At 41.7% G+C, this 72,089-nt stretch overlaps 1 protein-coding gene across 1 annotated transcript; it reads right to left on the minus strand.

The window, feature by feature from the left end:
- Positions 1 to 22,863: 22,863 nt before the first annotated feature.
- POPDC3 (popeye domain cAMP effector 3) lies at positions 22,864 to 44,072 on the minus strand. The gene is made up of 4 exons (XM_081094913.1): positions 43,939 to 44,072; positions 27,698 to 28,434; positions 24,314 to 24,422; positions 22,864 to 23,337 (listed from the first exon to the last, which is right to left on the minus strand). Exons 2-4 carry the CDS (start codon positions 28,180 to 28,182, stop codon positions 23,056 to 23,058), a joined length of 876 nt encoding a protein of 291 aa, XP_080951039.1. The 5' UTR covers positions 28,183 to 28,434; positions 43,939 to 44,072; the 3' UTR covers positions 22,864 to 23,055.
- Between the last annotated feature and the right edge of the window lie 28,017 nt (positions 44,073 to 72,089).

Genomic DNA, 72,089 nt, shown 5'->3' on the forward strand with positions numbered 1-72,089 from the left:
GAAGGAACACAAACAATGAGGAACACAGTTAGAAATCAGTTTTCAGTCTCCCCAAACCTCAACAGTAAAGACGGGAGAATGGTTACCCTTCCTAAGGTTGAGAATCAGAGTCCTTGAACAGAGGCAGCTGGACTAGAGGTCTCAAACCTCTTCAAATTACGTGGCCTGTGCCTCTAATACACATTTATATAATAAGTTAATTAATACACCCCCCACACACACACACACATACATTCACCTGATTATACTTGTATTACCAACTAATTCACTGCAGTACGAAAAGTACCAATTTTTGGTCCAAGAGAAATGATAGGAAAACTACAATCTACTGACTGAAGAACCGGGAGATAATAATATAAATTTTTTAAAGTTGAGATCATCTTATAACATATTTTGATGCACTACACCTTATTAGAGATATATATACACAGTTCATACCTTTAAGTTTCTATATGTATTTATCATACATTATAAATAATTTTACTTGCATATTTATTGTCTATTTGTCTATATATATTTATCTATGTCTATTTTGATATGTCTATTACCTATTGTCAATAAATATTGATAGGATCTTGCTGATTTCAGCTTCCTTTGATCTATATTAGTGGATTTAAATGGTTTACACCGAACTATCCTAATACCGAGAATGAGTGGGTCTAATGAGGCAGATGAGTATGGTAAACTTTGATTCATTTTGATTAAATTAATAAAACTTCTTTCTTCTATTTGTTCTAGGAGTCCCAATTCCTAAAATTACTGGTTCTAGTAAAGTCCTGTTTATCTATTGGTTTTCAAAAAGGTGTTTGCAAGCTAAATAGCTCAATGGTGAAACTAACTCTAACCCATCACCAAACTACAAAAACGAAAGATAACAGCAAGGAGCAAAAGTCGTGCTAGTATACTTATTCAATTCACTCTGTAATTCCAACGGACCCTTTGCGCATCTTCGGAATCCCAAGGGGCATTATGTCGCTAAGAGTCTTTCCACTCTTAAAAACAAGCAATTCCTGTGACTTGTGTGGCCAACAACCGGTTTCCCAACGCCTGGTTAACGAGGGCACGGGGGTAGGGGGCAGGTGGGGTGGTAGAGGTGGCGAGGATCTCGGGTTCCCGAGCCATCTGCTCACCTGGTTCCTGAAAGAAGGGGTCGGTGTCCCCTGTTCTCCTGGATCCCGAGCTCGCGGACTACAAGGGATGCGCCCTGAGCGCGTTGCTCCTCACACTCCCAGCTCCGGGCCGGCGGCGACACAGTGCACCTTCTCGGTGCAGGACCCGGCGGCCCTACAGGGGGCGAGGAGGAGCCGCCGTGGGTTCAGGGGCAGGAAACCCCGGGACCCCAGCGGGGTGAGCCGAGGCCGAGCTCCCCAAGGATCTGCCGGAGGCAGAGCGCGGGAACCGGCACCCGATGGGGCCCGAGCGCCCGGGGACGCTGGCGCTCCCAAACCCGAGTAGCGGCTTCGAGGGACCGGGAAGCCCCCGAGAGGGCGCGGCCCGCGAGGAGCAGGCGGGGCGCCGGGGCCCGCAAAGTTGCTCCCAGGGGAGCAGGGATCCAACTTTCGCTTCCCGATTTAGCCCGGGAGCGCGAGGCTGCAAATAGCCGGGCTCCGGGCGTCAGCGGCGCCTCGCTCCTTACCTGGCTCGTCCCTGGCACCGAGCCTGGGCGGCGCTGGCCAAAGTTTGGAGCAGCGAGCGGCGGGGCGCGGGGGACACCGGCGCGGCGGCCCGACGGGCGCCCGGACGCCCAAGCCTCGGAGGTTCGGCGGGTCCGGAGGCTGCTCGGCGCGCGTCGGGTCCCCGCGCCCGCAGCCGCTCGGACTAAAATAGGCAGCGGGCGGCGGCGGCCGGGGCTGGGGCCGCACCGCGCACGCGCCCGGCGCCCCACGGCGGGCGGAGCCCCCGCCCTCCACCCGGCTCCCCTCCCGGCTCCTCCAACTCGCGGCCGCGGCGGCAGCGCCGTGGTCACTTTGAAACACCCGCTTCTTTCTGCCCCTGTTCCCTCTCCACCGCTCGATTCTGCCCTTGTTTGGTCATGAGCGTGGGTGCGGGCGGCATCGTGGACCGGCGGCGGCGTCGCTCATCCCCCCGGGATATACCTCGAGCAGCAGAGTCCCGCAGGGAGAGAGGAGAGGAGGAGAAATGAGCACTGGCGTCTTCGTTTCCCCTGCAAAGTCGAACGACCCCCGCGCCTAACTCCTCTCCGGGACAGTCGCCCGCTGCTCAGCACCGGCGGCGGAGGCTGGCGGTTTGGTTCACTTGGACTCAGGACACCGCCCTCGGGGACCGGCCAGGGGCCGGACCCAGCCAGCCCTGCTGCTGCGGGTGCCACGAGGGAGAGACTTTTGACGAGACCCATCCACTGTTTTGTTTTCAAAGGAGAGCATTTACCCGAAATTTGCATTCCCTTGGCGGGGCAGGGCCCTCTCTTGTTAGCGAAGCTCCACCGAATAGGCCACGTAAATTTGGTCGAGTTGGGACCTTAAATTGGAAAACAAGATGTGAAAGTACGCTCCAATCAACCTTTACTGTTTGTAGAGGACAGCCATGTGGGTAAGAAATGCAGGGCAAATGAATGAAAAGTTGGCATGAGGGGGAGGGCTGGACGACTAAAGAGGAAGGTTAGATGGGCATTCACAGTTCCCACCCAAGTGTCCCATTTATGGGATAGAATTTGTGCCTATTATTAGCGTCTGGGGTCCCTCGTGGGTGCCAAACATGATCTAAATGTACAAAGCACTACAGTTACATTATAAAGTGAGTACCTGGAGTGCCACGCCTCATCAGTGAAGGGGCAGTTCAGCATTCTAGATCATAGGGGGTAGTGCCAGCTGGACAGACCAGGTGTGAATCCTGCCTCTGCTACAGCCAACTGTGACCTTGGCTTTTCTGTGCCTCAGTTTCTTCTTCTGTACTGTGGGGCTGGTAATTTTCAAGGCTACTTCTTAAGTCTGTTTCTTTCTAGATGCTCTGCCAGCCATTATAGTTGCTACCAATAGACACACTGTAGGATGTGGATGTAATAACAAATGTGCCCAAAGATTTTGCAGGGATATTCATTGGAGGGTGACATTCAATGAGTACTTGAAACAACCTAAATTCTAACCGTAGGGGACGGAGTAAATTATAGGACATCCAAGCAATCTTGTTATAAGCAGCCATTTAAACTAATTTATAGTAAGATAATAAAGGCATAATAATGTCTATTAATTAGATAGGAGATGGGTCAGCAAACTATGGCCCTAAAACCCAGCCTACTGCCCATATTTGTACAAACTCTGAGCTAAAAGTGTTTACATTTTTTAATGGTTGAAAAAATCAAAAGATGAATATTTCATGACAAGTGAAAATTATATGAAATTCAAAATCAGTGACCGTAAAGTTTAATTGGAACCAGCCACCTCATTCATTTACAGCTGCTTTTGTCCTACAAAGGCATCATTGAGGGGTTGCAACAGAAACCATATGACCCTGCAAAGCCTTAAATATTTATTTGACCCTTCACTGAACAATTTTACTGACTCTGATTTAGAGTGCCAGGCACTGTTATAAGCGATTAAGGTCTATTAAGCCATTGAATCTTCACAATGGGCCCTATGAAGAAGCAGTTAATGTTTTGATCTCCATCTTATAGATGGAAAACTGAAATAACAGAGAGGTTGCGTAGCCTGCTCAGGATTACACAGCTGAGCCAGGATGTGAACCAGACAGCCTAGTTTCAAAGCTCGGACTCTCCTTCACTACACAGTTTCTGCCACCTTCTAACTCTAGCTATATACTGTCTCCCATGGAAAGATGTTAAACAGAAACAGTAAGTGACAAGGGTGTGTAGAATGTTACAAACCATCCAGGATGGAAAGATTCTCAGCACTATTTGAAAACGAATATGATGCAAGGAGGTAACTTGCACCGAAGGATAGAATGAAAAGGACAAAATATAGGGCAGCCTGTCTTCTCTGCATAACTCTGGCTAGCACATCTTAGATTGACATAAACAGTTATTTCTGCCTTTATTTCTTCATGGGGCATCCTAGTGTGCTTTTATGATTTGGGCAAAAAAAAAAAAATGATGAGATTTCAGAATTCAGATAGAATAAATTTTGTGAGAATAAAACAAGACTTGAGGCCCCGGGTGGGGGGTAGGGGTGGGGTGGAGAGGTGGGGGGGGGGGGGTCATTGACTTTAAAAGTATGTAGCATTATCTTTCTTATCTATATCTGCCCCTGGTTTATGTCAGTGTAGACTTTCTTTCAACTGTTACTCCTAATTGCATGGAGACCATAGCTTCTTCTGATAGGGTCTCATGGCAGACAGTTCTGATAAAACATGGATTATTAACCAATGATTTAACTAGATTATTTCTGTACTAAATTCCTCTCCATAAATGTTATATTACTGTTTTCACTGACCAGTTTGACAGCTAACCTCATTGACTATTCAAATTTTTTTCTTTTAAAAAATAATTAATATATTTTGTTTTGTTAGAGCAGTTTCAGGTTTGCAGATTATTAAGCAGTTAGTGTAGAACATTCCCTCTCTCCCCTGCTTACAGTTTCCCTTTGCATTAGTGTAATGCATTTGTCACATTGTTGAACAAATATTTAATGGATTATTATGAACAAGAGTTTACATTAGGGCTCATCTTTGTGTTGTACAGTCCTATGGGTTTTGCCAAATATATAATGTCATATATCCACCTATGACATAATAAGAAATATGTATTTGGTCTCTTTTCTCAGTTCCTGACACAGAGCTCCTAGAACCCTTGAAATTTCCTGAGAGATAGGGTTGATAAGAACATCTTTTATTCTAATATTTAGTCATTGACCTCCCAGTTCCTGACACAGCCTCCTAAATCTTCGTAATTGTCTGAGTGATATGGGTGATAAGAGCATTTGCATAGAGCTCCTAAATCCCTTGGAATTGCTGCATGATGGGAGTGCCTTTTGTTCTAATGGCAGGACTTTAGGTGGGCTCCAGGATAGCTTCAAGATGGGTCCTGGCCACCAGAAAGACCAAGCTGTGACTACAAGGTTGGAACTCTCAGCCCCATGCTCTGTCCTCTGGAAAGGGCGGAGGGGCTGGACACTGAGTTAATAATTGATCATAAGTCTGTGAAAAAGCTTCCACAAAAATCCCTAAACTAAGGGGTTCAGAGAGCTTCCGAGTTGGTTAACACAGATAAGTGCTGGGAGGGTGGTGCACCCCAACTCCACAGGAACAAAGCTCCTGCACTCAGGAACCTCTGGACCTCGCCCTATGTACCTCTTCATCTGGCTGATCATTTGTATCCTTTATTATATCCTTTACCAGAGGCCCAATGCATGAAAATTTGTGCAAGAGTAGGCCTTCCTTCCCCCAGCTACCAGCACTGGCTTCCCTCCAGCACCCGGGACAAGGGCTGCTTCCCTCCTACAGCCGCTGGCAGGCACCCGGTACCCGGGCTTCCCTCCTCTAGCCGTCCGCAGGCACCCAGGACTCGGGCTGGCTTCTCTCCAGCACCGGCTTCGTCAGGAAGGACGTCCAGAATGACATCCAGAAGATGTCTGGTCTAATTAGCATATTACCCTTTTATTATTATAGATAACTAGAGGCCCGGTGCACAAAAATTTGTGCACTGGGGGAGGGGGCGTCCCCTCAGCCCGGCCTGTGCCCATTCACAGTCCAGAACCCCTTGGGGGATGTCCACCTGTCGACTTAGGCCCACTCCCTGGGGGATAAGGCCTAAGCTTGCAGTCAGACATCCTTCTGGCAGCCAGGGAGCCCTCGGGGGATGTCCGACTAAAGGCTTAGGCCCCCAAGGGATCAGGTCAAAACCGTTAGTTAGTTCTTAGTGCTGCCACGGAGATGGGAGAGGCTCCTGCCATCACCACTGCGCTCACCAGCCATGAGCCAGCTTCTGGTTGAGTGGCACTCCCCATATGGAAGTGCACTGGCCACCAGGAGGCAGCTCCTGCATTGGGTGTCTGCCCCTTGGTGGCCAGTGCGCATCATAGCAACCGGTCATTCTGCCATTCAGTCAATGTGCATATTAGCCTTTTATTATTATTATAGAGAATGTCCCTATTTCCCCCCTTTTGCCCCCTCTACCCAGCTCGTGCCCCCCACTCTCTCTGGCCATCACCATACTGTTGTCTGTGTCCATGGGTTGTGCAAATATTTTCCTTGGCTAATCCCTTCTTTAAATTCACTTCTTTAAATTTTTATTTTCAGATAAGTGCTTATAACTGCACTATTATATATTTTCTATTATATCATTTAGAATTAAGATATTTTTTAATTGAACCCTTGTAAATTTTAGCGCAATTTAATAAATTATGCTAGAAGCAATTAGGAGATTTTTCATGTAATGCAGATACATTTCAATTAATATTTTATTAATTTTTAATTTTTTAATATTTTTAAGATTTGTGCATTAGGCCTTCTTTCCCCTTGCTTCCAGCACCAGTTTTCCTCTGGTACCGGGACCCAGACCTTCACTCTGGCCACCACCTTCCATCTTCGCTCTGGACACAGTCTTCGCTGCGGCTGGAGCCTTCAGTCTTTGCTCCTCACTCCAGCAGGAGTCTTCAGTCTCCAGCCAGAGCTGCTCCTGTAGCTCCTTCCGCCCCCCACCCTCCCCCTCATAGCTTGATTGCTGCTTCTCCCAAGGGGCTCCTGGGTCCCGGGGTGCCTCCTTGCCTGCGGCCCAGCTTTCTGGCGGCTCCTGGGGACGCACACGGGGGCCTGGATGGCGGCTCCTGGTGTCCCACCCTGCCTGCAGTATGCAAATTAGCCGCCATCTTTGTTGGTGGTTAATTTGCATATTGTGCTGATTAGCCAATGGGAGGCGTAGTGAAGGTACGGTCAATTACCATGTTTGTCTATTATTAGATAGGACTAGAGGCCCGGTGCACAAAAATTTGTGCACTCGGGGGGGAGGGGGGTCCCTCAGCCCGGCCTGTGCCCTCTCGCAGTCTGGGACCCCTCGGGAGATAGCGACCTGCTGGCTTAGGCCTGCTCCCGGGTGGCAGAGGGCAGGCCCAATCCCTAGGTGCAGCCCCTGGTCGGGCTCAGAGCAGGGCCGATTGGGGAGTTGGGGCGCCGCCCCCTGTCATGCACAGAGCAGGGCAATCGGGAGGTTGTGATGCCACCCTCAGTCATGCTCAGGGTAGGGCCGATTGGGGGGTTTGGGCACCGTCCCCTGTCACACTCAAGGCAGGGTTGATGGGGAGGTTGCGGCACCACCCCCTGTCACACACAGAGCAGAGCCAATCAGGGGGTTGGGGCACTGCCCCCTGTCACTCACAGAGCAGGGCCCATCAGGTGGGTTGGGGCTCTATACCCTGTCACGCACAGAGCAGGGCCGATCAGGGGGTTGGGGCGCCACACCCTGTCACACTCAGGGCAGGGCCGATGGGGAGGTTATGGCTCTACCCCGTCACACACAGAGCAGGCAGGGCCCAAGGGGGGGGGGGGTTGGGGCGCCGCACCCTGTCACACACAGAGCAGGGCCAATCAGGGGATTGGGACGCCGCACCCTGTCACACACAGAGCCGCAAGGCGAACAGGGGGTTGGGGAGCTCCCCCCTATCAGGCACAGAGCAGGGCTGATCAGAGGGTTGGGGCCTTCCCCTGTCACGAACAGAGCAGGGTGGATAGGGAGGTTGTGGCCCCGCCTCTTGTCACACACAGAGCCACAGGACGATCAGGGGGTTTGGGCGCTGCCCCCTGTCACGCTGATCCCTTTTACTATATAGGGTAGAGGCCTGGTGCATGGGTGGGTGCCAGCTGGTTTGCCCTGAAGGGTGTCCTGGATCAGGTTGGGGGTCCCCACTGGGATGCCTGGCCAGCCTGGGTGAGGGAATGATGGCTGTTTGCAGCTGGTCACACACCCTTCAGGGTGGGGGTCCCCACTGGGGTGCCTGGCCAGTCTGGGTGAGGGGCTGAGAGTTGTTTTCAGGCTGACTGAAGCTCCCAACTGCTCCTTTTTTTCTTTTTCTTTTTTTTTTATTCTGGGCCAGCTTTAGCTCTGGCTCCAGCTCTGAGGCCTCTGCTGCTGAAAGAAGGTATCTGGTTTGTTTGCGTTCTATAATCGAAACTCTGTATCAACTCCAGCTCTGAGATCTCGGGCTCGCTGAAAGCAGGTTTCTGGGTTTTTTTTTAGCTTCTATATTTGTAACTATGTTTCAACCTGCAAGCTCAGAGGCCGGCAAGGCAGGTGGGGAACGTTGGAGTCCTCTGTCACTGAAGCAAGCAAGCCTCATGTTAGTTTCAAGCTGCCTGGCTGCCAGCCGCCATCTTGGCTGGCAGTTAATTTGCATATCTCGCTGATTAGCCAATGGGAAGGGTAGCGGTCGTACACTAATTACCATGTTTCTCTTTTATTAGATAGGATAAGTGTTTCCCTGAGTTCTCTGAGTCATTATAGCACATTATCAAATCTGAGGACAAGGTCATGGGAACCCTGATTTACAGCCAAGTTTGACATAAGTGTGAGCCTGTGGACCCACTACTTGTGATTGGCATCTGAAGTGGGGGGCAGGCTTGTGGAACTGAGTCCTTAGCTTGTGGGATCTGCACTAACTCTGGGTGGTATTGTCAGAATTGAATGGTGGGACACCCATTTGGTGTCTGGAGAGATGGAGAATTGCCTGGTGTGGGGAAAACACACATTTGATGTCTGAAGTATTGTGAGTAGAGGAAACAGTTTTCTTTTGGTAATGCCATGTAGCCACCATTACAGTATCATACCCAATAGTTTCACTGCCCTAAAAATCCCCTGTGCTTCACCTACTCATCCCTCTCCTTCCTCCTCTCCCTAACCCCTGGTAACTACTGCTTTTATTTATTTATTTTTACTATATCAATAGTTTTATCTTCTCCAAAACCCCACAAAGTTGGCATCATATAGAATACTGTCTTTTCAGACTGGCTTTTTCAGTAAGCAATATGCATTTAAGGATACTCCATGTCTCTTTGTGTCTTGATAGCTCATAATATGTCATTGTATGAATGTACCACAGTTTGTTTATCCATTCACCATTTTTAAAGAACTTACTAGTTTCTTCCAGATTTGGGCAATTATGAATAAAACTTCTATAAACATTTATGTTCAGGTTTTTGTACGTACATGTTTTCAACTCATTTGAGTAAATACCAGAAAGTGCAATTGCTTGATAGTATGGTCAAACTATGTTAGCTTCATAGGAAACTGCCAAACTGTCTTCCAAAGTGGCTGTACCATTTCCCATTCCCACCAGCAATGAATAACAGTTCCTGTTGCTCCACATTCTTGCTAGCATTCGCTATTATCACTTTTTTTGAATGTTAGCCATTCTAATAGGTGACTTATGCTTTTTAAACTGACTCAGTTGGTTTGTTTGTTCAAAATAATCAAGCAGGTTATTTACAGTTTGGCTAAATTAAAAACAGGGAACACCACCTCAAAGCACATCTCAATGTGCAATCTTTCATATTATTGTTGCATCCCAAGGCCCAGAGTCTAAAAAAAAAAAAGGAATGCTTTAAAGAATGTCTAACTAGTTTTTAAAAATATGTTTGCATTGATTTTTAGAAAGAGAGGAAGAGAGAGGGACAGGGATAGAAACATCGATGAAAGAGAAACATCGATTAGCTGCCTCCTGCATGCCCCCTCCAGGGGATCAAACTCTCAACTCAGGCATGTGCCCTGACTGGGAATCGAACCAGCAACTTCTTGATTCATAGGTGGACACTCAACTGCTGAGCTATACCGTTGGGCATGTCTAACTAGTTTTAATACTAACTTCAGGGAGAAGTGCTTTTAAAAAAGTTGAATTACATTTGATTCATGGAGCTCTTACCCGAATGGTTCATTCAACAACTCTTAAGAGAAACAAAACACAACTAAAATTCTAGAAAGCAATCCAGAGTTTTAAGAGGACGGTGAATTATGAAGGCAACTGAAAGAATCCAGGCTTTAGAATTAGTATCTAGGTTTGAACCACAGTTTTACTTTTATTTTTTTTTTACTTATTTTTTTAAAATATATTTTATTGATTTTTTACAGAGAGGAAGGGAGAGGGATAGAGAGTTAGAAACATCGATGAGAGAGAAACATCGATCAGCTGCCTCCTGCACATCCCCTACTGGGGATGTGCCCGCAACCCAGGTACATGCCCTTGACCGGAATCGAACCTGGGACCCTTCAGTCCACAGGCCGACGCTCTATCCACTGAGCCAAACCGGTTTCGGCCACAGTTTTACTTTTAATAAGCTCAGTGAGTTCAAATCATTTATCAAACTTTTCTGAGCCTCAATTACTTGTATGTTAAACTGAGAAAATAATTTGTAGTTGACAGGGTTATTTTGACCTTTAGCGACTATGTCATCTAAAATGCCTGGCACCCAGCTTTTGATAGCTTAATTGCACATCTGTTCTAGCCCCCTTATAGTGCCCTGTTCATGGCACACAATCAATCAAAATTGTCAGAACTTCAATCATCGGAATTCCCTAGTCTGATGAAATAGTGGAAATATTCTATGAACACATATGATAGCTAAGATGTAGTTTCATCTTCTATGTATTTGCTTGTTTTAAATAGGTGGAATGTAATATACACGAGACTGTTGTTTCAAAGAAAATTTGTACATCGTAAGACTTTGGCACATGCTAAAATTTCCCGTGGTTTGGGATTTCCCTGGAGTAGCCAGAAATGAGATACTGGCTTCAAAAGCAAACTCATGAAATATGCAATAGTATAGATTATAGAAACCGGCCACTTGGCAGAGCTAAGTTACAGTAATTCATCATTTTGGGGTTGGCAGAAATGTGTATACAGTGACTATAATGTCAAAAACTAATAGCCTGATATTCGCTCTGTCTATTCTCCCTCATACAGCTTTTCTTCTAAAACAGAAGATTGCATTTGTGAATTGTTTTAAATACTGACAGTAACAAATGAAGGCCATAGGTGAAGCATTCAATAAACTTTCCTAGTTTTTTAGGAAGCTATTTGAAAAGGAAGAAATTTACTGTAAGTAACTATGTACAGTCGAATCTCTTTCTTAAGTGTCAAAAGAGGATCAGAGAAGCAGCCCTGAATTCACAATCAATCCCAAAGAAGCTGCAGAGCTGGAGGCAGGTTGGATCCACAAAACAAAACTGGATCCCGGGTCCAGGCAGGTCCCCCTGGAGTAGCAGGCTCAACTTCTGGCACCAACCACTGTGACAGCCTGGCTTGTGCTTTGTTCTTCCCATTTCTAGAAACTCACAGACCCTTGAAGCCTGTCTTTGAGCCCCAAGATAAGCACCTCTGCTCTTATAGGCGAGAAATGCCACAACCCCGAGGATGTACCTTTACAGGTATGGTTTTCTAAGTGTGTAAATAACTTATGTATATGAAATGTTTGGTGGTTAGAAAGAAGTTGTTAATGATAAAAAAGGAACTTTTGGCAATTCTTAGTAACATGTAATCTGATGATTTAAATAAGATTTTGATTGAAAGTGAAGCCAGGGGCCTGACCCGTATGGCTCAGCAGTTGAGTGTCAATCCAGGAATCAAGAGGTCACTGGTTGATTCCCAGTCTGGGCACATGTCCCGGTTGTGGGCTTGATCCGCACCCAGTAGGGGGAGTGCAGGAGGCAGCTGATCAATGATTCTCTCTCATCATTGATGTTTCTATCTCCCTCTCCCTTCCCCTCTCTGTAAAAATCAATTTAAAAAAATTTAAAAAACAAAGAAAGTGAAGCCATGGAATGACTTTTACTCTATATCTGGTCAAAGCAGAACTTTCAATCACAGAGTTTCCACTGAGCAATATCATTCTCTTATGTAATTAATTCTCAAAAAGGGGTGGTTTTGGAGGCAAATGTGAAGCCTGATAATAGCCAGCCTGGTAATTAACACCAGCTAGAAACAAAAACCCAAAGCAACACACTGTAAAGATGGAATAATAAAAAGAAGTTGGGAATAAAGAGGCTGCCATCCAGCATTAATTGATGTTAAAAAGCACTCAGAGTTCCCAGGAGAAAAGAATTATTTAAATGCAAATTTTTATTATTAACATTATTTAAATTGTTGTAATGAGTTTATGAAAACAAGACACCTTGCTAGTTTCATGCATACATAAAACCTAATAAAATTTATGAGCCACATACCAGCAGTGTTATCTTTTGGCATAAAAAGTGGTAAACATGAGGAAACATTTTTTTTTTTTAGTCCAAGATCAAATATATTTGGAACAATTTAAAACCACACAAAATGATTATGATGATATTGGGTTTGAAAACTACAGAAACCCTCACATACTTTCATGGGAGACACAAAGGTCGTATTTTGAAAAGATGTGGATTTTATAGTCATTGAGTCTCTTTAGAGCCTGGGAAGAATGGAAGTACCTTGAGCAGCACATTTTCCGACAGAACACCATGTTGGTTTGCATGCCATATACAAAACGATTCTTTGCAGTTTTACTGCATACTACAACTTAGGGATTTCTTAGTATTTTTTTACACCCACTACACTGCTTTAAGTTATCCGAAGAGAAGTGTAATGAATATATTATAAGCTTAGAAAATGGCATCTAAAAGCAACAGAGTGTTCCAATGTGAGTCAAGAAGTCTTGCAGATGATCCCGCATGACTGCTTCATGAATAAATAAAGCTCCTAATACTTAGGAAATTGATGTCAGGTGGGAAAAATTCTAGGAGAGAATATTACTATTAATGGCCATTATAAGATGCCATACGATGAAATCATTAACAATGCTTTGGCATTTATTACTGACATTATTAATGACTTAACTTGTTGGCATGGGTTTTAAAGTGATATTACAGAAATATCATTCCCCAGAGCAGTAAGCTTCTATCTGTATTACGGCATTTGTCACTTGCTACCTTTTATATGTTTATGTACAAGTCTTAGTTCTCCCTGTAGGCCATAATTTTTTGGAGGGTAGGAAGTGTGTTCAATTTATCTTTGATATATCCTTGGTACCCAGCATGTAATTCACATATACTTGGAGCTCAGTAAATATTAGTTGATGGAATAATCAAGTGCATTTGTTTTCAAGTATAATTCTCAAATAGAAGAAATAGTGAATATTTTTTTTTAATTGTGTTTTACATCTTAAATGATCATGAATGGGGAAAATAACAGAAGAAATATATACCAACATGTTAATAGAAATTGTGCTAGAATAGTGGAACTCGTCATTTTTTTCCTACTCCAACTTGTTTATAATATGGTTATATTATCTAATAGAAGGAATAAATAACAACAAAATGACACTTAATATTCTACTAGATTAAACATTACTTTATTAGAATTATGGTGACCGCTCTACCATAATAGTGACACCCTACTCCCCTCACACTCCCCAGAACCACCTGCCTCTCCTTCCCCTTCCTGTCTAGCTGATTGATAATGGAACAGAAAAAAGATGGAAAATATAAAATTGGAAGGAGTGGGAAGCAGTGATGGTTTAACTCTGAGTGCATTGATTCATCATTTAGAAACACTGAGTGGTCTGATGGGTGGGAAATGCTGGGTCAGGATGCACTGTGGGGCGGAGTGGGCAAAGGCGGGATCAGCCACACTCTAGGGCAGTGATGGCGAACCTATGACACGCGTGTCAGAGGTGACACGCGAACTCATTTTCTTGGTTGATTTCTCTTTGTTAAATGGCATTTAAATATATAAAATAAATATCAAAATTATAAATCTTTGTTTTACTATGGTTGCAAATATCAAAAAATTTCTATATGTGACACGGCACCAGAGTTAAGTTAGGGTTTTCAAAATGCTGACACGCCGAGCTCAAAAGGTTCGCCATCACTGCTCTAGGGCCATCGGCTCAGATGCCCAGAGGCCAAGTAGTCAAGCAGCATTGCAGTGGAACCAGGGTCGACTTAGAGGTCAGAGAGAGGTCAACACACTTCTGCTACTCCGCCATGCATCCCCAGAGCAAGGAGAGAAACACAGGAAGACTGAGGGGTTCATTTTAAATGCTGTTTAAAATGGAAAGAAATCACTTTTAAGTTCTAGGATCTCACGTATTTTCTGTTGTTATGGGGCAGAGAGTGTGAAAGCAGGATGAGACCGGTTAAAGAAAAGTGCGTGTAGCAGGTGTCTGGTCAATCTCTTCTCAGTTTATACCAGCTGCCTATTTTATTCATTTTAAAAAATAATCTAACCAACAATTGCTACATACCAAGCACTAGACCAGGGGCGATTTCTGCACAGAAAAATATAATAGAAGTGTGGAGACTGGCTTTAAATGAGGTCAGAAGAGCTCCCAAACCATACATTTTTTGAGAAAAATGAAATACAAAGATCAGTCTAAACTAAATCAGCTTGCAGATTTTAAGCTCAAAGAATGACCTTGGAACCTGAAAACTAATAACTGTGCATTCTGAGCAAGTGCTGTTCAAACTCACTTCAGTTATATCAGGAAGAAAAATGTAGTTTTGGAAATCATTTAAAGAAATAATAGTCCTGTGTCATGCAGAAAAAAATGACATTATTACAGGTCTTACATTTTATTTCATGGTAAAACTGCTGATGGCATTGCATCATTGAAGTCAAATTGGGAGGGGGATTCAGTGTTAAAATTCAGATGCAGATTTAAGAACAGATGCAATTACTTTCTTTTTACTCAACAAATATTTACAAAGCAGCTACTTTTCCAAAGGGCAAATAAGATGTAGACCAGTGGGAGAAATCCTTTTCTCAGAAAAATAGATACTGTGCTGATGCATTGACTAAACTTTTATCTCAGCTGAATCAATTTATATCCCACAGTAATACCCTGTCTTCAGAAACCCCTGCTTCTATCACATTAAAAATATGTCTATCTTGGAGATCTTACTGGCTGCTATTTGAAAAGCTCCAGTTTGCAAAGTTCCACTGTACATAAAATTTTATTCTGTCCTAAAAGAGAGAGATAAACATCACTACAAGGGGTACTGAATTAATTTCCCTGTCAGTTCGGGAGGTGCCACCTGACACTTGGTGACCCCAGATACAGTAAAATTCCTGGGACAATCTCAAATGAGCCATGGGCATATCTGAAAGGAAACGGGACAGACCCAACATTTGAAGACCTTATTTAAACTGTTTCAAGAAGCTTGGACATGCTCTTTCATGATATAAGTTTATAACCATTTTTAATAGCTACATTGAACCTCACTTGTAAACCACATTTGAGCTCAGGCTAGTTGCTGAGGAAGGAAGTTTCATTTTTTGAACCCATACGGTCATTAACAAATCCAGCAGATGTGCAACTAGCATTTTGCTTTGATCTTTCTTTCATTTCAAATTGGGGACATTTTAGTCCTCTTCAAGTCACGGAGGAACACCATGGTCAGCAGAGCGTGAAAAATGCAAGGACACTGATTTGGAAGAACTGGCTTAAGTGGAGTGTCACCATTTACTATGATTCAAACTCTCTAATCTTTATCCATAAAATGGAATCCTTCCAAGGAACAAGTAAATGAAATCATGTGTAGGCACATACTTTGTAAACGATAAAGTATTAAATAGATGTAAGATATTGTCTTGTAATTACATAACTTGGGAGATAATTTTATATTTCATAAGAATAGTAATCTCATATTAGATGATAAGATATTTGGCATTATAGTAAATGGAGCGAAAATCCTACTATAAAATTATGTAAAAACATTTATAAAATTATGACATTTTTGGAATCCTATAAATAAAATAAAATTACATTTATTAAGATCATCAGAGTTTGAATTAAATTAGAGTAAAGGCGCTAAGTGAAATGAGCCAGTCGGGGAAAGACAAATACGATATGGCTTCACTTATCTATGGAATCTAATGAACTAACAAACAAAATAGGAACAGACACACAGATTCAAAGAGCAGACAGACAGCTGTCAGAGGGGAAGGGAGTTGAGGGGCTGGGTGAAAAAGGTGAAGGGATTAAGCAAAGAAGAAAAATCTCATAGACACAGACAGCACTGTGGTGATTCCCAGAGAGAAAGCGGGGTGGGGGAGGCAGAGTAGGGCAAAAGGGGGATAAATGGTGATGGAAGGAGACTTGACTTGGGGTGGTGAACACACAGTACAATATACAAATGATGTATTTATAGAATTGTACACCTGAAACCTATATAATTTTATTAACCAATGTCAGCCCAATAAATTCAGTAAAAAAAAAAAAATACTAAAAATAAAAGAAATAGAGCAACAGGAAAAAATATAATTCAAGATATAAGTATTCAGTTCTTAAGGAGAAAAAGAAAGTTCCCTGTCAATCTTTAATAGCTAGCAGTTTTAAAAAGTACTCAAATTTAGCATAATAATAAAACTCCAAATTATGTTCAGATCATGCTGATATTATATGCAAATGTACAACCCAGCATTAAATGATGGTAATATTCATGGTGAGATAACTACAAGCTAAAACAATTATTATTTCAATCTTGCCACATCTTTTCATTATTGTAAGATTTTTGGTCTTGAAGTAACAAAGTTCTATAAAATTAAACCTGTATTTTATTATAATTGGTCATTACAATTTTGATATTTATGTGTATTTTTTATTGATATGTGTTAAATTTTAGTAGAATGAAGAAAAATAATGGAATTAATTGGGCCCATTGATTTCTCTAGTTTGTGTAAAAACTGTCTTTTACTAAGAAAATTTTAATTTGGGACCACCATTTTTGAAGGTTAATTTCTTCTATAATCATGTGCAATGTAATGGAACATGAAACTCAGTTAGAAAGTTCACTCCAATGCCACTTATGCCCTTGGTCAAACCAGGAATCTCGAGTACATAATGTTGTATAATGTGTTGCTCTAAAATAATCCTATATAATAAAAGCATAATATGCAAATCGACTGAACAGTGGAACAACTGGTGGGCAAGGGGCAGGGCTGGCGAGCAGGTGGTGCCTGGAGCCAAGGAGCGTGCAAGCAGGAAGAGGAAGGGGATGGAGATGGGGCGGGTGGCGACCAATGGCAGCAGTGGGGCAATGAGGGGCAGGGGTGATGGGGGGCAGGGGCGGCCACTCTCCCACCAGCACTATTCCCTGATCAGCCCACCGGCCACCTCCCTCAGAAAGAGGCCAGACTGCGGCTTAGTGGGCCTAAGCCATCAGTCGGACATCCCCTGAGTGCTCCTGGACTGTGAGAGGGCAAAGGCTGGGCTGAGGGGCTTCCCCGCCCCCCCCCGCCCTCCCCCCCCCCCCCCCCCGCTGCCCCGAGTGCATGAATTTTCATGCACTGGGCCTCTAGTATGAACTTCTGTCTGGTATGTTTTTCTTATGGCTTTTGACAATTTAGCTGAGGGATTTCACTTTGCAATGCTCTGCCAAGTCAATTCTGTACAGTGTAACAATATGACACCCACCCAGAGCTTACCCAGATGAGCAGAGAGCAAATGAATTTCCTTCTGCTCCTCTGTTGAAGAGAGAAAATTCTTCACCCTGTAAATGTTCAGAGAGCATTATACTGTTTTTTATGGTAGATTAATCTCAGCACCATGTGTTCCTAGTAGTGTGGAGTCCAGGGCAAATCATGTGGCTCCCTTCTTAGATTTAGACAAAGGTCAAATCAGGTTCAAAGGACCAGCCCCCTGTGGGGACAGGAAGCCTTCACATATCCAGGTGAAGTAAAGAATGTGCAAGAAGCCCCTGGGAACTTGCCTATGGAGGTGTTTATGGGCTCTTTTTAAGCCACTTTTTACCCCTCAGTCTACTTCTTAGTCTTTCCTGACCATGAAATTTAGGGCAGAAAAGCACACAGCAATCACCCTAATTGCTTCAAGTCCTAAGGACAACTCTTGGCCAGGGCTGGCTTCGTGGGCCTGTAACCTGTACAGTTGCAAAGAGCCTCGAGCTTACAAGAGCCCACCCTTGGTTTAATGCTCTATGTCTTGGCCTTGAATCTTGATATCTTTTGAAGAAGATGCTGCATTTATTTATGCATAGACAGATCTTGTGTACAAAGCCATGAAGCATTTTTAAGGCAAGAAAACAACCAGTTCCGCATCTTATTGCATTTTTTACCCGGAATAAATGAATCAAAGGAATTTAGGACTTGAAAAATTAGGCTGAGATGAAAATGAGCCCAATTTTTAATAGAAATGAAATTTTAAGTACACTGTGATGTTGCATTTGAGGGGTACTTTTCCAGGATATAAGTATTTTTTTCTTTCCATCTGGGTTGATTATTTTGAGATAGTGAAATGTGATTTGCTAGACATTTCAAACCAAAGATGCAGAGTACATACATAGAGGTTATTACAGGGTTTTGATTTTTTTTTTTTTGAGAAAACCTGGGTGCAAACAGATAATAGTGTATCTGTTAATATGGAGGGATGGCGCCAGCCCCACACTTAAGTGTGAAGGTTTCACATCATCTCTTTACCGCTCTTCCAGCATGCCTATATCCTGTCATGTTTGCCCTCCTCCCTCATCTTAAAAGTGGTTAGATTTCTGGAAAACTTGTATATAAAGTCTTCTCTGTCTGCCACATGAATTGAGCTGAAAACCTGCATCCCATTTCTGTGTGGCTTTGTTCTCAGTTGACTTTCATGGTTAGAAAGTGATCTGATAGTTAACCCCTGTTAAACTATTAGCTGGTACTAACTTAAGGTGTGACTTCTACTTAGGGAGCTTTATTTTAATATTTAGTATCACCAAGTCTTAAAGACTCCAAGGCATGAATTCCCCCAGAGCCATTGCGAAGCCCACTGACAAGCCAGCGAGTGCTTTCTGGAGGCCTTCAATTGCACCAGGCAGGCAGCTGCCCTTGATGGCCAGTGTTCCGGAGACAGAAAACCCCTCCAATATTTCCTCTGTTCATGCCGAACCTGGGTAGCTCAGTAGCTCATCCAGACTACTGAGTTAGCCCTTGTCACACTGTATGACTTATGGCAGATGCTAACATACAGAAAAACTAATGTACTTTGCATAATCCCAGTACTTCCCCATTGTCCTTGCCGACTTCCTTCTTAGGTCACTGAGGAAACAGAAGGGATTATGACAGAACTTTTACAAGTTTCTACAACATCTCTCACTTGCCAGCAACTGTCTTCCCATGTATTCTGCCTTCTCTCCTTACTAATGATTAATTGTCCATGTTCCTGTTTAAGGTCACGGGGTCCCATCATCTCTCAACAATTCACCTCTTTCTTCCGAATCATTCCCATCAGCATACCTATATGCCATTGTTTCTCTTACCTTCAAAACAACAACAAAAACATTCTCTCTCTTGACCTTATTTCCTGTGCAGGCTGCTGTACATTTCTATTTCTTTTCACATCAAAACTCCTTGAAAAACTTACTTATACTTGCTCTTCCAAACTCTTTCCTTTCATTTCCCCTAAACCTACTTCAGTCAAGTTTTTGTCCCCAATGATTCCACTAAAACTGCTCCCACAAATTCACCAAAGACCTCCCTGCTGCTCCACCCAATGGTTTATCCCCAGACCTCATATCACTTGTCAGCCACACTTCAGACAGTCCATCACTCCCTTCTCCTTGAAACACTTCCTTCACTTGGCTTCCAGGACTCCACACTTCTGATTTTCTTCCTGCCTCACTGGCCTTCTCATGTTTTGCTGGCTTTCCCCATCTTAATAGCAGGGAACCCCAAGGAAAGGTCCTTGGACCATTTTTCTTCTGAATCTACACTGACTCCCTTGGCTATCTCATGGCTTCAAATATCATCTCTCTCTGAAATACTCCCAAACTTTTCTCTCTTGAACTGTAGACACATCTATTTACTTCAGGGTCTAGTTGGCATATCACACCATGACTTATTAGACCCCACCCAGTCACTCTTTGCCTTCTCTCCCTAGCACTGGTTCTGCTCTAGCCATGTTGGCCTTCCAGCTGCTCCTGCTCAGACCTGAAGGCCTTCTCAGGTGCTCTCCTCTCTGCCCAGATTGCTCTTTCCCCAGATATCTGCAGGGATTGTTCCTTTGCCTCTTCCAGGTTTTGTTCGAACATTACCTTCTCACTCAGGCCTTCCTTGACCACCCTATTAAATTGCACTGTACTTTCCTATCCACCTTCCCCAACTTACCTTTCTCCATGGCACTCTCTTTCTAACTCCAGTTTTTTGTTTATTTTATTAATTTTATTTTCTGTCTTCCAGAAAATAAAATTACCCAGAATGTAAGCTCTGTGAGGAATGGGACCTTTGCCAGTTACCTGATGTATTCCCACTGCCCAGGTCAGCACCTGGAGCCATGGTAGGTGCTCAGTACACATTTATTAAATTTATGATGATATATCTTTCCCCCAAAGGGCATGGTTTGCATGTGATGTTAAAAACAACAACAACTGTTTTCTAAAAATAGGGATCGGATTTGTGACTGAGGACCTGTCCTTTCTTAAGCTCTTCTTTATCAAGCCGGCTCCCTTATTTGTTTGGTCGGTGGAGCATTCACTATGAGTCCCTCAGGGTCCCATCAAACCACTCACACTTGCCCTTTCAGCTGAACGTATGAAATAAAAGTGCTGTGCAACATTTTTACTATTTGTTCATGGGTATTCTTTTTACTCAGTAATTATTATGCATTTTTGTTTTCCATGAAATGCCTCGTTTAAAATGTTATTGTAAAGGAGAACCAAGATGGCGGCATAGGTTAACGCCGGAGTTTGCTGCTTTGAACAACTACTTCAAAAGTGAAACTAAAAGACAGAGGGACATCACCCAGAACCACTGGAACGCTGGCTGAGTGGAAGTCCTACAACTAGGAGTAAAGAGAAACGCACACGGACACTCAGAGGAGGCGCAGTGCTGAAGTCAAATTCTGAGGTGCGGAGTGCGCGCGCGGAGCGGGCTGGCGGCGGAGGGTGCGGTTGGCGTTTTCAATCCGGAGGGAGTCGCAGACTCTGAGCTCCAGATCCGGGCGAGTCTTTAGGGACCCAGACTCAAACGGGAGAAGCGGGACTGCCTGGCTTTGGTCAGAGCGAGTGCAGCTTTCCCTCCGAGCTTTGCAGCCATTGCTGGGACTCAGAGAGGCAGAGCCCCTGGGGACAGGACTGAGAGCGGCCATAACTGCTCTCTCAGGCCCACCCTGTTGATCCTGTGCGACCCGCCCCGCCCAAGCCCTGCACAGAGGCATTTGCCGGATAGCCTCAGGCAAACGCCAGATTAGCACCTCCCTAGAGGACAGAAGTTCTCTCACTGCTGACACAGCTGATTCTCATAGCCACTTGGCCTGGAGGGCAAACCCTCCCTGGAATTAGCTACAAGACTGCACACAAAGGCCACTAGGGGGTGCACCAAGGAAGCATAACAAAATGCAGAGACAAAGAAACAGGACAAAATTGTCAATGGAAGATCTAGAGTTCAGAACCACACTTTTAAGGTCTCTCAAGAACTGTTTAGAAGCCGCCGATAAACTTAATGAGAGCTACAAGAAAACTAATGAGACCCTCGATGTTATATTGGGGAACCAACTAGAAATTAAGCATACACTGACTGAAATAAAGAATATTATACAGACTCCCGGCAGCAGAACAGAGGAGCGCAAGAATCAAGTCAATGATTTGAAATGCGAGGAAGCAAAAAACACCCAACCGGAAAAGCAAAATGAAAAAAGAATCCAAAAATGCGAGGATAGTGTAAGGAGCCTCTGGGACAGCTTCAAGCGTACCAACATCAGAATTATAGGGGTGCCAGAAGATGAGAGAGAGCAAGATATTGAAAACCTATTTGAAGAAATAATGACAGAAAACTTCCCTCACCTGGTGAAAGAAATGGACTTACAGGTCCAAGAAGCGCGGAGAACCCCAAACAAAAGGAATCCAAAGAGGACCACACCAAGACACATCATAATTAAAATGCCAAGAGCAAAAGACAAAGAGAGAATCTTAAAAACAGCAAGAGAAAGAAACTCAGTTACCTACAAGGGAATACCCATACGACTGTCAGCTGATTTCTCAACAGAAACTTTGCAGGCCAGAAGGGAGTGGCAAGAAATATTCAAAGTGATGAACACCAAGAACCTACAACCAAGATTACTTTATCCAGCAAAGCTATCATTCAGAATTGAAGGTCAGATAAAGAGCTTCACAGATAAGGAAAAGCTAAAGGAGTTCATCACCACCAAACCAGGATTATATGAAATGCTGAAAGGTATCCTTTAAGAAGAGGAAGAGGAAGAAAAAGGTAAAGATACAAATTATGAACAACAAATATGCATCTATCAACAAGTGAATCTAAGAATCAAGTGAATAAATAATCCGATGAACAGAATGAACTGTTGATTATAATAGAATCAGGGACATAGAAAGGGAATGGACTGACTATTCTTGGGGGGGAAAGGGGTGTGGGAGATGCGGGAAGAGACTGGACAAAAATCGTGCACCTATGGATGAGGACAGTGGGTGGGGAGTGAGGGCGGAGGGTGGGGCGGGAACTGGGAGGAGGGGAGTTATGGGGGGGAAAAAAGAGGAACAAATGTAATAATCTGAACAATAAAGATTTAATTAAAAAAAAAAAAAAAAAAAAATGTTATTGTAAAGATTAAGCTGATGAATGATGTGTATCAACAGAATAGCCTTCAAGATTGGGAATATTATCATCTGTCACATTTGTTCTACTTTCTAGGCATATTAAATAATTTCCCATTTAAAATAAATAATTGCTGCCTACCACAATAATGCATCTTGCTTTCATCAGAGGTTGTAGCAAAAAGTGAATTGCGGGAACACTCATATGTTTCCTGCTGAGAGTACTTACCGCCTGCTCCTAGAGAAGCAATGCTGAACTCCATAGGGCAAGACCACAGATTTGAATCAATCGGAGGAAATATTGGAGAAAGCAGAATTTCATTCTCCCAGTTCTGATGCAGGAAAGGACAAACTGCCCATATTCACCCCCTCCCCCCCGATTTGTTCAAATAAGAAATACAGAAAAATGGGTAAAATTTATTCACAATGCAGAAGTTGAGATGAATAAAGCAGCTGGCAATGGCATCTTGCCTCTGAGTTTGATTTATAAAAAATATTAATGATCTCAATTTTCTGTATTTTGCTATTTCATTTGGGGAATGATGAAGAGGGTCTTTTTTTTTATAATTATAAAACTTCAGACTTCAATGTCATTTATCACAGTGTTGTCTGGAATTTCGAAAATGTCCTATCAGGGGTGATCTGGGCTTTCCAGGACCTGCAAGTTGATAGAAGTTGGGTAACCGTATATCGTAGTGGTATCTTCTTCCGATATATACCCTGTCATTCAAGGCATAGAGTTTATCTGCAATGTCACTGCCAATTAAAACTGAGAACAGGCGGGAGATGTAACGATACTGAGCGAAGAGCAAATATAATTTCTTTCTCCTCCATGACACATACCGACAGTCAGTTTCTGCTGTGAGGGTTACCTAAAAACAATAAAACCATGTATAAACAAAGATTAGGGAGCAAGAAAAGTTCTGTCAGTCACATTTTTTGTGCCCCACATTTTAAATGAATGTCCATTCTTTTTTTTTTTTTTAGGTTAAAAAAGCCCACTGACCCAAAACATACTGTAAAAATAGAAAAAGAGATCAGAAAATGTATTACTATACATAATTTATAACATGAATAGTCACAATATTGTGCCCATCTCCAATCTATCTGTTTTCTAAGTTCAGATATCTGTGTTTTGCTTTTTATTGAAGCAAGAGTTAATTATACTAAAAATTAATAAAGTCGGCTAATGTTAGAGAAGTATCTCCAGTCAGTCCTGAAGACTGTGGACATTTAACCCTAATCCAGTTTCGATAGTACAAAATAGAATTTATTTACCTATCCTGCATATGTATATGAATTTGTATGTGTAGACACACATGTATGTTACATGTATTAATCACAGGAAAACAGTATATACCATAATAGATAGAACCTCCTGAACTGATTATCTTTCAAAACTCCCAGACATGGCAGCAGAACAGGGACAGGAAGTTTAGCATTTTGTTGGTAGAAAACAACTGCAATCCATCAGCATCTTAAATTTCAAAAATAACTTATTTTGTAATAAGGGCAGATTTTTTGTTCTTGGTGTTTTTCTCAACGGTCACAGTGGCAGTGTGTAGTGTACTGTCGAATCTCAAATGACTGTCATTCCCATATATGCAGTTAAGCAAAGAAAAATGTAAGACTATTTTTCACAGACTCCTTCCTGTCATATGAAATACTTGTTACTGGACTCCTATAAACTGACATTAATCGTCAAGAGTCAAACAGCTTCAGAAAGTCGTGCATGCTGCATAGTACGTTCCAAAGTGACATATAAATTACTCCTCTGTCACCTGCTGTTGTGTCTGCTTATCTGTGTGGAAGCGGCCGTGTTCACTGGGTGCGCTCGTCACCCCTTACCTGAAAAGTGCCTTCCTCGGTGGGTCTCAGTGAGTCCCATTCAGGAGAATCCAGGAACTGGAAGGGGAAAATGTAATGCAGAAATTCGCCATCAACTGTCACTCTGATCCTACCCAGACACAAAGAACAGCATTTATGAGGAAGGAGAAAGCCAGCACATAACTGGGGTGAGGGGAGGGTTCAGGCCTCTGAGGACCTTTTTGGCTGTTAAAATTTTGAAGGGCAAAGATTAAAGTCCTGCATTACAGTAAGTGGCAAGTCTCCTGTCAGATTCATGTACTGATATTCCTCACACAGTTAGGATTCTGGAATATTGAGCAAAATTCATCAAAAAACTCATCAAGCTGTACATTTATGATATGTGCCCATCTCTGCATGTATATTACACTCTGATAAAAAGTTTCAGTGCACTCAGTCAGATTTTAAATTAAATAGAACACTGAAGAACATAAAGGGGTACCACTGTAAATACCTCTGAAAATTAAATACATACTTAACTTTTAAAGAAAATAATCATATTGTTTCCTCCCCCAAACTTCTGTTATATATATATATATATATATATATATATATATATATACACACACACCCTTGAACAATATGAGTTTGAACTGTGCAGATCTACTTATATGTGATTTTTTTCAATAAATACTGTTAAATGTATTTTTTCTTTCTTATAGTTTTCTTAATAGCATTTTCTTTTCTCTAGCTTACTTTATGGTAAGAATACAACCAGAGGACTTGTATGCATGCATATAAGCCTAACCAATGGACACAGACACCAGGGGGGTGAGGGCATGAGTGGGGAGGCGGGGGGGAAATGGGGGGATAAGGACACATATGTAATACCTTAATCAATAAAGAAAAAAATTTTTAAAAGATTTAAAAAATAGAATACTCTCTAAAATTTTAAAAAAGAATACAGTATATAATACATATAATATGCAAAATATATGTTAACCGACTGTTTAGGACTCAAGGGTGGGGAACCTTTTTTCTGCCATGGACCATTTGGATATTTATATTATCATTCATGGGCCATACAAAATTATCAACTTAAAAATTAGCCTTGTATTTGGTCAAACATTTAATTAACTCACCCCTAATGCCTTGGCAGAGCCAGACCAAATGATTTCAACAGCCTTATATGGCCTGGGGGCCAGATGTTCCCCACCCCTGGTTTAAGAGATGGGTAAGGCTTCTGGTCCAACAGTAGGCTATTAGTAAAGCTTCGTGGGAGTCAAAAGTTATATGTGGATTTTGACTCTGTTGGGGTCAGCATCCCTACTCCTGTGTTGTTCAAAGGTCAACAGTGTGTGTGTGTATGTGTATGTATATGCATGTATGTATGTATGCATGCATGTATGTGTATGTGTGTGTGTGTGTGTGTGTACACACACACACACATACACACACACACTAGAGGCCCAGTGCATGAAATTTGTGTACGGGTAGGGACCCTAGGGCTGGCCAGTGATCAGAGCTGATCAGGGCCTTCCTCCCCCTGGCTGCCGGCTGCTGGCCAGGGCCTTCCTTTGTTCTGTGCCACCCCTGGTGGTCAGCACACGTCATAGCGAGCAGTTGAACTCCTGGTCGGTCGAACTCCCAAGGGGACAATTTGCATATTAGCCTTTTATTATATAGGATATGTGTATATATACATATATCCTATCTAATAATAGAGAAACATGGTATTTAACCATAACTTTGCTACCCTTCTTATTGGCTAATCAGCAAGATATGCAAATTAACTGCCAACCAAGATGGCGGCCGGCAGCCAGGCAGCTGAAGCGAACAGGAGGCTTGCTTGCTCCAGTGATGGAGGAAGCCAAGGTTCCCTGCCTGCCACTGCCGGCCTCTGAGCTTGCACTCTAAGAAACAATGTTGCAATTATAGAACCTAAACAAACCCCAGAAACCTGCTTTCAGCCGTCAGAGCTGGAGCAAGCAGGACTGCAACAGTGTTACAATTATAGAACCCAAACAAACGCAGATACCTGCTTTCAGCAGCTGAGGTCTCAGAGCTGGAGCCGAGCCTCAGAGCTAAAGCCGGCTCTCAGTTCCAGTGACAGCCATAGAAGGTAAATAAATCCCAGAATAAAATAAAAAGAAAAAAAGGAGAGGTTGGGAGCTTCAGTCACCCGCCAGCCTGAAAATGGCCCTCAGCCCCTCACCCAGACTGGCCAGGCACCCCAGTGGGGACCCCCACCCTGAAGGGGGTGTGACCAGCTGCAAACAGCCATCAACCCCTTATCCATGCTGGCCAGGCACCCAAGTGGGACCCCCACCCTGAAGGGGGTGTGACCAGCTGAAAACAGCCATCATCCCCTCATCCAGGCTGGCCAGGCACCCAAGCAGGACCCCTACCCTGATCCAGGACACCCTTCAGGGCAAACCAGCCAGCCCCCACCCATGCACCAGGCCTCTATCCTATATAGTAAAAGGGTAATATGCAAACTGACCCTAACAGCAGAAAGACTGGGAAGGACTGGTCACTATGACACACACTGACCACCAGGGGGAAGACTCTCAATGCAGGAGTTGCCCTCTGGTGGTCAGGGTGCTCTCACATGGGAGGAGCTCTGCTCAGCCACAAGCCAGGCTGATGGCTGCCAGTACAGTGGTGGTGGTGGGAGCCTCTCCTGCCTCCTCAGCAGCACTAAGGATGTCCAACTGCAGTTTAGGCCTGCTCCCCGCTGGCAAGTGGACATCCCCTGAGGGCTGCCGGGCTGCCAGAGGGATGTCTGATTGCCATCTTAGACCCAATCCCTTGGGGGGCGGGCCTAAGCCAGCAGATGGTCATCCCCTGAGGGGTCCCAGACTGCGAGAGGGCACAGGCCAGGCTGAGGGACCCCGCCCCCGCCCAGTGCACAAATTTTTGAGCACCGGGCCTCTAGTGTATATATAATAAGTTATGCCCACCTCACTTGTAGCAAATGGTCAGTTGCTAGAAATTACTGAAAGAGTTGATCATTATAAAACTGATTATAAAATTTAATGATCTCTATTACTTAAAATGCCCTATGAGAGTCTATTTAAAATACTTTGCATGATAATAAAAGTATTGTATTAATTCAGTACTTGTCTTGACTTTCAGTAACTATCTTGGAAATACATAGCATATCCAAATAACTCAATTCATACATTTGATTTATAAGAAAAATGATTAAGGCTTTAGATTATTTCTTGCTTCGGGTAAATAATACCATGTACTCTAAATGCCTATGGCCTATGGCCATGACGCATGTGTCAGGGGCTTTCTCATGCCTCAGGGTGTGAAATGCCACCCGGGACTATGCTATGCTGAGATAGAAAACGTAGCAGAAAGGAAGACAAGCTAGAAACTATTGTAGAAGAAAGACATTCCAGCACCAACAGTACAAACCTTCCTGAAACAAGCAGAGAGAGCTTGTCAATGGAGGTTTTTCCCTGCATGGCATAGCAGTGCTCCTTTTCCAAAGTAACCACTTCAGAGCTCAGAGCAATCAGTCTGAAGACGGGCATAGGGGTCCCCAGAGGCTGGAAAATGGAGCTGTACATCAGCTGGAATTCTCGGGCAAAGGTTATGCTGCGCACTTGGTATGCAACGTGAACAAACTGCATGAAGCAGATGATAAAGAGCACAAAATGCCAGGAGAAGATGTCGGCTGCACAGACATCTATCCAAGCCCAGATAGCAGTGCAGAGAAAACCCAACCCCAGCAAACTGAAGACATAAAGGAGTCCGAAGAACCCGCTGCCACCCATAAAACCTACTACAAAAAAAATACTGGCAAGATGATAAATGGCTCCCTCGGCCTCTTGCTTCCAGTTTGTGCAGACTGGGTGTTCATCTATTAGGTTCTTCCATACAGTTGAATTTCTTTCCATGGCTGTACCACCATCTGGTTCACTTTCCCATTGATGTTAGATGATATCGAGATGAGTAATTAAGTCCTTCGCTTTTCCATCATCTGAGTTTCGCTAAATCTTCACAAAACCGGAGAAAGCCTGGTCACTGGAGTTGTGGTGATTAAGGGTTTGGTGTGTATGGATCTTGAAAAACTAAGAATCCCATGCTAGCTTCGGTAAGTTCATCTGGGCTCCTGATTTAGATCTAGTCCACGAATATTTTGTGGTTTCCTAGGTAAGAAGAAGAAAAAAAAGGATCTAGTTAAACAAGGAAAACTGAGACATGTATTTAAATGAATCACCAACATTACTTATTCAAGATGAGCACCTATTTTCCATAAAGTTGGAATATTTTAAGCACCAGTGCTGTCAAGTGTTAAATTTCTAGGAGATGCAAATTAATTTTTAGAGTTATGCTTATTAATAAAAAAAATATTAACAGACACTTTGGTATTTGTTAGGACTAGCTAACTACATATTTTTCAAGGGAGCTAAGTGCTATAGTCAGCCAGTTTCCATAACAGTAGTTCCGTGTACCCCAGAATCACTTGGGAAAGTGACTAAAAGTGCAGAGTCATAGACTGTTTCCAAGACATGCTGACTCAAAATCTTCTCTGGAGGGAGGGCTACAATGTTGGCCTTTAGAACCAGCTTCCTACATGATTTTGATGCATCAGTGCCTGGCCCTCAATGGCCCACCCTCCGAGAGACGCTGTTTGACAATGTTATTTACGCCTTCAGATGAAGAATTTGAGGCTCAGAGAGGCCAAGCAATTTATCCCAGACCACATGGTGGTCGGTGGCAGAGCAGAACATCAGCACTCGAGCCTGTATGCTGGATCCCATCCTGTGGCTTCCTCCGAAAGATGTTTTAAATTAGGCACTTTAAGGAGCCCTAATAAATAAATAAACCACCATCTGGTAATTGAAGTCAGATACTAAGAGCATATAATAGGCTGTAAAATGTGACTTAGATCAAAATTATTTGAGAAATATAAATTCAGTTCTACTTTACTGTATTAGAGGTTATTTCAGAGTAAAGGTTGCCTCCATATAACTAAATAAATATGAAAGTTCCTGCTACTGGCATATTTATTTACCAGATGGTCAAAATGTTACCGACTTGTTCCCCTACACATATATTCTCTACCCTTTCAGCCATATGGTAAAAATGCTAATATGTGATCTGAATCACATATTAAACCATGATATTTATGGTTTAAAAAATAGAATACTCTCTAAAATTTTAAAAAGGAATACAGTATATAATACATATAATATGCAAAATATATGTTAACCAACTGTTTAGGACTCAGTTGTAAGATGACAGAGCTGTAGGATACGTATCCTTTATCACCAGGTTTCTAAACAATAAAAGGCTTCGATGTGAAGCATTCATTAGATTGATGCTTTAAAGTCATAATTAACATTCAAAACCCTTGAACTTGTGTGCTATATTTAGGGTTATTTTTGAGACAGATTACTTCCAGAACACCTGTTAGTAAAATATCAGGTATCACAGATTCTGTTTCATAGAAAAAAATATGTACACGAGGTGAAAATGACTTGGCTGAAGTTTAAAAAAAGGAACAGAACTAGACATGGAAAGAAAGATGGTGCTTTGTTGAAGTTCCTGATTTCCCATCTTGGATAGGGATTCTTTGTCAGCAAGTAATGACTTTAAGGATGCTTACCAGGTGAATCATTACAATAAGCATAACAATAATAATAATAATAACAATAACTAGACCTATAACTTACAGTGATATTTTTGTTTTGACTCAACTTGCTTTCAAATACATTTTGAACATTCTGCATCCCCCTAATTATCACCTCCCCGCCCCCAACACTCTGAGATTCAAGGGAGACCAGCACCCTGAACATGTTTAATTTCTCCTCTTTTAAATAAAACACAAAACTATATACTACTGGATATTCAAAGAAAAATGTTAAAAATACAGGGAGGAGTGAGAACTGTGAAATACCAAACTGCAAATGTCAATCTCCCTGCTGTTTTACTTTTAAAACCAGGGCATTTTCACTTAATCACTTCCTCAGGATACCCAACAACCACCGCAGCCAATATTGAAGAGCACTGCTCGTGGAGCTCTGAGCTTTGGTTTGAGCTTTCTTAAAAATTTATAATCCTTGGCAAAACGTTAAAATGATTCTAGTGGGGGAAAGGCCAGGTAAACCGTTTGTGGCAGTTCAGAAGGCAGCTTATGGATATCTTGTCCCCTTTCAATGTTGACTTGGGGTATATATGGGGCCACATATATCCCAGGAGTGTGACCCTCTAGGATTGTAAGAGGAACTGTGCTTCGGGTCCTTTCCACTTGGCTTCGGTTCCAATAAGCTGCTACCAAGCCATTTTCTATCCCTGATACTGTATCACTGCCCTGATTACATTACTCCACACCCTGCCTTTCTCCACTTGCTGTGTTTTTATTCAGTCACCAAAACAGATGCACTTTATTAGAAGAGGAAGGACTGACAGGGGCAGGTGCTGAGCATGAGTGTTCCTTTGCTATGTGCCAGCAGTGCTGCATGAACGCTGAACATGATTCATCAGCCAGCTGCTAAAGGCTTGCAGGCCTTAAGTCATGTTTTTGGGTAAATAAATGCTGGAATGCTAAAGTGGCACAATGGATACATGAGGCAACAAAATCTATCTTCCCTACCAAAGCAGTTAGCACACGGAGATGCAAATGATGGAGACAGACTTGAATGAAAATGAACACAGTAATTCCAAGCGCACGCCCCCCCGCCCCCCCCAACCTTTTCTTTTTAAAATCTGAGACCCTGAGTAGTTATATAAAGGAAGGTTTGAAATGTGATATAAACTTGGTGGCAAACTAATGAAGATTAGCTCGGAAATGACACTGATCTGTTCAGAACTTGTACACTTATCATCTCATTGCATCACGCTGGCTGTCACGAGGGAGGCAGGATCTAAATCATCATGCCAGCTTACAAATGAGAAAAGCAGGGCACAAGATTGGTAAAGTCGCTTGCTTCATGTGAAAGAGGCAGTAAGTCACCATAGCGGGGGGAAGCGCAAGTCCCCCTCCGCTCAGCTTCCTGCCTCTCCAGCGGCCACTGCCACCTTTCAAGGACATCGACCTGATATATTAATGTGTTGGGAGACCTAAGTGGGATATTCTGCCAGTACTGTTTTGCCAGGAAAATAATAATCCCAGCAGTGCATATTTAAGACCTGCTATATCCACTTGTACTGCTCAATCCACTAATGCTTAGACTACTACAAGGGACAAAGGCATAGAAAGCCACTCATGGAATGATTTGCTGTGTTACTATTCAACATCGACTAATTTGCTCTCCTAGATTCTGAAATCCTTAAGGGACAAAGAGAAATATTTCCGTAGTTCTAACCCCTGGCACTCAGTGACTGTTAATTGAATGCATCGGTGTAGAGCAGTGATTTTTTAACCTTTCTCATCTCATGGCATACATAAAGTAATTGCTAAAATTCTGCAGCACACCAAAAAATATATATTTTGCCAGTATGACAAAAAAATAGGTATAATTTTAATTCATTCACACCGGATGGCTATTGTTGTGTTGGGCATTGTCATTTCTTAGTTTGACAATCTAAGGGAAAAGAGGTCAGTGCCCCTGACTAAATAGTCAAGTACTGCATGTTTTAAAAATTCCTGGGCCCACACTTGATTGAAAATCATTGGTGAAGAGATGTAAACACTCTGCCTTCTGGATCCCAAGTCTCCATCCAATTTAATGGATGGTCTAGCTTCTGTCACCCAGGGGAACAGAAGTGGGGAAGATCCCAACATCCAAGATAGTTCAGTACAGAGACATTATGGAATTGGGACATCACTTATGTAAAATGTCTGGCACAACTCCAAATTCACAGGGGGAATCCTTTTGTCTTCTTACAACCTTGAGCTCCTTAAACAAAGCAATTGAATTACTGATTTGATTAAAAACAACTTTGGCCCTGGCTGGTGTGGCTCAGTTGTTTGGGCATTGCCCCCTGCACCGAAAGGTTGCGGTTCGATTTCCAGTCAGGGCACACAGATCTTTCTTTTTCTCTCTCTCCTTTCCTCTCTCTCTCAACTCTGTATATATATTTGAAGATTTTTTAAAAAATGACCCTTCCCTGACTCTACCCCAGAACTACTGAGCCAGGAAGATGAATCCCTAAGAAGCTCCCAGTTTATCCCTACGCACACTCATGTTTGAGAGGCACTGTTTTATGTTGTTCTTGAATGGCCTCTGAATTATCGCTGCTCGTCTGCAGGGCCTCAGCTTCGTCCGTTCCTGGTTGACCACTGGGCTGTCTTTCTCGGCTGATTACTCGGTGCATTGCTCTTGGATCCCTACTTGTCCTTCTGTGGCTGTAGTACTGGTGTTAGCATACCATTCTGTTATGTAGTGGGTCCATTTCGCATTACTACTTAACAGAATGGATCTAGTCTTGGCTGTATCCCTAAATGACTATGTGATTTTTTTTTACTATTTCTAGACGTGTTTCCTCAGTGGTAAGATGAAAAAGCTGGACAGAATAATAAGAGGTCCTTTTAGTTCTAAAATAACACGACTCTACGTGGAATATAAGATTGATTACTCCAAATGTGGGTCAAAATATAGAGTGGAGGGGCAAAACGGAATTAAGGCTGCAGGTCTTGACAGCAGGTTTATGTTTGGGGCCCAAATCTAGAGGAGTTTTAATGAATTACTTAAGGCCTGTGTTGGGGGCACAGACACTGGCATTTCCCCTCATAAATTTATCAGGGATTTTGATGTGCAACCAAAAGAACTACTGAACTAAAGACAGAAAAGGGGGTCAGGGTCAAGAGACATCAGAACATTCTATAGGCTCTGAGTTTTGTTTGTTTATTTTTAGAGAGAGAGGAAGGGAGAGAAAGGGGAGAGAGAGAAACATCAATGGGAGAGAAACACTTGGTTGCCTATTATATGCACCTCCACTAGGGAAGGAACCTACAACCTAGGTATGTGTCCTGATGGGGAATCGAACCCACAGCCTTTTGGTGTATAGGATGATGCTTCAACCAACTGAGCCATCCAGCCAGAGAGAGACCCTGAGTTTTTATGGCCTTTATTACCTGTTTATAGGCGTCCACCATATATTATATTACATTATATTGATGGATATAATATACTAGTATAATGTACTAGGGGCCCAGTACACGAATTTGTGCACCTTGAAAGGAACTGTGGGCCACAAGGCTATGGTGGGCACAGGGGCGGGTCTCGGCCCATCCTCCATGCCCCTGCCCGGCCCTTCCTACTGTGGTCCCCCCAGTCTCCTGCCGGCAGCCCCACTCCCACCGCTGCGGCCCCCCTGCGCTGATGGCACCGGCCCTGCTCGCACCCACTGACAGCGTGGAGCTATTGGGGCCGGCGCCAGCAGCGGGTGCAAGCAGTGGCTCTAGTGCCAGCTGCGGGTGCAAGCGGAGCTGTTGCGTACAGTGGGTGGGAGCAGCTGCTGGCCCCGATCTCCCCTTAGGAGCAGGGGGAGGTGGAGAAGCCCTGAGGGGCAGTCGGGGCTGGCAGCCACTGCTCGCACCCACTGACAGCGCCGAGTGATTGGGGCCAGCACTGGGAGCTGGCAGTGGATGGGAGCGGCTGCTCTGGCGCTGGCAGTGGGTGTGAGCACTTGGTGAGACTGTGGCATGTGGGAGCAAAGAATTTTCAGTAACCACCAGAGTTGCCCTGATGACAGCCTTGGTCTGGCGCCCCTGCTCACTTGTTCCACCATCCTGCCGCGGCTGATGCCTACCATGTTCTGCACTCTGCCACCTATTGCCGATGTCTGCCATGTTCTGTGTGCACCCCTTGGTGGTCAGCGCATGTCATAGCAACCGGTTGTTCTGCCATTCAGTCTATTTGCATATTAGGTTTTATATATATACTAGCGGCCCAATGCACGAAATTCATACAAGGGGCTCAACCCTTGCAGCCTCAGCCCTCACAGCCCCAGCTTCATCTGGAAGGTCAACTGGAAGGATCTCCAGAAGGTCGTTCCGCTGTCTGGTCTAACTAGCCTATTATGCTTTTATAGAATATATATATATATATATATATATATATATATATATACACACACACACACACACACATATGTGTATATATGTATATATATATATACACACACATATATGTTATATTTACTATATATATTTAAATAATATATATCATGTTTATTCTCTCATATTTAAATTTAAAAAGAAATTACCATAGTATGTGTATTTTTAAGATATAAGCCTTATTGATTGGCATGTGTGCGGATAAGTAGGTTTACAGTTGTCAGTACGTGAAACATATTCTTGTATTATTATTTATTAGTTATTGTATTATATTCCATATGACCAACTTAAATCTACCCCCCCCCCATTCCTCCTGTAAATACTTGGAATTACCCTCGTCTAAAACAGAGTGAGTCTTCAATAAATGTTCACTGACTGATAAGGCTAACATTGCTCGAGTGGAAAAGTAGTGTTTGCGATAGTTTTGAAACAAGCAGGTTAATAATAAGTCAGGAAGCCCAAATGAGAGATGCCCAATACCTGAATCAATGGATCAGGTGTTGGACTAAAAATAAATAAAAGTATTAATTAGACTATGAGGAGCAAGTCAAAAGAAGAAGTGTCTCTACTGACACAGAGGAACAGAGAAGGGTTGGAGAGTTTTGGGAATGGTAGGAGACCCCAAAGTTCAGAAAGAAATCAGAAGAAAGGGGGACTCAGCTTTAGCTATGTTTAATCTGATGCTCTTGGTCTTGAATTCACAACAAAAAATAAGCTGGAAGGACACATATCTAATAGTTACCATTACACAGGACAACAATGACTAAAGACTGGAGTTGGCAAGATTATATAGAAAGTGTGTACAGAGAAAACGGAGAGTCAAAGTTAAATGCCCATGATCATGGGCTTTGATAAAACTCTAGAGTTGTGCTGTTCAACATGGTAGCCATTAGCCACATGTGGCTGTTAAGAACCTGAAATGTGGCTGGTCTGAACTGAGATGTGTTGTACACAATGACTTTTGAAGACTTAATACAAAGGTAAAGAATATGTCATTAATAATTTTTATATTGATTACATGTTGAAATGATAATGTTTTGGGAAATATTGGGTTAAAGAAAATATTAACGTTAATTTTCCCCATTACTACTTATTATTAATGTTCCTCCTAGAAAATATAAAATTGCATATATGGCTCGCATTATATTTCTCTTGGACAGTGCTGGTCTAGAATCTTTCAAGTAACAGAGAGAGGAAATGAAGACTTGGCATGATGCTGTGCAGACAGGGCATATGCATAATGTATAAGTGTATAAATATGGAAGAATTCTCTAAGATTAAGAACAGAGTTGATACGAATGGAAATGATATTGGCTATGATATTCATTTGTTACAGTCAGTAGATGTTATCCAAGGCATAGATGTCACCATCTGTGTCTGCCTACATAGATGGCCAACCCTACTATAGCTCTTGGCCTTTATCCTACTTGATTTATTTATTTTTTAATCCTCACCCGAGGATATTTTTCCATTGATTTTTAGATAGAGTGGAAGAGAGAGGGAAAGACAGAGAGAAACATCGATGAGAGCGAAACACATCCATTGACTGCCTCCTGCACATGCCCTGACCAGGGACCAGGCCGGGGAGGTACGTGCCCTTGACTAGAATTGAACCCAAGACCCTTTGGTCCGCTGGCCGACACTCCTCTATCCACTGAGTCAAACCAGCTAGGGTGCTTTATATTACTTTATCTTTTTGCCTTAGCATTCCATTTTCCCAAGCAATTATATGACATGGTTTCACTTCCTCATTTCACTTTTTGATGCTACCTTTGGAAATCCTAGACAGACAGTCTCCCAAATTTTGTACTGGAGGTTGGATTGTGGCCTCCTGGGTTCCAGAGGGTCCACAGCAGCCTTTGTTTTCACATCATGCAGGACTCTCTTCATGCGCAGTAGGCTGCTAGGTGGACTGTGCCTTTGACCTTCATAGGGAGCTTGGCTTCTCTTGAGACTTGAGGACATTAGAGAGCTTGCCTGCAGGCTATGCTGGACTTCTCTTATCCTCACATCTCAACCAAAGTCACATTTGATTATCTCCAGCCAGGTTCGATTTTTCACTTTACCACATACTGTGGTAAGCAGACTTCTAAGGTGGTCCGCAAGATTCCTGCCCCACTGGTGCCCAAGCCCTGTAATCCCCTCCCCCTGAGTGTGGGCTGAACCTATGAGTGGGATGGGACAGATGCTTCCTTGGTTAGGTGACATTATATGGCAAACGGTGCTGGAATAGTTACTCTGGTGATTATGCTAAGTTACATAAGACTCCACTGTAGGACTGGAGAGGAACTGGAAATTAGAGAGACGTATTCCTATTCACCTGGAAGAAAGCAAACACCATGTTGTGAACTGCCTACAGGGGCCACAAGGCAAGGAATTGCAATGGTCTCTGTGAGCTCAAAGAAGTCCTCAAACCAACACTTACCAAGATATTGGGGACCCTCAGTCCTACAACCACAGGAACTAAATTCTGCCAACCACCTCAAAGCTTGGAAGAAGTCCCTGAACTGCAAATGAGGAGTGTAGCAGTGTGGCTGACACCTGGATTGACACGCTTGTGAGGCCCTGAGCAGAGGATCCACTTCAGCCGTGCCTGGACTCCTGACCCACAAAAACAATGAGATAATAAATTTGTGGGGTTTTTTCATGAGCAGAATTTTTTTATTAAGAAGAAGATGCTCAGGTCAGAATGCAAATATGCTCCAGACATCAATTCTCACAGTTGAAGAGAGTGCACATCACCTACTGCCCTTTAAAAGAGAGGGTTTATTGGCTTCTAAAACTGTGTTTTTCCTTTTTCAATGGAGGTTTTAAGGCCAAGGAAATTTGTGTTTTAATTGACTAAGTTTGTGTCAATTTGTTTACAAAGCAATGGAAAATGAATACACACATAATGATGAGTACTCACTATACATGATGCTTATTTATCTAAAAATCTACATTGTATGATGGACGTGGGATACAGATCTACGAAACAAAAGACACTCAATGCTTGCTAGATTTATGTCAGGAAAATTAGGTGCAAATTGTTCTTCACTGGTAACTGGAAAACAAGACCGATGAGAGGCCCTGAGAATTACAATTAAATTCACTGTAGTTCCCAGCACCACTTTTTAGGTTTTCCTCTCATGGAGTCAGGTGGCCCCAACACTGCTAAGCATTTATACACATAGGCAACTTCCAGAATAGTTATGTCATTCGTAACTAAGTTTGCAGTGATTTGTTACAAAGTTTGTTTGTTTGTTTTTACCACAAACTTAGTGACGTAAAACAACACAAATTTATTATCTCCAAAATTCCTGGAATACCATATTTCCTTGGTGGACGTTCAGCTTAGTCAGTTCTTTGTAAAACTGAACCATTCATTATGTATTGGGCAAATACTTGACATTCATTATGTATTGGGCAAATACTTGACATTTCAGACACACCCAGAGACTCACCAAAAGACAGTCCACAGAAACTCAAAACAAATTGCTCTATAATTGTTGAATTGTGTGACTCCACCAAATTCAGTTGAGTTGAGCAAAGGGAAATGCCATGTTTTTAATCCTCATATACCACTATTACTACAGCTACAACCATGGCTACTACTACCAGCATCTAACATTTAGTAAGCGCTTACTTACTACGTGCTAGACATGTTTCTATGTGCCAGATATGTTTCTAAGAACCTTAAAATAAGTTTTTGAACTAGGTAGTTTCATTGCGCCAATTTTACAGATGAGAAAAACTGAGATATAGGGATGTTAGTAGGTTGTCTAAGGACACACAAATGGTAGAGCCCAGATGCACTGCCAGGCAGACAGATGCAAGCACCTATTCTCTTAACCACCACAACGTACTGCTTCATGTACAGTTTGAATCTAAATATGGATGTACTAGGGAGGACACGTCAAAAGCATTCTTGTTTTCTCTCCCTTCAGTTCTAGATTCAATGAATTTAAATGTCCTCTTACAAAAATCACAATTTTTCGAGCAACACAGGGATGAAAGAGTGGATCCTATATTGAATCACCAATGCTCTGTAATTCTTGATTTGAAGAAACAGCAAGAAACCTCTCCTTGTCAAGCTTGTCATTTGATTGCTGAATGTAAACAATCCACATGCTCCACCTCAAGCTCTCCTGACTTCCCCATATCCTGGAAATGGCTACAGGGACAAGCAGGAAGGGACTTACTTTGGATAAGCTGCTGTTATGTCATGCAGTAAGTGCACCAGAAGTTCCGGATGGAAGATACCAAGAGAAGTGGATTCATGTACACATTAAACAGTTTTTTTGTTTTTTAATTCTCACCCAAAGATATGTGTGTGGGGGGGTTAAAAATTGATTTTAAAGAGTAGAAGGGGGAGAAACATTTGCCACCCGTATGTGATCCGGCAGGGGATCGAATATGAAACCTAGGTATGTGCCCTGACTGGGAATCGAACCCACAACCTGTATGGGTCAACACTCCAACCAACTGAGCCACCGGGCCAGGGCTAAACAGTCTTTTCTTGATATGAGTCAAAGGGAGACCCCTTCATTTCCTTCTCCTCAAGTGACCTATATTCAGCAAATGAACTCACGTTTTCTGTGTTCATTATAGTTAAGGTTCTCATGTACTTTCCTGGCAAACACACTTGGAAAGTTTGTGTGCTACTTGTGTATAATCTCTTCTAGTTTTTTTCTGGCTAAATAACTGGGTGACCCACACACCAGGGTCAGCGATGTTGGAAACCACCAAAGCAGCCACTACTAATGCTAACAAGAGCACTTCTGCAAGGTGTGGCGATTTCTCTCCAGGAAATCATATAGAGATAGGTTCTTCTGGGAGAAAGGTTGCTCACTGTTTGGTGCTCAATCCACATGCTCCTCAATCTTTTCATTTCTTCTATTTCTTTCAGCCTTGTTTTTATTGACTTCACAGAACCTAAAGTTATTCCAGCTACAGCTATTTCTTATATTTTTTGCGGCGTTGCCTGTCATGACCCACAATGTGGATTATTCCCTTATGTCTGCTGTTCAGAAAATAATGCCACATATTCTCATGAGTCTTTTAAAATGTTTGATTATCTCAAGCTTCTCTTCAGTATTGAAGCTTTCCTTTGTCAGGCACTATTTGGCATTTTTTTAATCCAAATGCTGAATGGCTGTGTGTGTGTGTGTGTGTGTGTGTGTGTGTGTGTGTGTTTTAATTGATTTTAGAGAGGAATAAGGAGGGAGAGAAGAGAAACGTCTATGTGAGAGAGATACATGGATCGGTTGCCTCTCGACCTTCCAGTGCACCAGCGGGCACTCCAAGCAGCTGAGCCACGCCGGCTGGGCAATGACTGTGTTTTTATATAGAAAAGTTCACCAGTGCAAAAGAACAGCAAAACACCATCTTTCAGGATAACACAGGATGAAGCAAGGTAGCTGCTAGAGCAGGGGTGGGCAAACTTTTTGACTCGAGGGCCACAATGGGTTCTTAAACTGGACCGGAGGGCCGGAACAAAAGCATGGATGGAGTGTTTGTGTGAACTAATATAAATTCAAAGTAAACATCATTACATAAAAGGGTACGGTCTTTTTTTTCAATAGTTTTATTCATTTCAAATGGGCCGGATCCGGCCCGCGGGCCGTAGTTTGCCCACGGCTGTGCTAGACATTTCAAGTGTGTGCATGTTTGCTTATTGTGTATTCCTACATGGTTCAAGTCAGCTGGTTGCAGTTTAATGTGTGTACCTGGTGTTTCTGCTGAGTAAATCATGCATAATCAAGTGCAAAATTTACGTTATGCTCAAATTGTTCTAGAACATTTTTATTGCATTAGAATGATAAGTGACTATATCATTAACTTCCAAATGTCTAGGAAAATGTTATTACTATATGTAATAATTCAATAATAAATCCCTGCCCTCATCGAGCTTGCATTTTAGTGAAATTCAAATGGTTACACTAAGCCCAGTTTCAAATTACGAGGTCTGTTTTAAATAGCTAAATATACTTCTTAGGTACAAATAAACATCAGCTACTTAAAACTCATTTAAAGTCAGTTGTTGCATAGTAAGTTTTAAAATAAATGCTATATATTTTTTTAAAATATATTTTTGTTGATTTCAGAGAGAGGAAGGAGAGGGAGAGAGATATAGAAACATCAATGATGAGAGAGAATCATTGATCGGCTGTCTCCTGCATGCCCCACAATAGAAATTGAGCCCGTAACCTGGGCATGTGCCCTGACAGGGAATTGAACCGTGACCTCCTGGTTCATAGGTTGGCACTCAACCACTGAGCACACTGGCCGGGCTAAATGCTATATTTTTAAATACAGGTTAAAGTCTTAAAAATCAAAATACAAATAAGCTTGTTATTTAGAACTTCTATCAAAGAACAAAAACAAAGAAACCAAAAACATCTTATGAGTCTCTGGGGTAGTACATTACATATTAATGTATCTGTATCCTTCTATTTGTAAAAGTGCAAAGAAAGACAAACAGAACGATCTTCACTTAATGTTAAGGATGGCTACTTTTGGATGCGGGGATACTATTACTTTGTGTACATATCTATATTATTTGCATTCTTTATAATTTTACAAAACAATAAAATGATTTTATATTAACTTGAAAAATTTAAAATACAAGAATTTCAAAGAATATAATAAAAATTCATGAGCCCAACAACCAGAATTCACAACACATCAATGTTGTCATGTTTTGGGATCTTTTTTTATAATAAAAAAATTCCTGCCCAACTGGTGTGGCTCAGTGGGTTGAGCATTGTCCCATGCATCAAAAGGTTACCGGTTCGATTCCTGTCAAGGCACATGCCCGGGTTTCAGGCTCAATCCCTACTCGGGGGAGTTCAGGAGACAACCAATCGATGTTTCTCTCTCATCAGTGTTTCTGTCACTCCCCTCCTCTCTAAAAAATCAATAAAAACATATACATATATATAAATATATATACATATATATTATTATATATATATTTAAAATTCCACACAAAAAATTGAAGATCACCATGGATTGTTCTGTAGTTCCATTCCCCACCCAAAGCTTCCTCTACATAATTGTGTTTATCCTTCCAGCCTACATAGAATAATTTTAAAAATTGCAATTTAAAATGAAATGCAATATTAGAAATGTATCTTATAATGTGGGTGTTTTTTTTCAGATTCACCCAAATTAATCTGAAATTAATTTTTTTCAGATTAATTTTTTTTTCTGATGAAAGATTTTAAACATATACAAAAACAGAAAGTACTATATAGTAAACCCCCACATACCCATTACCCAGATTCAATTATCAAGACTTTGCCACACAGAGTTTTTTGAAATTAAAAGTAAACTCTGTAACCTGTTCATCCTGCAGTCTGTTCAGTCAATAAACAAATGCCTACTAAGGAAGACAGGGTCAACTAAGATTAGCCTGTGCTCTTCCCACGTGCCAGGCACTAGCCTTCCACACACTGACCTCTTTAGGAGTCACAACAACGCTGCAGCCTAATTAGTATTTCCATTGTTCAGAGTGCAAAATGAGGCTCCGAGAGATGAAGATTTTTCCATGGGTTCAGCCAGTTGCTTGTCTTTCTAGAGCTTAAATCTGCCCCCTCACCTTCAGTTCCAGAGTGTGTGAGAGCCACTAGGGGCTATTACTCTGAGGCCTCACTCTGGGTCCGAGAATTACTCCATGAATTCTCTGGGTTTGAGGAGGATCCAACATTACTACAGGGACTTTAAGTCAGCAACTTTTGGTTATTTACTTAATTTGGAAAATACTTGTAACTTGCACTTTAAAACATTTTCTTTAGATAAAAGAAACATTTCTCCTGTTCCTTTAAAATATCTATTTAATGATTCAATATACTTTTATAAATTCTTATTTACTCTCTATAAATCATAATCACAGCTGACCAACAACCATATTTACCCCCCCCCCCCAAAAAAAAACCACAAAAAACCACAAAAAATTATTTTAGTTACAATTTTCAGGCTTGCAAATCTATCTTGGATATTTTCCAAAGCAGTTTAGAAACTTCTCGACGGCTGTGCTGCTTACGTGTTATGCTCATGTACTGTTATGCTTATATGCTCACAGCAAATGCTTCATAACCATCCTTGATCTTTCCTGCAGGCTATTACAAAATAGGCAGACAGGAATGCTTCAGTGTGTCAACCCTGTGAGTCAGTCTTGTGGTAAAAGCATGGGATTTTGGTTTCCCATGACACATTTTTATTTAATAGCACATAATGTCGCCATTTAAAAGCATAGGATGCACAATGATTCAGCTTTTGAGAGACTGATTAGATGAAAGAAACTCAACTATGTCTCCTAGCATAAAATTTTAGGATGGATAATGTCTCACTCGAGATTTCAGTTAATATTAGTATCCCAAATTCTTCAAAAGACAAACACAGTCTCTCAGGGAAGAAAAGAGACTTGAAGTTCATCTGAGATCAGCCAGATCTCATTTTGCAAATGTGGAAAGAGGTCCAACTTTTGTTTATATTTTGTTTTGACACAGTCCTTGTTTGGTTTTCTGTTGCCACAAAGAACAAGGCCAAGTAACTTTACTGTCACACCAGGGATATGAACATGCAACCATTTCTGATATTAAAAATAACAGAAAAGAAAATAGCTACTGAACCTTAGTATGAACAGAGAGCAATAATTTTTAAGGGTGCCATAAAACTCTGCAGTGTGCAAGTTTGCAAATTCAAAATACCTAACTACAAGAGTTAGAGTAAAAAGTAGGGAAGGAAGCTCGTCATGTTCTAAAAGTTCAGTACATCAAATTAAATTATGTTCAAAAGCAGGCTTCTAATTCTACTTTTCCATGTATTAATTACATATGGAAATTTTTCAATTTTTGCAAATGTTTTCTGGCTAAAACTTTTTTTGTGTGTGTGCCATAGCCCAATTACTGCATTTTGATTCTGTGCCTTTAATCTTTTTCTAAAATACAAACTCTCATTATGTATTATACCTCTGTAACTGACCTTGGTATGAGGTAATTTAGTGGTTTTCAGATTTCTTTTCTCTTTCCTTCCTTCTCTTATTTATTTTGGCAGGGCGATCCCCAAACAGGGAAAACAGGTGAGGGTGACCTTTGATGAGGCAGCCTTTCCTTAACCCAAACCAGCGTCCCCAACCCTAGCCAAGCCCCTTACAGACAAGGGACAGGCAACTCCCAGTCACACGGCACGACTTCCCCAAGGTGAAGTTTAAGACTGCCAGGTCCTCTTGGACTGGCTTTTCTCCCTTGAAAAGCCGGTCTTTTTCTCTGCTCTCCATAGGTGCCTGGGGCGGGAGTCAAACCAACAGATCTGAGGGGACGATTGGCCTCGAAGGACGGCTCCCCGGCTCCCCGGGGGCCGGCGCGCGAGGAGCCCGCGGCAGCGGACCCTCAGCGGCGAGGGGCGCCGCCCGCACCCCCGGCTCGCAGTTGGCCTGAGCGGGGCCGGGCGCCCAGCGCCTCGCGAGCAGCGCGCAACAGTGGGCAGCGGAGCACGGGCGCTCCGGGTGGTCGGTGGCCTCGCAGCCCCCCTCCCGGGGCGGGGCCGGGGCCGGGGCCGGGGCAGAAGCCGCGCGGGCAAAGTTGCCCCGAGCACCAGGAGGTGCCAGGGTGCGGGCAGCTCCGGGAAAACTGCGGCCACTGCGGCCCCGGTGCCTGCTTACCTCTCCTTCCCGGTCCTGCGCAGAGCTCCTGCCTCGAGCCCGCAGGAGTTTGCCCCCAGCCTAGCGCGCTGGCCCGCGCGGGAGCCCCTCGCGCCCGGCTCCCGCGCTCCTCGCCGGCCACCCCGCTGGCGCCCGCCCCGCGCGTGGGCGCCGGGTGACAGTAGGCAGCTCCGGAGCGGCGCAGCGGCGCGGACGGGCGCCGGGGACGGACGCGCGCCCCAGTGCGCTTCGGGGAGGGCGGGGGGAGCGGCGGCCGCGGCGGCCGGGCGGCCCGGGCCTCCAGGGAGCAGGCACTGTGGCCCACACCTTACAGGACTCCTCTAAGCCTAGAGGCCGCTGCGGACAAAGTTTGCAAAGACCGGGTTTCGGAAGTGAACACTGGTCACGGTTATAACATAAACCTGATATTTGCTATTATAACAGGCAGAGAGAGCTGGAGATGACTACTGGAATGAAAAGCTACTGTGAATCCTCCCTCTCACTCTCCACTCTTACCTGCCCCCCCCCCCCCGCCCCCCACACACACACCATACACTAAATGAGATATATGGCCAGAAGCGAATGGGAATATTGGATGTATATGACAGAGAAAGGTTGATATCTTGATTCAAATAAATAAGCATCTCAAGCAATGGGGTAAAGATCATAGACAATCATAGAAAAACAATATTAAAGTGCAAATGATCAAAACAAAGTTCAAATCAGGAATAAGTCAAATGCATGCAATTTAAGGCAAACATCAAATGCATTTTTTCATCCTATGAACTTAGTGAACTTTTGTTTTGTTTTGGGGATGAAACCATGTCATGGTTGATGAGGGATCAGTGAAACACAACTTCCTCAAGAATTTCCATCTCCTCCCTTCTCTCAATATCCTTGCTTTCACTTTATATAAACACTATAGGCCCAATGCATGAAGATTCGTACAAGAATGGGCCTTCCTTCCCCTGACTGCCAGCACCGCCACACTGCCTTCGCTCCAACTGGAGCCACCTTTCTGCCTTCCCACACTGCCCAGAGGTCCCAGAGTGGCTGGGCCTGTGCAGAACGCCTGCGGTTGTCCTGTCCCGCCCCCAGCCACTGAGTGCCTGAGTATGCAAATTAATCCGCCATCTTTGTTGGGTTAATTTGCATACCCACTCCTGATTGGCTGGTGGGTGTTGTGAAGGTACAGTCAATTTGCATCTTTCTCTTTATTAATGTAGATTGGTGACAGTGATGCTGGGAACAAACATTTATTGAATATTCAATGTCTCTTTTGGTTCCCAGAATAACTGCAAAAGTAATGAATACAAATGGTGAAATTAACCCCCCTTTAAATGATGCTGGGACTGAGAACAAAAAACCATATTCCTACATTCCATATGTGGCAAGAAACCACTTGACTCCCAGGCCTTTGCTCTTACTCTTCATTCCAGGGATTTACTCAGAAATGTTGAAAATACAGTTTAAAGTGGATCTAATACATGGTGTGTGTGTGTGTGTGTGTGTGTGTGTGTGTATTTAAAACTTTGAAGTGAGAAGGCACAAGCATTGACATTAGGTATATTCTGAGTTTAAATTTTACTTATTTAGTGTTTCACATTACAATTTTAAAGAATAATATTCATTGTTATTTTTAATTTAAAAATTCAGAAGCAACAAAGATAGGCTTGTGTGACAGACAGACTCTAAGGTGACCCATGATTCCTACTGCTTCCTGGTGTTCACACCTTTGTAGGATCCCCTCCCTTGAGTGCAGTCGGTACCTGTGACTTGCTTGTAAACAATAAATATAGCACAGGTGATGGATGGCAATTCTGTGACAGCAATACATTGCAAAAAACTCTGTCTTGCTAGCAGACTCTAGAGATGTCCTTTCTGGCCTGATGAAGTAGGTGGCCATGCTGGGGAAGTCCACCTGGCCAGGAACTGTAGGTGGCCTCTAGGAGCTGAAAGCAGCCTCTGTCCAACAGCCAGCAAGAAGCCAAGGTCCTCTGCCCTGCAAACACAAGGAGATGAATTCTGTCAACCATCTAAGTGAACTTGGGAATGGATTCTTCCCCAGTTAAGCCTCCAGATGAGAATGCAGACCAGAGGACACCTTATTTGGTTTGTGAAATGCTAAGCACAGGACCCAGTTAAGCTGTGCCTGGACTCCTGACTGACTAAAATTGTGAGCTAATAAGTGTGTGTTATTTTAAGCCATTAAGTTGGTGGTACCTAATACAGCGTGTATGTGCTGGTTAGATAGTCAGCATATTAGTGCACGCAGTGCGGTTCCTTCTTTGGTAAATTTTGTGTTAAATGTGACTGACCTGTTGCATTCTGATTTTTTCTTCCTTATTTCCTCACATACATGTCCCTGCCTTGATCTTCCTTGCAGAGTCTCCATGAGACAGAAACCTAATGAAATAGTGCCCCACAGAGCAGCCACGGTCTAGGGCTCCCTGGGACTTCCAGCTGCATTTCTGCTCCAAAGATTATGAGTCTGAGATCATCGACTTCATCCCTTCAGGTCTTTTGGGATATTCTCTTAACTAACTCTGGAAAACACAGTCACCTCAGCTTGCAGAATTCAAGTTGCAACTGCAATGTGAGGAACACTTATGGTGAAGACTAGGAGCAGGTTAAGTACTAAACAACCCACTTATCTTGGGGAAGCTTTCATGTGAGGCTTCTAGAGTCCTCCTTTCTCTTTCCCCGTGACATAAACTTGCTCCTCTAGCCTCAACCTTTGAGGTTTAGGTCCTTGCTTGCTAATTGCTCCTACTTGCAGATAGGAATACAGCTTGGATTGCTCATCACCCCGCCCTCTTCCTTCCTCTTTTCTTCCCTCCTTTCTCCCAACTTCCTTTTCCTTTCCTTCCTTCTTCTGTCCTTTTATTTTTTAGTTCCTGTGTAATCTCTAAAATTCTCTTTCTCTATATCCCTTTTTTATTTTTATTATAATAATTTTTTGCCTTTTTGACTTTAAATGATTTTTAAATTTTTCAATTATAATTGACATGCAATATTATCTTAGTTTCAGGTGTACAATCCAGTGATTAGGCATTATATAACTTACTAAGTGATCACCCTGATAAATCCAGTACCCATCAGACATCATGCATAATTATTACAACATTGTTGACTATATTCCCTATGCTGTATTTTACACCCTCATGACTCTTTTGTAACTACCAATTTGTACTTCTTAATCCCTTCGCCTTTTTCACCCATTCTCCAGCCCCTCCCTATTTGGCACCCATCAAATATTCTCTGTATCTGTGAGTCTTTTTCTGTTCTGCTTGTTCATTTATTTTGTTTTTTAGATTCCACAAATAAATGAAATCATATGGCATTTGTCTTCCTCTGTTTGAACTATTTCATTCAGCATAATATTCTCTAGGTCCATCCATATTATTGTAGACTAGAGGCCCAGTGCACAAAAATTTATGCACTGGGGGGGGGGGGGGGAAGGTCCCTCAGCCCGGCCTGTGCCCTCTCGCAGTCTGGGACCCCTCAGGGGATGACCATCTGCTGGCTTAGGCCCGCTTCCCTGGGGATTGGGCCTAAGATGGCAATCAGACATCCCTCTGGCAGCCTGGCACCCCTCCGGGGATGTCCACTTGCCAGCAGGGAGCAGACCTAAGCTGCAGTCGGACATCCTTAGTGCTGCTGAGGAGGCAGGAGAGGCTCCCACCACCACCGCTGTACTGGAAGCCATCAGCCTGACTTGTGGCTGAGCAGAGCTCCTCCATGTGGGAGCTCACTGACCACCAGAGGGCAGCTCCTACATTTAGCGTCTTCCCCCTGGTGGTCAGTGTGTGTCATAGTGACCAGTCATTCCCAGTCTTTCTGCTGTTAGGGTCAGTTTGCTTATTACCCTTTTACTATATAGGATAGAGGCCTGGTGCACGGGTGGGGGCCGACTGGTTTGCCCTGAATGGTGTCCCGGATCAGGGTGGGGGTCCTGCTTGGGTTCCTGGCCAGCCTGGGTGAGGGGCTGATGGCTGTTTTCAGGCTGCCCGCACCCCCTTCAGGGTAGGGGTCCCCACTGGGGTGCCTGTCTTTCTCTGACTTACTTATTTCATTTAGCATAATACCCTCTAGGTCAGCAGTTCTCAACCTGTGGGTCGCAACCCCTTTGGTGGTTGAACGACCCTTTCACAGGGGTCGCCTAAGACTATCCTGCATATCAGATATTTACATTACGATTCATAACAGTAGCAACATTACAGTTATGAAGTAGCAACGAAAATAATTTTATGGTTGGGTCACAACATGAGGAACTGTATTTAAAGGGCCAGAAGGTTGAGACCACTGCTCTAGGTCCATCCATGCTGTTGTAAATGGTAAGATTTTGTTCATTTTCATGGCCAACTAATATTCCATTGCATATATGTACCACAACATTTTTTATCCATTGGTCTATTGATGAGCACTTGGGGTGCTTCCATAGGTTGGCTATTGTAAATAATGCTGCAATGAACATAGGGGTGCATATGTACTTTCGAATCAGTGTTTTGGGTTTCTTTGGCTATTTACTTAAAAGTGGAATCACTGGGTCATAGGCAGTTCCATTTTTCATTTTTTGAGGAACTTCCATACTGTTTTCCATAGTGGCTACACCAGTCTGCATTCCCACTGACAGTGTAAGTGGGTTCCCTTTCTCCACTTCCTGGCCAACACTTATTATTTGCTGATTTCTTGATGATAGTCATTCTGACAGGTGTTAGGTGATATCTCATTGTGGTTTTAATTTGCATTATTCTAATGATTAGTGATGTAGATTATCTTTTCATATTTCTATTGGCCATCTTTATGTCCTCTTTGTAGAATTATCTATTTAGGTTCTTTTCCCATTTTTTAAATTGGATTGTTTCTTTTTTTGAGTGTGGAGTTGTGTGAGATGAGTTCTTTATAAATTTTGAATATTAATTTCTTGGCAAATATATTCTTCCATTCAATGTATTGTTTTTTCATTTTGTTGATGGTTTGCATTGCTGTGCAAAACCTTTTTAGTTTGATATAATCTGATTTTTAATTTTTTTCTTTGTTTCCTTGCCTGAGGAGATATATCAGGAAACCTTCTGAGATGCAGTCCAGTAGAGTAAGCCAGCTTGACTAGATCACCATCAGCGCCCAGGAAAAACCTCAGACATTTCTATTGCTGTCTGAAATAGGTTATCAAAATAAAGTTTGGCTAAAGCACAAACTTGAAATGGTTCTGCAACTAGACTAATAATTTTACCATTGGTCTGGTAAGGAAGGGTCATGGGCCACTGTTGACTTTTCAGATTAGCAAAGCACAGAGGGGCCTAATTGATCTGCAGACTTATCATTCATGTTAATTTTTATTAGTTCTTTTTAGGTTTTAATGCTAACAATACCTCTTTTTTTTAAATCCTCACCCCAGGATATTTTTTCCTGCAACCAAGATACATGCCCTTGACTGGAATCGAACCCAGGACCCTTTGGTCCACAGGCTGATGCGCTATCCTCTGAGCCAAACCGACTAACTGTACCTCTGAGGCTATAATTAAGATGATAAGATGACCTCACTGATTTTGATAGCATTAGATTTTTTTTTTTTTAAAGAATAGAGAAAACATTTGACTCCTTAAAAGTGCCAGACTGGATTGGACTTGGACGAAGAGTCAAATATTTCCTGTCCAGGATTTATTTCATTAGCAAGATGATGCTAATTAAGCTCTCAGAACAGCATTTGGCACATAAACTATCTCATCATTATTATTGCCACTACTAGAGGCCCAGTGCACGAATTCATGCACAGGAATGTACAAAACCCCAAACCAGAATGGTTTAGCACCAGGGCCCGATGGGGACCGGCCGGCCATGGGGAGGGGCTGTGGGAGAGGTTGGCTGTGGGAGCGCACTGGCCACCAGGGGGCAGCTCCTGCATTGAGTGTCTGCCCCCTGGTGGTCAGTGCGCATCATAGCAACTGGTCGACTGGTTATTCAGGTTGTTCTGATTGTTCTGATCATTTGGTCATAATGGTTGCTTAGGTTTTTATATATATAGAATTATCCATACCACAGACTGTTATATATCTGAGTTTTATAGGAAAAAAAAATAGATACTGTTTATGTTACTTTGTATACTTTTCTGTTTTTCCCCTTTTTAAATACTATGTTGTATGTATAATCAGCAATAAAGCAATGAAAAAGAATCCTTAAGAAAGAACAAGGCCACAAGAAAGGATCCTGACTTTATTGTGGACCAGAAATTTGAGTAACTTGGTTTCTTTCACTGGTCTGTTGTACTGAAGCAATGGGCTGCTCTTGTGGCCACAGGTAGGCAGTACCTGTCATCAGGGACATTACCCTGACGATACCTGATTACCCTCTTCGGAGGGTGGGAGGGCACTAAGTGCATGCTGGGTAAGAGGGTACGTAGAAGGCAGGTGTGGACACTCTCACTGATGTGCTTGGAGCTCTGCATGTGAAACTAATATGTGAAGCCAGCACCTTTGGGGCCACCTGTCCAGCAAAAGTGCCTATTGCTGCCGGGTTTTAGAGCCATAAAGAAGTTATGCAGGGCAGCCAGGAAGAATCTGCCCTGTGGCTGTGTGGCTTGCCTGCAGCCCTCCTTTTCCCGTGAATGGAGTATCTGGGCCTCTCTGCCCCATCATTAAATGAGAGGAAGGCAGTAAAGTCTGGTCCCCCTTTAGAGAGGCATTCCCGGAATTGGCTGAGTGGTATCTCTAGACTCAGGCAAAATCTTCCTGCCTTTGCTATGTTTATTAGCGATGTCCGGGGTGAATTCCTAGAACTGTAAGGTGGAAAGGACTCTGGGAGGCCCCCACGAAGCCCGTCTTCAAGGAGGGCTGCAACCAAGCCACACAACCGCAGGCTGATTCATCCTAGCTGCCCTGCATGACTTATTGATGGCTCTAAACCCCAGGGGCGTAAGTAATGTCCTTTCTGTCCCTCTCTAAATCTTTCTACTCTTCAACTCTCTCCTGGGACTTCTTTCAAATGGGTTCTTAGTCTGTTTAGGACTTCCTCCAGCTTCTCTGTACCCCGTTCAAATGCCAGAGCCCTAAACCCAGTGTGTCCTCTAATAGAGGCTGGGCCATCTCAAGAGGAGTAAAGGACAATCTGCGTCCTTCATTGCCATGCAGAAGTGATTCTAGGCAGAGGGAAAATGTTGGGGTGGGGCGGGGGGGAGAAATAGGGGCTTCTGTGGCCAAGAGAACTGAGATAAAAATTCTGCTCCATAGTCCACCTGCTGTGACCACCAGTGAGTAATCTGCTTTGCTTTGCCTCTGTCCTTCACAGGGAACAGAAGAAATGAGAATATGTCATAAGGTCACTGTGAGGAATAAATGAGATTACATATATATATATATATATGTATACACACACACACACACACACACACACACACACATAGTGCTTAGTCTGTGCTGTACATGTTTTTCATACAAAACTGGCTTAAGTACATGCCAATTACTTCATCTGGTATTCAACGGAAGAAATGTGATCTGTTCCAAAGTTAGAGAAAAAAGTGACGATAGTGGATTTACTGAAAAACAGAACTGTTCTGCACTCTAAGAGATGTTCAAGAGTAAATTTAACCATCTTTGCTTTTTGCCTTAAATGCTGACTCCTTAAATTCAACTTCCTGGGTTAGAGTTTACCTTACAATTTTATATTTCTCAGAAGTTTACAAAGCAGTTCCAAGAACCCATTTTTTAAAAACCTTAATGACTTTGGAACCATTGCCCCAAAGATAAATTATATAACACTTACATTCTTCAATGAGATATAACTTGACTTAAAAGTATCTCCTTCAATCCCCAGAAATCCCTATGAAATAGGAAGGGGAAGAAAACCCATCTATGAGCAGTGTTTGAAGTAGTCAGTGTGTAAGAGATGAAAGGTACATCTCCAGGTCCTTACGGACAAAGTAAAGAGTGTGTTGCAAATGAAACAATGTCCCCCAGACCTAATAACCAATCAATGAAGAAAAAACAAAACCTTACACTGTTTCCCATATGCCCAAGCCGGTAGCCACTGCTTGTAATTGGTCAGGCACTGTTCTAAGCAGATTGCGTGTGTTGAGGTATTTAGTCCTCCCACAAATGTATGGGCAAGTATTGTTTGCATCCTCACTTTCTACATAATGGAGCTCAGGCACAAAGAGACCAACTAATGTCCCCAAGATTTGATAGCACAAGTGGCAGAACTGGGTTCAAACTCAGGCAGTGGGTTCCAAGAGCCCACACTTTCTGCCCCTGTAACACATTGCTTCTCTAGTTTTACCCCTAACTTGGGAAGCAGTATAGTCTAGTAGTTAAATGCACATATTGTGGTGTCTAAAAGAGGCATATTTTAACCCTGGGTTCACCACTCAATGGAGAAGCTGGAAAGGACAAGTGGTTGCCCTCCCTTCTCCCTGCTTCCTCCATCTCAAACCCTGGCTGATAAAGAAACTGAGGCCTAAAAAATTAAGATACTTAAAATAGAAATCATGTTCTGTACCCAAACACTAACTTGTTTGCTACCTTCTGAGTCAGCTTGCCGTAATGAAATCATCATGCATTCAGAACGCTTCCTAGACCTCAGCTGTCTCTGATGTACTAAGTGATGGTTTTTTTTTTTTTTTTTTAAATAATGCCTAAGTATATGTGAACAAAGCAGTGTGAATTATGGAGAAAATAAGTGTATTAACACTTTGAGTTAACACTCTTTCGAATAAGATAAATTCTATTTCCTCCAATTTGACATTCTTCATTATCACCTAAAGCATCATTTTTATATCCACTGAATAGTTAAGCAGCTAGTACAAATAGCTACCTCTTGTGGAGTACTTAAGTGATCTCATTCCGTTTTTCAGTGAGGTTGGTAGGTATCTTTACTCCTTTGTTGATGATAAGTTAAGGCATACAGAGGCCTCCAGCAAACAGCTTCAGTTCCCACGAAACCTAAAGTGATGGAGGCGTTCAAACGGAACCATTCTGATGCCTACATGAACATATTTTTACCACACTTCTCTACTGCTGCCCAAAGAACAGATAAAGGCAAGGTTATGCTTATAGCTTCTGACCTGCTACACAGCAGCTTTAAAGGTCAGTCTCTAACATCTATCCAGTAACTGTTTTGTTACAAAAATTTGCATAGTTATTGGTGCCCCTAAGTCCCCAAATTAATCTCTAATCTGGCAGATTCCAGAATCTGATCTTCACTAAAAATCTTCAAACTGAAAATAAAGAGGCTTATTTATTCTCTCAAAAAAACTATTATGCAGAAAGGAAGGAAAATCAACCAACACCTTTCTTCAGATGTGGAAGAAAAAGATTCGCTTTGATGAACTCAACCTCTGGCTCTGAGTTATTTCACGGTAGCAAAGACAAAAATTATTGGCTGTGTTAATCACATTTGGATGAAACATCCAGTTTTACAGAAATCATCTCCAGATTGTTTTGTTTCTGGCCCGTTAGCACAACTAATTCATCGGCAGAGTGAGCAAGCCTTTCTTGCAACGGAGCCAGGCCTCCTTTGATGAAACAGAGCCTCCACAAGCTGTTCTGCAGAATCTGGGAAGGGGCTGTGTTAGTCTGTTTTATGCATGTTTTACTTTTTAATTCAGTTGGCCACCAACAAGTATGTGATTGTAATAGATGTTTAATGCAACAGAAAACCTAGTTACAGGGCATTAGCTCTGGGTTGTTGCTGATTTATCTTTCAAATATGTTTTTTTTTCCCCTAAACTACCTAAATAACACACACGCATACACACACACACACACACACACACACACTCACTCACCATTTTAGGTCACAGGATTTTCTTCACTGCGTGGCCTGTTCATTAACCAAAATGAGTGATTGAGGGAAGAACACACAAATGAACCAACCCATGGTGGGACTGGCAGCCAAAGCAACTGATCTGAGCTTGAGTAGCATCTATTTCCCCTGCGTCTAAGAGGCACACGCACAAATGGGTCAGATCTGATTGCCATGCATGTAGACGGCCATTAGCAATTCTCCAGCAGCCAAAAATGACAAAGGAGACCTAGAGAGAGAAGGTGGTGGCAAAGGGTGGTAAGAGAGATTGTCCCTTCCTCCAATTTTTCAAGAAATATCGATTTCCTATTGAGTAAAAGACAACAGAACTTGTCAACATGTATATGCTCTTGGACTGGTTCCCTGCTGGGGGCTGGCCCTACCCCAGCACAGTCTGGGACCTCCAGGCTCTTGTCTTGAGCAGGAAAGAATTCAAGAACGAGTCAGGGTAAGAGTGAATGGTAGTTTTATTTTGGTAGAGAAACGAGGCCAGGATGCAGGATCCCTGGTGACAAGTCTCACAGGGCCGCTGTGAAAGAAGGGAAAGTACACATCAGAGTGGACAAGGGTGAACTCCGAGGGAGTTGCCCATGGTTAGTCAGTACGAGGGGTTTTGTGTTTCCAAGAGTGGGCTGTTTCTGAACTTTGTAGCGCCAAATTCTGTCTCTACCTTCTAGTTGGTAGGGGGGTACTTATTTCTAATATGCTCCATTTCATATTAGGAACAAGAAGAAGGGCTTCTACTTGTGGTGTCAGTTTTCATTATAACGATGCTATAATGAGCTTTAGAGTGGTTCTCTGGTCAATTTTTTCCTCCGTCTTGGGTTGATTGGATCTTAGCCAGTCCTTGTTGTTGTTGACTTCTGCGGTCATCAACCACACAGAAATCTCATGCCATAAACTGTTGCCCTTTGGTCATGGGTGGAGGTGGGGCTCTAGTGAGAGGACCTAGCAGCTTACTGGTCTGTGATGCTCATTCCTGCTTCCTCATTCCACTTGTGAGGAGTTTTCCTTAACTTCTTTCTATCTTGCCTCATCTATAGCCCTGTAACACATTCCCTATAGAACACCTCTGACCACTAGGTAAACTTCGTAACCTTCTCCTGATGAATTGGGATTATTGGTTTAAAGAATAAATTGATCTTTGGGACTAGAGTGGGGAGGTCCTCTCTAGAAGCTATAATGACATTTCTGAGTTGCAAGGCTGTACTGTTCGTTCCTGTGGACCAGGGTTGACTAAACTGTACACTGCGTTCTGGAAGGGGCAGGCGAACTTTTCCAGAGTCTGGAGGGGTGGCTGGGGTGGGGAGCAGATGAGAGGGGGAGCTGTCCATTGTAGGAAGGAAGGCAGGGACCTAAGGACTGAAATGTATGAAAATGGTCCTGAGTGTGAAACTCCTGAATAAATCCTACTGAAATCATGGAGAAAAACAAAGGCCTACCAGACAAAGACAAAGTCATGAAAAGTCACCCGAACAGCTAAAAATCAGCATATGTAGATCACCTCTCAACTGTGGCCTTTAAAAATCCACCTGTGACCGGTTATTCAGCTCCTTTGGGATTCATTCTGAAACCTCTTTTGTGTCTTGATCTGCACAGAGAAATGAATTTAAAATGACAAACGGACCTGTTAAAAACTCCAGTCTCAAACTTAACTACAATTATCCCATGTCCCTGTGAAGCACAATAATCCATTACTTTTTTGTTTTGATGACGGAAGGGCAACAGAGGCAGACTTTTTTTTAAGCTCTCAAACTCCCTTTACCTTGCCAAAAGCAAAGGGAAGAGGGAGGTTGAGATTCGTAGTATTTCCAGCTAGTGTTTGAGTACTTAGGAAAGTACCTTAAATTGGGTGAGGCCACAAACAAAACAAAATCCCCATCGTGCTGCGCCCTTTAGACACGATGTAGCTCCCTCTCAGGAGCGCACATTAAGCCCCTTCTGAATTAACTGAAATGCCTGAGTTTATGCCAAAATAGGCTCTGAGCAATGTGTCCCTTGGAGACACATTGGGGTGACTTTGCCTCCCTTGTCCAGCCTCTTCACTCCATGCTGTGGAGTGGCAATAGTGAGTGAAGAAACAAAGAAACACCCCCTTTGCCTGTGGCAGTGGAGAGAGTGAGGGACTGAACCCCCCCCTCCACTCAGAGACCTCTTTCCAAAGATGAGAACTGCCTGCTTTCTACTTGAGGCAGAGGATCTGCTGTAAGACATTGAATTTACAAGGCTTTTACTTTCATCTCCTTTAAGCCTCACCATAAGCCAGTGAGGGAAACAGGAGCTGGTGAAATGCTATTTATTGAACACAAATCCTGGCCAGGTACTCTGCTAGGACCCGGCACACAGCATAAACATAATGAAGCTCCTGTCTGAAGTGAGTGACATGCATTCTAGTGGGTACACGGCAGGGAAATTGAGGCAGGAAATTGTATATGAAATTGCTGTTAGTGTTGGTACCCTAGGAAGAGACTGAATTTGGTTTTAAGGATTCGGTCTTGGCAAGAAGATGGGGGATGGGAGAGGTAGTTTTATACCAGTAAAACCATTTGCTATCCAATGTTTTAGGAACCAGTATACATAATTATTGCTTCATACCAACTATCATTTCAAAATGTATTTGAAATTTCTTAAAAAATTTCTTAAAAAATAAAACTACCATGTATTTTGGATAAATAAGCTATGCTATATTTATACAATGGAATACTATGCAGTTGTAAAAAAGAAGGACCTCTTACCCTTTGCAACAGCATGGATAGACCTGGAGAGCATTATGCTGAGCGAAATGAGCCAGCCAGAGAAAGACAAATATCACATAATCTCTCTCATATGTAGAATCTAATGAACAAAATAAACTGACGAACAAACTGAGGTCCCAAGGCATAGATGCATGGAACAGAATTGCAGGTCTCAGGGAGGGAGAGGAGAGAATGGGAGTAGATCAACCAAAAACTTACATGCATATATGCACAGCCCATGAACACAGACATAGTGTAGTGAAAGCCTGAGGTGGGCAGGCGTTGAGTAGAGTGGGGCAAAGGGAGAAAAATGGGGGACATTTGTAATATTGTCAACAACAAAATAAAATTAAAATTATATTAAAAACTCAGAAAAAAAGAAGTATGTAAAAAAAAACACAAAAACCCTACCATGTATTTCCCATAAAATATAGATATGAGAAATATCCAAATTATCTAAGAAATTCTATCAAATTTATGTTGGCAATGCTGAATTCATTTTTAATTCTTTAAGTGAACTATTGAAAAATATTAATTATTGATAGGTCAGCAGAATGTTTAATATATGTAAGTCATGGCTCTCATCCCTTGAAACTTAAAGTTCTGTTATAAAAAATTTCGAACAAACACAAAAAATGAAGAGTGAGGAAGACGGGTGGGTGGTGGGTCAGAAGAGATCAATCAAAGTACTTTATGCATATATGCATAACCCCTGGACACAGACCACACGGTGTTGGAGGCCTGGGGTGGGGGTGGGGGTGGGGGTATAGGGGTCAATGGGAGAAAAAAGAGACATGTGTAATACTTTCAACAATAAAGATAAAAAATTAAGAATCATGAAAAAAAATTATATAATGAACCCCTATGCTGACCACCCAGCTCCATCAGTAATCAAGCATGGCCAGTCATATGTCATGTGACCCCTACCTACCTCATTATTTTAAAAGAAATTCCAGATTTTATATCAATTCATCCACAAATATTTAAAAATGTGCCTTTAAAAGATAAGGAATTATTTTAAACATGATATCAGAATCATCTCTAAACTTAATAAGTTATTAATATCAGTAAGTATTGGGTCTGTGTTCAGATTTACCTGGAGAACCTTATAACAAGTGTAGATAGATACTGTTGTGGTTTTCTATTGCTGTGTGAGATTTTAAAGAACCTATTATTGTCTCTCATGTAGGAAAAATATTGTTTTTTTAATCCTCACATGAGGAAATGTTTAGAGGGAGGAAGGGAGAGAAAATGAGAGATAGAGAGAAGAACATCCATGTGAGAGAGAAACATTGATCTGTTGCCTCCTATATGCACCCTGATCTACCGGAAATGGAACCTGCAACCTAGGCATGTGCCCTGACCCAAAACAGAACCACAACCTTTTGGTGTACAGGACGACATTCCAACCAACTGAGCCACCTGGGTAGGGCTCATGTAGGAAGACTTTAAATCATTAAGTCAATTTCTTTAGAAGGGTTTAGATGTTTCTTTTCTTCTTGAGTCAGTTTTTGGTAAATTATAATTTTCTAGGAATTTTTCTATTTTATCTAAGTTTTAAAATTTATAATGACTATAGCTCTATAGTTATGTTTTCCTTTTCCTTCTCAATATTGTTTGTTTCTTTTTTTCTTTATCAGTCTTATCAGGGGTTTGTCAATTTAATTAATACTCTCAAAGAACCAACTTTTGGATTTAATTTTCATTATTGTAAGTCTTCTGTTTTTTAATGTCTGCTTTTATCTTTATTATTTCTTACTTCCACCTTTACTTGGGTTTACTTTGCTGTTCTGTTACTAACTGCTCAAGTTGAATTCTTTGTTCACTGACATGTAGCCTTTTTTAAAATTCCTAATAGATGCAACAAAGGTTCTATATCTTTCTAATTACTGTGTTAGCTGCACACCCAAAGTTTTGACATTTGTAATTTTCATTATGGTTTAGTTTTAAATGTTGTCTACTTTCTTTTATAACATCTTCTTTAAAGAACTGATTATTTAGAAGTATAGTTCTTTAATTTTTAATATGGGATATACCTGGATATTATTTTATTGTTGTTTCTAAGCTATGTGGTCTCTGATATCATTCCTTAGAAACTAGTTGAGCCTTGCTTTGTGGACTAGTATGAGGATATATTTTATGGCAACTTTGTTGTTGTTTTTTCTTTTACTTCTTCCACTCATTAGCAATCATCTTTGCAATTCCCTGGCAAATAAGGGACATTTCTATTTATCCATTCTTTGGGGGTATACCCTTTGGGTTCTAGCTCTACTGTCTGTTCAGGGCCTAGGTTGTTTGTTTATTTGTTCGTCTGATTTTTTTTATTGATTTCAGAGAAGAAGGGAGAGGGAGAGAGATATAGAAACATCAATAATGAAAGAGAATCATTGATCGGCTGCCTCCAGCACACCCCCTACTGAGGATTGTGCCCTTAACTGGGGCATGTACCTTGACTGGGAATCAAACCATGACCTTCTGGTTCATAGGCTGGCATAAAACCACTGAGGAAATGTTTAGAGAGAGGACAGGCGAGAAATAGAGATGGAGAGAGGAACATCCATGTGAGAGAGAAACATCGATCTGGAACAGTGCAGGCCCTGGGTTTATTATCTCTTTTCCCCCAGGCTCAGAAGGCTGTGCATTTCAAAGCTCTTGTTCACCGGTTCAGTAAACGCCCTCAAGTTGAAAGTAACATCGGTGTTCTTTTTTCTCCACATGCTCCCCTTTAGTTTCTGACCTGAGTATTCCTTACAGTCTATTCTAGCCAGTTTGACAATGCATTTAGGATGATTTCTGAAAGATAAATATTATTCAGTCCTTTTCATTGATTGTGAACCTAGTCTGCCATGCATTCATCAGAAGAAGTCTATATTTGCATATTATTTGAATATTATTGAATTCCTGTAACATGCAGTAAGTAACATGTTCAAGGAATTTAAGGCTTTGCCATTTCTTAAGGAAATCACCTGTTAGGGAAAAATGTAACATAAAATATGTAAAGTGGATGTTCACAGATATTAACCAAACATCTAAGAAAAGAAAAATGGTTTATTTTTAGTTATATTCCAAGCAAAAAATAAGTAACATGTTCAAGGAATTTAAGGCTTTGCCATTTCTTAAGGAAATCACCTGTTAGGGAAAAATGTAACAAAAAATATGTAAAGTGGATGTTCACAGATATTAACCAAACATCTAAGAAAAGAAAAATGGTTTATTTTTAGTTATATTCCAAGCAAAAAATATAGTCAATGCATCTGAATAATTCCAAAATGACCCCCACATGTTCATCAAAAAGATACATAGAAATATTTATAGCAGCATTTATTCTGTCAAAACGTGAAAAAAAATAAAAAAGGACCAATAAATACCTATCAGTGGTAGGATAGACAAAGAAATTGTGGAATGCTACATATCAAAGAGAATGAACAAACTGCAACCACATGCAACTATATAAATGAATTTCATAAATATATTGTTGAATGAGAGAAGCTCAATACAATAATATGTAAATGTGTGTGATTCCATTTAAATGAAGTTCAAAAATGGACAAAACTAATTTATGTGTTACAATTCAAGGTGACTGTTACCCTTGAGAGCAGGTTGGAGACAGGAATGGCACAAGAGGATTTCTGGGGAGCTGGCCATGTTCTATTCTTTATCTGAAAACTTTTACATAAATGTGCTCATTTTGTGAAAATCAATTGAACTGTACAATTTCTGTATATATACTTCAATAAAATTATATATTGCAAAAAAATCTCAAATGAAATAAAAAACATATCAATTTACTTAAGAAATTAAATATCTACCTGATGTTTGTTTGTTTCAAAACAAACAAAAAAGGCTCATGCTAACAAAGTGTTAATATAACCCTATATAATAAAAGCCTAATATGCAAATCGACTGAACGGCAGAACGACCAGTCACTATGATGTGCACTGACCACCAAGCGGCAGACGCTCAATGCAGGAGCTGCCCCCAGCACACAGGCCCCAGGCCAGCGGCCCCCCACCCCCAATCATCCCGCCAGTTGCCCCACAGATTGGCAGATTGGCCCTGATCACCGGCCAGGCTTAAGGACTCTACCCATGCACGAATTTTGTGCACCAGGCCTCTAGTGTTAACATAATGACATTGTAGCTGTTTATTGAGTTCTTCCAGAAAGCGTTAAGGCCTTGATCCTGAGAAGTGGAGATAGGAAAAAGGAGATAGTTTGTCTTCCAAGTGTAGGCACACATGAATGACATCCCCCCAGCTAAGTTATAATGTGGAATTTGGAAGCACGCCCCTCATCAGGCATCAGAGGTCTGAACCTGTGCTTGTCTTGTCTTTGACAGCTGTCCCCTTTCACTCTAAGCCTGTTTCTTCATCTGCAGAGAGGGAACACATACCTACCATCCTGTCTGGCACCTGGTAAGTGACCTTTTATTATGATTATTAATAGTATTATTAGAATATTGTTGAATAGCAAGTTTGGTTCTAGTTTGTCTTTATTTAATTTCTACAATGACTTACCTGCATGCAACTGCTTCCCTGGGAGCCCTCAATTATTCTTCTTATGGTCTACCACCTCCCCTACCCCCCCACCCCCCCAAAAAAAATCTAAGTGGCTTCCCTACCATTGCCCTTTTGGTAACATCTTTTTTTTTTTTTCTACCATTAAAGCAGCATCTCCTTCCTACGAAACACAGTGGGTCATTTCATTCGAAATCTATGGTTTGTCTTGGGCTAGAGAAAAATCCCAACTTCCAACTCAGTTGACTTGTCCACACTTGTTGGTAAATTCCTGGATTCTTTACAAGAAGAATGTTGGTTCTTCATTTTAATTTATGTCCTTATTTTAAACGTAGATTATCTCGTATTCTGATGTTTGTCAGGATTCCTACATTTTTCATTTTAACCTCATTTTCTGCATCGTAGGTTTACAGTCTGAGATGGAGATAAATCATGCTGTCCCAACCTGTTTGTAGTGTATTAATCACCCACTTCTCTTCAATGGGCTTTTCTTATGGTTGCCCCATTTACATCTGTTCATTCTTTTCTCATACAAGATGCACGGCCTACTACAGTTTTCCATTTCTTTTTAAAATCTGAAGTACAATATAGTGTATTTTCCTCCATGGCATTTCCATTGGTTGAAGTCTTGTCAGAAATTATTTGAATTAGAGGGACTCCATGATTTCTATTTACATTATTTCTTTGCATTTCATGGTATTTCATTTCCTCCCAAACCCCTCAAGAAAACCTGTAATGACCTCTTTAACAACTTCTCTCAAACCTTCCTTCTCAGAGAGTAGGCAGGTCCCAAATTTCTTCAGGGCAGAGATTACCTGATTCATTTATCAGCTAATCCACAGGTAAACCTTGTGACTCTTTTGTTCTGGTAGGATATAGAGCAGAATTGATTTGCAAGGAAATTTCATAAAAACTGAACAAACTTTTATACTCTTAAGACAAGATGTTGAGAGAAACTTATTCTTCAAAAATATATATATCTTTCCCAAAGACTCAGTTATTCCTAAAGTGAACTTAAATTGTGATTTTTTAACTTTAAAATTAGAGTTAAGATAGAAATTATAAAGTCTTGTATAGACATTCTGCTACAGCCAATTACGTTACTTTAGTCATATCATAATAACCATGACATCACTGATATAACCTAATATTCTTTTGCATTTTGGGTTATGTTTTGACAGTGGCCTTTATCTGTGTTTTTGAAAAGATAAGAGATTGCTGCGTTTTCCCCCCTAGGCAAGCATTTGAAGGCTATTATTGGTATATTTCAAGACTAAGTTTTCTGTTGTCATTGAAGTAGGCCATGAAATTACAAAATGCACTTGCAAGTACTCCCAAACAGTATATCTGCAACTCATATGGCTGGGATTCCGTGGGGAGTTTCTTTTCTCTGATCTTTCTCTTTCCCTGATTCTCCAGTATTTTTAACTTCCTCTTAAATGTCAGTGTTGCCAGGGTTCACATTTGGTCCTTTTCCTTCTCATGGTACTCTCCTTATGCCTGTAATCATCACCATCACCACCACCCCACCCTCACCCTACTCCCAGATCTCCATCTCCAGCGTAGGCCTCACTGCTAAGCCTCCTATTTTCTATCTCCAACTGCTGCTTAGTCCTCAGAAATGTTTCCCCTCAGCTCTCAGTACCCATCCTGCTTTCCACTGAGGGTCTCAATGAAACATGTACTTGATTGTGTTTCCCTCTGCTTTGCTGTTAGGAACTGTAGTTGTAGTTTAGGATCTGCCTTTTGCCTTTTGTGTATTAACCTCACCTCTGTCTTAATTCCCCTCAATTTTTCATCTATTTATTTTAATGCTGATATAATGTATGTATTTATATAGCCTTGTTTGGAATAGTCAGGGTATGAAAATAAGTAACATATGTGTATATTTATATGTACCTTCTGAATATCTCTACTTTGATGGCCCATGTGATATACTTTAATTTCAACATGTTGGAAATGTGTTCACCTAAAATTCTCTGCCAAGAACTAATCTAACTAGTCTCCCAAACTAGTAGTAATCTTAATCTTTGATTCTTCTTTCTCTTATTTCCACCATCACATCTAATTCGTCATCAAATCCTGGGCTTTCCTATCCATCCCCAGTGTCACTCACAACAGTCTCTTGCCACTCCAGTCATTCTGTGTTCTGCTTCCAGAACAACCTTCCTAAAATAAATATCATGTCTTGTTAGTGCCCTACTTAAAACCCCCTCCTGTCTCTCCATTGCCTATAAGAGAAATTCCAAACAACTTTGTGTGATGGACAAGGCTCATCATATTTAAACAATGAATTCTTTTCTCTCCATAATGAGAGTTTATTCTCCCTTTAGGGGTCTGGTCTCCCATTCTCTTGAGGTTCAGGGTGGGTTCCCTTGGAAGCAGTCTCTGAGATAGAGATTGGAGTGCAGGAGGTTGATCAGGACATGGTTTTGGAATTGCCACCTGTACATAAGAAGGTAATAAAGTAGAAAGTGGTTGAGAGAGATGTCGAGCTGTGATAAGTGGTAAGTTGGTGCTAGCTTGCATGGGAATTGGCAAATGGTATACATCAGGGCTTTCCCCCCCTCCGGAGCCCAAATACTAACTCATCTTTGGCTGCAGTACAATCTCTATTAAGGGCTCAGTTGAATCCACAAAGTATTCGAAAGCTGGATGGCCCTTCAGAGTTGTAGAATTTGATGTGAGGGAGTCGGGCACCTGTACCCCTGAAAGGGGGCAAGACTTGGGCAAACTCTGAGACAATTACTAAAGAGGCTGACAGCTGAAGGCTGCCTGTTGGTACCGCCCGAGCCCTTGGAGTAGTAAGTCCTTCAAGAGAAGCATGCCACAGTTTTACATGGCCTCCGAATTTAAAGCTCTCTGAGCACTAACTGACACTGCTGGGTTGGGAGCCAGTGGCAGAGCCAAGCTCAAGTCTCAAGTTTGTGATTGGGCCTTGGCTCTGATAGCCTGGCAGCTATAACAGGTAAAGGAGGCTTTTGGCAAAATCAGACACATTCCCTGGTTTTCTCTCCATCTCTTGAACTGAATATTGGAGAATTATGGATTGTCATTCTCTTTTATTAGGCTACCCACCCCAAAGCTCTTTAATTCATTGGCTTCTTCATGCTCCATTATGGCAGTGGTTCTCAACAGGGGACAGTGTTGCTCCTGAGGGTACATTTGGCAATGTCTAAAGACATGTTTGGTTGCCATGACTGTGGGAGAGGGTATTACTGACGTTTAGTGGGCAGAGGTCAGGTATACTGCTGAACATCCTACAGTGAACACAGGGAACACCCCTCCCAACAAAGAAAGATCCAGCCCAAAACGTCAATAGTGCTGAAGTTGAGAAACCCTGATCTATGGCAACAACCACTCGGTGGACACTTACTTCATCCCCGATGCCCATGGGGAAATAATGAAATGAACAGTCACCTGTGCAGGTTCTGAGCTAATCTGTGTGTCCCTCACCCACGCCCACCCCCAATCCTTCAATCCTAACTAAATTTTTATTGCCTTTTACCCCGACAAGGCCAAGTCATCGATCTCAGGTTCCACCCTATTTCTGTAGAGTCCATTGCCTGCAGCCATCCCCTCATCAGTTAGGATGCTGCTGCTGCAAAAAAAATAAACCAACTCCTTTTGACTTAGAAAAGAAGTTTAATTCACATAAATACTAAGAGGGCTGGATTCTGCTCTCCTTACTGATATCAGGTAGCCCAATTCACTAGATCCTAACCATCCAAAATCACACCACAAAGTTGGTCCCATGAGGACACTGCCACAGGCAGCTGAACATTGAATTGCACAGCCTGTGCCCTGCACGGAATGCACTGTGCCTGTCGCTGGGCCGCTGTGGGCCCTCAGCACCCGGTGCTGCTGGAGAAGATCCCCTGCCCTTCCTGCTCCTCTGCACCCCCGCTTCAGCCTGGAGCGGGTGTATCCAACCTGTGAGGCCTAAGATGTTAACTGCAAATCACGCTGTGAGAGTGAGAATCTGAGAGCTTGGGTGGCGGGAGGTGGCCTTCATAAGGAGGGGAATTCCTCAGACACAGAAAAACTTACAAAGAGGGGAATTCCTCAGGCAGAGAAAGTGTTCAGATGCTGTAGAGAAATATAGTGACAACTTTTAGGTGAGAGGTGTTAATTCCTCTGATATTTGCATGCATTTCAGGCCGTTTTATTGTAAACATCCCCAACAGCAAAAGCTTGGATGTGTATATAGCTCTGTATTGTGTTATATCATAGGTTAATTCATAGGTCTCTGACCCTGTCATAATTACACACACACACACACACACACACACACACACACTCATATAATGATAGACTGGTTGCTGTATTTATTTCCTCAGAATAAAAATAGGAGTATGTCCCCTCAAGATCTTACCTTTATTACTCAAATTCATTTCAACATGTGTTAGCAGTGCTAAAATAAACAATGCTGGAAATAGTTTCCTAATGAAATAAACCTAGACAGCACGGCCTTTGATTTCTGTCTTTGATTAATTGCATGCTTGTTTTATCTTTCATGAAAGATAAATCCCCATGCAAAGCTGTATCAAGGCAGAAAAACAAAGAGACCTTTTTTTTTTGAGGAGTTCTTTGTCCTAGTGTGGTATTTCTCTCTCTCTCTTTTTTTCTTATTGTCACTTGATGGATCTTCTCATTCACCTGTTCTGACAACATCCTAGATGAAAAGTTCTGTGCTTCGTAGCTGAGCTGATGATACCCTGACCAGGCTCTACAGGAGTTTTTGGTTGCCTGTCTCAGACTAAGCTAGCATTGTCTACAGACTCAGTACGGTAGGACAATTATTATTATTTTTAAAGTGAATTTAACGAGACATCCTGGAAGGAAGGATCCAGAGGTAGGTCCATTTTTACTTTCACATGAGGCCTAGGGGCAGCCAATTTGCCTATCATTGTTGGAGATATTTTAGTAAGAACCCAATTTTATAGATTACACAGCCAAACATAGGACTGCTTTTTCACTATTGCTGAAGGTGTCCTCCCATGCCACCATTTAATCCAGTTTTATAGACAGAGAAACTGACTTGTAGGAAAAGGAGAGCACAGACTCAGAATGACAAATCAAATATTAAAAAAACAAATAATAATAAAAACAATGCTTTCCTATTTATAAGATCAGTGAAGGAAAAAAGCAGGGGAATTCTTACCAGTCTGAGGCTGGTGGTCACAGCCCCAGTTTTTTAGCTCATCAGAATTGCATACTTTCTTTCATCTTCTTTTTAAATAAGATTTTTATTTTAGAATAGTTTTAGATTTAGAGAAAAGTTGCAAAGATAGTTCAGAGAGTTCCTATATACCCTACACCTAACTTCCCCATTGTTAACATCTTATATTAGTATGGTACATTTGTCACAATTAATGAGACAATATTGATATATTACTATTAATTAGAGTCCATATAGTTTATTCAGATTTTCTTCATTTTTATTAAAATATAATTGGCATATACTATTATATTAGTTTTGAATATATAACATAATAATTCAATATTTGTATGTATTGTGAAAGGATCACTAAAATAAGTCTAGTTACCACTCATCTCACATATAGGTACAAATTTTCTTTTCTTGTGTGAGAACTTTTTAAAGATCTACTATCTTAGCAACTTTCAAACATGCAATGCCATATTATTAACTATAGCCATGTGCTGTACATTACATCCCCATAACGTATCCTATATAATAAAAGGCTAATATACAAATTATCCCCTTGACTGGGAGTTTGACCAGGGGGCTGGACCAGCCAACTGCCAATGGCCCCTCCCCCCGGCCAGCCAGACCCCACCTGTGCATGATTTGTGCACTGGGCCTCTAGTTTATTTTATAATTGGAATTTTGTACCTTTAGACCACCTTCACCCATTTCACCCATCCCCCACTTCTTGACTCTGCCACCACCAATCTGTTCTCTGTATGTATCTATGAGTTCTGTTTTTGTTTTTTTGTTTTTGCTTGTCTTGTTGTTGTTGTTTTTTTAATATTGTTGAGTTTGGTTTGCTAATATTTTGTTAAGGATTTTAGTATTTATGTTTATTAGGGATATTGACATGTAATTTTCTTCTTTTGTACTCCCTCTGTCCCATAATAATAGTAGCAAGTGGATATTTAAACGGGAATTATTGGCGAATGCAGCCGTAAGTTATGTTGTAGCGCAAATTGCGAAGCCTTCAATCAAAATCAATGTTTCATGACATTTGTCATTTGTTTTGACACATCTTTCAATTCTTAGGTTAATCTAATTATTATGAATTATAACTATTTTTCTAATTTCATCCGCTGATCAAAATCGTTTTATTTCAGCTGAATATCAACCCATTGTAAAAGTAAGATGAGAAAAAGAGAGTTTTCAAGCAAAGATCGAGTTGCGATTGTCCAGTTCTTGATGCATCAAAAGTAAAAGGGAAAGTTGCAGAAAGGTGCAATTACGTTAGCTGCAAAACAATTTAAGTGCAACAGAATGACCATATCAAGAATTTGGAAACGTGCTTCCGAAAATAATTGTCAAGGAGAATCTTATGCTAATGCTGATTCTTTGAAAAAACAAAACTGTGGACGTAAATGCAAAGATCATGGAGAAAAACGTGAAACACTTAGACATATTCCTCTCGGCAGAAGAGGCGCCGTGTTAGCCTTTGATAATATTTCTCCCGAAATTCTGGATACTACGCTTCTGTCACTTCAACACGTTATGCTGGAAGCAATGAAGAACGATGGCTCCAATGATTTTAAGCTCACGCATATAGGGAAAGCAAAGCTTCGCAGGCAAGGGGTCTTACCTACAAATTTAAAATGCAGTAACAAAATTATTGAAAAATCCAGAAACTATCTGAACACTCAAAATAAAAATTAGGAGTACTATTTTTAATTTATTGTTTAATTAAATCTAGTTTTTTGATAATAAATGTTGCGTTCTATATTTATTTTCTTTTGCTACTATTATTATGGGACAAATTACATTCATCAACTGCTACTATTATTATGGGAAAGCGGGAGTAGTTTATTCTTTCTGGTTTTGCTATCAGGGTAATGGTGGCCTGCTATAATGAGTTTGGAAGTGTTCCTCCCTCTTGTATTTTTTGCTAGAGTTGGAAAAGGATTGATATTGATTCTTCTTTAAATGTTTGGTAGAATTCACCCTTAAAACCATCTGGTCCTGACTTTTGCTTGTTGGGAGGATTTTATTAATGATTCAGTTTCCTTACTAGTAACCAATCTGTTCAGATTTTCTTAGTTTTTAATCTAAGCGCGCGCGCACGCGCGCGCGCGCGCGCGTGTGTGTGTGTGTGTGTGTGTGTGTGTGTGTGTGTTTCTGTTCCAGGACCCCATCCAGGACCCCATATTACCTTTAGTCATCTTGTCTTCTTAGCTTCTCCTGACTATGACTGTTTCTCAGATTTTTCCTTGTTTTTGATGTCCTTGACAGCTTTGAGAAGTACTGGTTAGGTATTTTACAGAATATTCCTCAATTGGGATTTGTCTGGGTTTTTCTCCTGAGTACAAGCTAAGATCTTAAAAATTGACTCGAGTCAGCAGGGAGGAGGGGGGCTTCTGACGCTCAGGGGAGAGGCTGTCTCCCAGTCTGATTCCCTAGAGGGGGAGGGGAAGTACTAAGTTAATCAGCTTCAAAAAGACCATTTGAAAGGAAGACTGATAACCAACTATGAGAGTTCAGAGTGTCCACAGATATTCATTATCTATAGGGTTTACGTGCTCATCCTGGGGAAGATATAATATCAGGCATCTTATTTTGGGTAAGATTTAAAATGTTAGAGCACATGATGTGAACTTCTGTTGATTTAGGAAGGGTGGAGAGGCTGGATTCCCTGGTCAGTTGAGACTCAGAACAAAGTAGTGACTTGCTGTGGTTGTACTCTAATATTGAAGTAAAGATTTAACTCTGTGACATTCAAGTCAAATGTAATTAGATACATAGATTTGCAGATCTATAAAATGAGGTCAGTATTCAGCAAGCATGGAACACACAGAGAAAATGCACAGGGACTTTCCTTTTTGGTGGAAAAAAAAAGCAAATATCAGGTACTTATTCACCCACTAGCAAGGTGAGGTCTAGCACGACAAAGAACAAACATAGAAAGGAAAAGGAGTTTACATAAAAGCTACACTTACCATGTTCAGAAAGAAACCGTCTCTGCCCTTGCCCTTGCCTCTGCATGGTGTTTTCTCTCCCAGATCTTCGAGTAGCTCTCACCTCACTTCCTCAGAGAGTCCGTTCTTCATCTTATCTAAAATGACCTGATTCTGATTTATTAATTATTTTTATCATCACCCTAGGATATGTTTTCATTGATTTTTTTTAAGAGACAAAGGAAGGGAGAGAGAGAGTGAAAAACATCGATGTGAGAGAAAAACATTGATCCTTTGCTTCTCCTAAATTCCCTGACCAGGATCAAACCCACCACAACCTTTTGGTGTACTGAGCGATGATGCTACAATTGACTGAGCCACCCAGCCAGGACCCCCGACTCTGCTTTATATTTCTTCATATCACTTATTCATTTCTCACATTATCAAATACATGGGCTTTTTAAAAACGTTGGGTAGCCTGCTGTCTCCCCAATTCATACAGTAGAATGTGAGCCCCGTGGGAGCCAGGACTCTGTCTGCTTTGCTCACCATGTTTTCACGGGGTCCCTGCTTACTCAATAAACTATTTTGCCCCATTTTCTGCAGAATGTAACATGACCAATTTAGTAGCACAAATTACTTTTCCATCTTCTTTTATAAGAAGAAATTCAAGACATCTTGCTCATGACTTTGTACTAATTTTTCCGTTGAGAATTCTTTTCCTATTTAAGTAGATTTTAAATATTGTGCTTGTTGCATAAACTTGATGATATAAAAAGTGAGTAAATCTTTCACAATTGCCCTTTTAACTAGTTACCTGTTTTATTTTTACCTACTGTGATCTGATTCTTGTCTATATGGATGAGCTCAGATTTTTAAGCCAATTGCAGAGGTCTGATTGGCAAACAGAGATGACACATAATAGGGTTTCTCAGAACTAGACATTTGGGGTACTTTTTTCTTCATATTTTTGTTTTATTCTTTTGTTTTGTGTTTTAAATATTTAAGCTTTTAAACATTGCAAGTGATTTAAAAAATTCACTAATTTAACTTTAAAGTGATTCTGCCAAAAATCCAGTATACCTAGGGAACATGAAAGGATCATGCCTACTTGCAAAGGGCAGGGAATAAAAAGCCAGAAGGTAATGTAAGATGGTTTCTTACCATAGTCAATGAAAATTGCTTACATGTAAAAGAAAGCTTATCTGGTAGGGGAAATAAAGAATGACTTTTCCAAAAAGGAAACATCTTTATGCCATACATACATACCATAAGGATTGGAGATAAAATACTAACCCTAATAATCATATAGTGTTCATTCTTTACTTAATTCTTTAAGCTTTTAAATGACATTTTCTTGTATCAGTTTAAACATAATAATGGCCAGGCCAACCGTCTGGGCATTTTCATAGTGATGACACTAAGATGCATCTAATCAAAGTTCAGCAGCTAACTGTTAATAAAGTAGAAAATACCAAGTTCACTACTATTGTATTACAAGTCAAAAAACAACTGGCCAAATAAGTAAATTATGCCCAATGGATAGCAACTTGGCAATGAAATTTACTTTTTCATGCAAAAACACGTATGAGTCTCAAAACCATTAAGCTTAACAAAAGAAGGGAATCATGTACTATATTTATGTATTATACTATTTATATGAAATTCTAGAAAAGGCAAATATAATCTATAATTCTAGAAAAGGCAAATATAATCAGCAATTAGATTACTGATTACCTGAGGCCAGGTAGAAGGAAGACTAAAGGCAAAAGAGCACAAGAAATTCTGGGCGGGGGTGATGGAAATGTTTTATATTTTATTGTGGTGATGGTCACATGGTTGTATACATTTGTCAAACTCATCAAATTTTACACCTAAATGGATGCATTTTGTTGTATGTAAATTATACCATAACAAAGTTGATTTGAAAAATAAATGTAAGTACTTCTCAAAACTTTCACTCCAAGTACTTTTTTCATCAAAACAATTCCAAGACTCATTCAATATAATGATTATTGCATTATCTGTTTTAAATGTGTTCTTATTGCCCAGCTGGCGTAACTCAGTGATTGAGCGTTGACCTATGAACTAGGAGGTCAGGGTTCGATTACCTATCAGGGCACATCCTTGGGTTGTGGGCTCAATCCCCAGTGTGGAGAGTGCAGGAGGCAGGCAATCGATGATTCTCTCTCATCAGTGATGCTTCTATCTCTTCCTCTCCCTTCTGACTCTGAAATCAATAAAAGCTTTTTAAAAATGTGTCTTATATACTGTGTGTGTTAACACTCCCAGTAATGATAATAGTATTGACCATGCTTTATGAAGCTGGTATTCATGTTATTTAGTGAGTATCCTCTTGAGGATCTGCCTGATAAGAGCATCCACACCTACACACCTGCTCCTGGAAACCTTCCAATAAAATTTTCTCATTGGTTTATTCTTATCTGCTAAGAAATCATTGAGAGCTGTGACAAGTGTCATAATTTGAATATATTATGAAATAGACAAATGTATATTTAAATGTGCACTAAAGGAGTAGGACAGAATGGTGAATGCTGATTTCCATAGTAGTCTCTTTGGTTATTATTTTTATAAATGATAGCTTATTGAACATACACTATTTTCTTATTACAGGTAGGAATTGGAATTATGTTAACGAAATAAGACTAACAAGGGGAAAAAATAGAAAAAGCCCAAATAAAGTTATTTATATTGTGAATCTCATAGTAAAAAATAAAGAATAAAACAAACTTGGCATTTCTGAGAAGTCTTGGGAGTCACAATCCATGTTAGTTGGTTCTGTTGCTGCCAGTTAATGAGCCAAGTCACTCTGCACTCAGGCTGAGAAAGCCATGATTTTCCTTTGTTGGTTGTAATTCTGCTGATGCTGGTGCTCTTATTACAGCAATCCTGCAACTCAGTTGGCTGGGATTGATTTGTTGACTCTAGGTCTTTATTGATAACCTTTACTGACCTTGTAAGATTCACAGATCCTCATTATGGCCTAAGTCCAAAGGGCTTCAG

The sequence above is a fragment of the Myotis nattereri genome, assembly GCF_964212035.1.
Source record: "Myotis nattereri genome assembly, chromosome: 6".
Classification (NCBI taxonomy): Eukaryota; Metazoa; Chordata; class Mammalia; order Chiroptera; family Vespertilionidae; genus Myotis; species Myotis nattereri.

Bases quoted from the DNA above. Each gene is read 5' to 3' on its own strand.
- POPDC3 (XM_081094913.1), bottom strand. From the start codon at position 28,182: ATGGAAAGAAATTCAACTGTATGGAAGAACCTAATAGATGAACACCCA. The intron at 24,423-27,697 runs GTTTGTACTGTT...GTGTCTGGGTAG, and splicing joins TCTCTGCTTGTTTCAGGAAG to GATCAGAGTGACAGTTGATG. The intron at 23,338-24,313 runs GTAAGGGGTGAC...TATTGTTTTTAG, and splicing joins CCGAGGAAGGCACTTTTCAG to GTAACCCTCACAGCAGAAAC.